The sequence below is a fragment of the Schistocerca americana genome, chromosome 6 (genome assembly GCF_021461395.2).
Source record: "Schistocerca americana isolate TAMUIC-IGC-003095 chromosome 6, iqSchAmer2.1, whole genome shotgun sequence".
Lineage (NCBI taxonomy): Eukaryota > Metazoa > Arthropoda > Insecta > Orthoptera > Acrididae > Schistocerca > Schistocerca americana.
This window is the reverse complement of record NC_060124.1, coordinates 147976296-148048384: the sequence shown is the minus strand read 5'-3', so window position 1 is coordinate 148048384 and position 72089 is coordinate 147976296.

Genomic DNA, 72089 nt, shown 5'->3' with positions numbered 1-72089 from the left:
ATAATTTGAAATCCATGACAGGTCGTTCAAACAAATTAATTAAAAACTTGACACCTCTATTGAACAGCTTACTGAACAGATTACAGCCGTTGCGGAGCAATGTAATGAAACTAAAAAACAATTACGTGAGGTAATTAAGGCATGCGCCAGGAATAATAGTGAAGAGATACGCAATACACATGCTGCCACAACTGAATTGCTTAGAGACAAAATTAGTGCAGTCGCTAAACAATGTTCTGAAAACGCAACACAGTTATGCGACGAGTTTAAATTAATGTCATCAGAACTTTCACGCACACTGGATGCGAAAGTAGACACGAACTTTGACGAACAGAACAGCCAAATTAACGAACGTTTTAATCACCAACTACAGAACAGTGAAACGCGTTACCGTAAATTGATACAGGAACAGAATAAAGTAAAGAAACAAGTCATGGAAACAATTACTGTACAGACACAGGAAGATAAGCGTAAGTTATTTACGAAAGCAAAAACGTACGTAGACAACAACATTGTTACAGTATCAGACGAAATCAATACTATCAAACAGTTGAACACTGAATTGCATGGTGAAATATCCGATCTAAAAACAAAAACAGATACTAATATTCAGACTTTGGAAAATAAATATACAGTAGTCTTTCAGACAATGACCAACAGACTTGAACAGTTAGAATTAATACAGGATCCCGATGCCATTAAAGGAGACGTTAAGAAATTAAACAAAACCACACGTAAAATGCAGAAACAAATTAATACTTATGACACTAAAATCGGCGATCTGGTAAAAGCACTGACTGAAAAATTTGATGTATTGGCCAGTCATATTGACGTTATCGAAAATACCAATGACACCAAATCAGACGATACGTCACCAGTTTCGTTTAATCAGACACCTGAATTCCAAAACATACAGCAAACAATCAGTGAGATAGGTTCGTCCAATAATATGTTACGTCGAAAATTGTCATCTTTACAGCAAGAAATGACTGAAATCAAAAATGTTACAGCATTTAACACGTCACAGCATACGCCACTTTCCGAACATTTCTCACATTCACACAGCCAGTATAATTTAGGTAATTTACAGAGAGTACGTGACTTAGAATCTGAACAGACACAGACAAATAGATTCTCATACAATCCTGAACCTGTTCAGACATTCAGAGACGATAATTTTGATTACAAGCACTTTCTATCCGTGAGAAAATTTAAGGTATTTAAGAATGACAGAACACAGATTAACCCCTTGGATTAGATACAACAATTTAGCTTTGCTTTTCACCAACTTGGCCCGTAACACACAAACTGGAATTTATTTGCAGTTTTTTGGAAGGCGAACCGGCAACTCGTATGAGACCGATCGCGAGACAATGCTACTCGGTTGAGGAATTTCAGAATGCCGTTCTGTCAGCGTATTGGTCGAAGATGGCACAGCCAGCGCGGAATCAAGGATCAATTAATTAGCTTACCGACTTATGAGAACTCAAATTTTCCCACTGTCACGCAATTTTTTGAACACATGGTCCAACAAAACCAATACTTAAGTGAGCCATACAGTGAATCAGCACTTACCCAATTGTGTATTTCTAAATTACCACGATCATTAAAAGTATCTCTTTTAACAGGACAGCAGAAAGAAAATATTTCGGTATTTAGAGATCTGTTACAGCTTTTGGAAGTTCAGCAATCAGACTATTCTTTCATAAGCAAAAATTTTTCACATCATAACCAAGGCCGACAAGCATACGGCAATTACGATCAGCCACGGTATTTTAATAACAAAGGTGACAGACAGTCCAGGAATGACAACCACCAGAACTTTAATAAGACTCAAAATTTTAATTATCGGTATCCTCACAGTTATCAGCAACAACAAAGACAGTTTGGCAACAATAGAGGCTTTTCCCCACAACATCAACAAAACCAGTCCGTTAGCATAGCTAACCAACAATGTAGTCTGCAAGGTCAGCCAAGCTTTAATGTTTCGCCGCCTACACGTATAGCGTCGGCTCCACCAAATAGTAACGCACAGCAACAAGGAAATCACTACGTACAGAAAACACACCATTTGAACTCATATCGCAATGCGCCGTATAGCAACGATTATTATGACAGACGTAAAAGTAATGAGCACAGTTTTCAGCGTAACAGTCGGTCTTACCAGCAGCAGAATCATCCGCAACAACAGATTATAATGAATGAACCAGACAGTGGGTATCATCTCGAACCTAATACGTCAGGAAGAAATTAAAGAACAGTACAAATAGTCGAGATGCCACAGCATCCTCCCGCAAACAACAGCACGTCAGAAAGAATTTGACTAGATACAGTACAGGTTGCATCTTCCAACAACGTAAGCACTACTTTTGACACGCAGAATATTATTCACGAGAATGTTATTACTTTTAACGACATCCGAGACATTCTTTTGCATGAAAAACGAGTTATTCAAAAAACCAATTCCCACCCTGTCACTGAAGTAAAGATCGGATCATCCACATTTTCAGCAGTAATCGAGTCTGGATCACCTATGTCAATGAAGAAACCTTCAACGAATGCAACAAAGAGAATATTTATCCTACGTTACCATTAGGCAAAACTAAAGTAAAAGGAGCAGTATTTGGTAAAGGAGTAGATGCAAAATTACAGACACACTTATCATTTTGTATTGCAGGTGATATATTTGATCCTCTCGTGGTTTGCGTGGCTACTGCGGCATTAAATGATGAATTTCTAAGAGATTTTACTCGCAACGATTTATATCGCCTTAATGTTGATTCACCATCGCAATAATCCCCGGGATTCGACGGTATTCCAAACGAATTTTGTTCACATTTTTGACCTCTTATAGCTGATACCGTTACATCACTGGTAAATGAGATTACTCAATAGAGTTTGATTCCTGACGCCTTCGAGGTTGGTAAATCGTTCTACTTCCGAAGTCAACCGGACATCGAAACATTGATAAATTCCGCCCTATCACACTACTTAATTTCCTTTTTTCCCAGGCGGGTTAATAGCCAATTTTTGATACAACTAGAGAAAGTTCTTGCTGTTCACCAGAGATATGTGCTGAGAAGCACGATTCTGGCTTTTGTAGTCGGAGTCTGCGGCCACTTCTGTCTCTGGAACCTTGCTTTTTATTGATTTTAATAAAGCATTTGACCGGGTCAGTCACGGTTTCTTGATGCAGATGCTCAAAGCACTCGGTCTCAGTCATAATCCGTGTCAGGATTATCCAACATTTTTACTGGTATTCAAGCATATGAATGGACAACTTACTCCCCAGATCACCATATCACGGGGCTTACTACAGGGGAGAACCATCTCCATGTCGCTTTTGGTCTTGTCCTTAGAACCTCTGCTTCGCCGTATTGCTGATCAGTTAACGTGGCTATAAGATATTAAGAGGAGCCTTCTTCGTACGAGCGTACGCCGATGGTGTTATGGTAATGCTACGTCATATCGATGGCATACCCTTGCTCAAGACATTTATTGGATTCCCTTTGTTCTCTCTAAGCGTACTCATTAATGAATGGAAGGAAATATACCCTGTTACCATTGTGGGGTGTTCATCACGTTGTAATTCCACAAGCAACAATTATTGCACGCCACAAATCGTTGGGGTTTTCCGTGAAGCACTACCCAATGAATATGGCTGCACTCAGTGGGAGGGAGGTGATGCATCGAATTGAAGGGGCGATTCTGAACGTGAACGTCGTGTAGTTAGTCTTCTTCACAAAGTGCGGATCATAGATTCCTACATTTTCAGCAAAATTTGCTATTTTACACAAATAATCCCACTCCCCGCGATGATGGCGCCCAAATTGATGTCATCATCCGGTCGTTTCCTTTGTAAAAATCATATTTTTTGACTTCAGTATGAAGTGGTTGCGAGACCCCGTCCCCTTGGAGGATTGGGACTTCCATATTTCAAAGTGGAGGCTTCAACGTTATTTATATGGCATAACATTTTAACATGTACTCGAGCTACTCATTCTAGTACATCTCGTTTATTTGCGTGTCTTCGACCGGCCATTCTGACACCCCCTGCCGAGGTTGGAAGGATCAACTCTAAATTGCGGCAGATACGTGAATTTTACACTATAATAAGTTTTCTGGGAGCCTACATTTCATCTACACTACATCTTTGCTTCCTCGTTGGGGCTACAACCATCTCCCTTCCCAGTTGGAACGGCCGTGCCATTAATATCCTGGAAAACAGGGTGCTTTCACATTAGTAGTCGCATCCTCCATGTGGAAGTCGCCTCATCGTGGTATAGAGCCATTCACAATCTGATACCGATCGACGAACGCCTCTATCTTATTAGTCTTAGTCGGACTGGTCTTTCCGACACATGTCATCAAGCTGACTGATTACCACATAGTCTCGTCTCTTATGCACGAGAACACATGCACTGGATTCGTTGACAACTGGATTTCCTTAAACGATCAACTGAAACTACTTTCTCGCTTAAACAGCTTCTGTGATCGGACTTTCCCCTTTTCCCGCGGAAGAAGAAAAATTCGACAATGTGACTCCTCGGACACTATGCCCACTGTGTAGTAGGTGTGACAACGACCTCTAATCCCGCGTTTTTTTTTGTTTTTTTTGTCAATATGTGATGAACGCTCATTGGAACTGAAGAAGCTTCAATGTTACCTAGCTACATTTGCAAATAAGTTACAGCTTTCTATAATCAACAAGGAATTGGATAGCTTTCTTTTTTTGTTTCTTTCTTTTCATTTTGTTGTTCTGGAGACTTCCCTCATTGTGTTCTTCCAGGAAAAAAATCTGTTTCCTTATGAGGCCCGTTATTTAGGTCTCAATTTCTTTTTCATAAGATATGAAAACGAATATAAAGAAAAAGTTAAAAAGGAATATAAAAATAAAGGAATGAAAGAAAAAACCAATCTGGTACCATGTGCATGTGTGGGACCAGCCCAGCGGCGGCGGGTGACATCGTGGCCAGGACACAAAATTTCGATCTTTGTCCACTTTCTCCCCACCCAGCCTGAAGCTAACTGTGTCCGTGTACAGTATTTGATTTGCAATCAAAGAGTATTCGGTCACGTGTTCGAATCACGCCACTGCCTACATTTTGAATAAAAATTACCAGCCATCGCTGCCGAAGACATCCTGCATAAGAAGTATCCTCGTGCTGCCAAAGGCCTTGTGAAAATGGCGGAGGAGCGGCAGAGGTTCAGGGCACTGTCTTGCCCTTATCGTGCTAAACTGTTCCTAATGGCTGTAGAATCAGCAATGATCAACGGGATGAAGGTGCAGAAGGCATGGAAACCACTGCAATAAAGGCACATTATCTGTAACCACAAGACTATTGGCCCGTAATTGAAAAAAACGCATCCTGACGACCTCTTCGTTGGCTAAAGGTTTCGGACTAGTTCCACATTAGGGTCTCTTGGGTGCGACTGCTAATGAAATGTAATTAAATTAAATAATATGAAACAGTATATAGATATATTCAGCTTCAGAGTGAGGAAGCCAGAGGTAATCGTACTGTCACGGATTAGGAATGAGTTACGAGTAGTCATTGAAATAAGATAGGTCTATCGCTGAACTGAGCTCTTCTTGTTGTGGTTGTTGAGCCCAGGCAGATGTTACAAAGTGTCAGTCGTGAGTTGTAAGTGAGCGGGACAGTAAGGAGATTCGAGGCAATGTCGCCTAGTACTATGCATAATTGCAATTGTGCGTTCTGTTCTGAAATTAATGTTAAAAGTATATACTTCCATGAAGTGAAATAATAAGTGAGTTACAGAAGGAAAAAATGAATATCAGAAATTGTTTAAAAAAATTGGTTCAAATGGCTCTGAACACTATGGGACTTAACATCTGAGGTCATCAGTACCCTTACACCTAACTAACCAAAGGACATCACCCATAGCCATGCCCGAGGCAGGAGTCGAACCTGCGACCATAGCGGTCGCGCGGTTCCAGACTGAAGCGTCTAGAACCGTTGTGCCACACCGCCCAGCAATTGTTTCAAGCTGTGCCTCAAAAACGTCTTACCGAAAAACAATTCTGCAACAAAGAAATGAAGTCCATATAACTTCACTGCCCACTTCTACACTGGATTCAACGAACAATTCATACGTCATCGCCTCTTAGACAAAGTAAGAGCTACAATATACTGTTATAAGATTCGAAAACTTATAAAAATAGAGAACAGCTCTGTATAGAAAAATACTCTGTAGGAAGTCTATTTGATTACACTGCGACTGGGAACCAAATGATGGTTTTGTAGGACGTATCCATTGGTATTAAAACTTCCAAATCAATAAATTTTGATGTCACTTACACTCTCATTTACATAACTATGTAACATCTCATTATTACTGATTTTTTTTTACTTTAATTTCTTTCTTTGTATTAGATTCTGCTACAACGTGTTTTCACCATGGTTTCGCCACACGTTGGAGACATTCAGCACAGCATTTTAGCCGACCGGTCGAGCAGTTTTTGAAATGCTCGTGTCGAGCCTCCGGGCCATCAAAATCTCCCCTCGGGCAGAGACAGGTTGATTGCGCTCATTCCCCATACTACACACGGACAGCGCACCCATTGACACTATACGCACAGCGCTTGTGTCTGACTAGCAGTCATTACTCGCCACGTTACGCTGCTATAGCCGGACTGGTTTATGTGATATTAATTCGCTGCCCAAATGTTCTGACTGATCGGCGTAGAAGATATTGAGGAACCAGCATTATAATCAGAATTTAAAAGAGCTTAAGAGATCAAATGAGGCAGGAGGGATAGACAGCGATCCACCTCAATTTCTAAAATCACTGGAAAAGTAATAACAGAGCGACTGTTCAAGTACATTTGTAGAATGTATGAATGTGGCGATGCACCATTTTACTTACGGAGAAACATCAACCTTACAACTACGAAGACTGCGAGAGCTGACAAATGTGATAATCATCCCACATTCAGAGTAAAAACACATGCATCCACGATGCTGACAATAATGATATATAGAAGAATCAGAAAAGACTGAGGATGCGTTAGGCGAGGTTTAGTTTGGCTTTATGGAAGGTAAAGGCACCAGAGAGGTCTTTCTGACGTTGCGGTTAATGCCGGAACCGAGATTAAAGAAAAATCAAGACATTTCGTGGGATTTGTTGACCTGGAAAATGCGTTCGACATTGTCAAATGGTGTAAGAGCGAAATTCCAAAACAGAGGTTAAGCAATAGGAAAAGACGGTAATTAATAATATGTACAAGAGCCAAGAGGGAAGAAAGGAATGGAAGACCAAGAACGAAGTGCTAGGATTTAAAAGGATGTGAGACGAGCATGCAGTTTCTCATCCCTACTGTTCAATCCACACATCGAAGAAACAATTGTGCAAATAGAAGATACGTCAAGTGTGGGGCTAAAATTCAGTGTAAAAGTATATCAATGATAAGATTCGCTGATGACATTGCTGCCCTCAGTGGAAGTGAAGAATAATTAGAGGATGTCTTGAATAGAATGAGCCATCTAATGAGTGCAGAATATGGACTGAGAGTAAATCGAAGGGAGACGAAAGGAATGAGATGTATCAGAATGGGAACAGCGAGAAACTTAACATTGGGATTGTTAATCACGAAATAGATGTTACCTATGCAGTGAAATAACTCATTATGGACGAAGAAAGGGAGACACAAAAAGCAGACTATCACTGGCAAAAGGATATTCCTGGCCCGGAGAGATCTATTAATATCAAACCTATGCCTTAATCTGAGAAAGAAATTTCTGAGAATGTACATTTGGAGCACAGATTTGTGTGGTAGAGAAACCTGGACTGCGAGAAACCGGAAAAGGAGGGAGTCGAAGCATTTGAGGTGTGGTTGTACAGAAAAATATTGAAAATCTGGTGGAGTAGTAAGTTAAGGAACGAGGAAGTTCTGGGAGGAATGGGTGAGGAAATGGACATGTGGAAAACACTGACAAGGAGAAAGGACGGGACGACAGGATATCTGTTAAGACATCAGGGATTGAGTTATATGGTATTAGAGAGAGCTGTAGAGGTTAAAAGCTGCAGCGGAAGACAGAGGTTGTATTACATCCAGTAAATAATTGAAGACGTAGGTTACAAGTGCTACTCTGAAATAAAGAAGCTGGCACAGGAAAGGAATTCGGGGCGGACCGTATGAAATCAGTCAGAAGACCGATGATTCAAGAAAAAAAGAAAAGAAGAAAAGTGTTGACATGTAAGTTCTAATAACACTCCTTGTTGTACTCATATTTTATGACTTTGCAACGAAACTTGGACGGCTAATGGTTTTGAATTTGCCATCTGTATACACAGAAACATAATATTTCTAGTCTACTGCATTTACGCAGTTGTGGAGACGTTTACATGTTGTTTAAAGTGATTTCTAGTCCTGTACTTTCTAATTCGTATATATGTGTAACAGAAAGGTATCTCTGTATGTACGTTTTTTAGCTATGAAGATTATAATCATATACTGTAATTAACAACCTGATTTATAAATATTTGTGGTGCAATACTGAAATTAACCCAAAATAATTGTTTCCTAGGTCGCTGAAAAATTTTACAGTGGGTACGTTGCAACTTGTGAAAAAAAAATTGTAGTAGATATTGGTTGTAGTAATTACGTGACAGTAAAACAGATCGCATAATAAAGGAGAAAATAGAGTACAACATATAAGCAGTTGAAGGAAAAATGACTAACGTTTCAAGACGGCTCTTGATAGTGTTAATTTGATCACACAGTGAAGAAATTATATTGAAGTAATAGTAATGGTGACTTGGTCGAAAAACTTGCTGTAAGGTAGCGAGATGACCAAATTTGTCAAGAAAAATGCAGTCTCTCGTTGTTTTGCTTATTAAGGCATTCTGGTAATTTCTACAGGTAAGAGAGTGGGACCATCTGTCCAGCGCTAGAGAAGAGAGATTATTTCCAGGGAAACGAGAAACCGGGGAAAGGACTATGGCTCGAAATATCGAGTCCTAAATTACGAATTATTAGTGCAGTCAGCAGTCTGAGGTAATAAGAGGTTGACGCTTAGGAGAGATGTATATTGTGTGGATTTGTGAAATATCATTTTGCATCAATGGGAAGGGCTTGACCTGTGTTGGGAGGATCTGGGAGACGTCGATTTCTTCAATTCAGAATAATGCAGCTGGAGTGACGCAGACGCCAGTCCACTAAAGCTTATGTGCAGGACCACACAATTAGCTGCAGTTTTAAGGAAAATGGATGTACCCTAAGTGCTCCACAAGACTGACTACATACAGCCGAGGATGAGTAAAAATTTCCATGGGACACTTAGATATTTAGATAATCTAATGAAATTAAATATTCCTAAGATATTTTTGTAGCACATGGTGATAAACTTATATAAACTGGCAGTGAGCGAATGCTTACTCTGCCTCACGGTACGAAAGTATTGTCGTAACTGGTCGGTAAGTGTCCTGAACATCCTGCAGTTGGCACTATGTTCTGCTAGGAAGATTGATTTGCTGCTCTGACATGAAAAGCGGAGGGATTTACCTTGGTAGATTCTAGACAGTAAGTCCTTGTGGCGACAGTCTTATGTACTGTTTAATCAGTTTGTGTTATATTGCAGAGGTATCAGTCGCCTTGTACGATTTAGCAAAGGAATTAAAGGAATTAGGGCACTAACCGAGTACTGGAGTTTGTACTGACAAAACAATACATAACCAACCCCAAAACTGCACGTAATCCCATAATATGTTTCCATTTTATAGTGTTTCAGTCTCACCAAACAGTGGAACATTTAGCTTTTCTTAACAGAAATTGGCCTGGTTATTTGCAAGATTTATGCACTGTTCTGCCGGTGCTGCACACATTGCAGAAGTGGCAATGAATTAAAAATAAGAGAAATAAGAACAAAGAAGTTTCCCAAACGACCATTAACATATCAAAATTCAATAAATCATCACAGGCGACAAACTTCCAAACAACTCCATTGAACAGTGATTTCGAAATGGATAGATATCATTCGCTCAAACTCTGCTAAACGAGCTAGCATATTTGCACACATGCATTCACGCAGAACGCAACTCTTACAACACAGTAAACACATGCAACAGCGTATTAAGTTCAACTGAAATTGACGAGGCAGAGTGGCGCAATGTTACTTTGCTGTAATTAAATATCAGATCACGAGGCTATCTCTTCTAATAACGCAATGCGCCATGATGGTGCAATGTGGCAAACGGTGGATAAACCAAAACTGCACTCAACATTAATAACTGCGGTATTTCGATGAACAGTTACGCTTAATCACGAACTACATTGGCAGTCAAGGCCTTGCAGTAAACTTAGCAGCTCATTATGATTTAAGCTCTGTTACACTGAATGATAATTATTTTCTGCATGTTAACTGTAATTAGCAATGAGACCCATTTCAGGATAGTTATATGCAAGACACGAATGCTTGCAACTACCTTGCCCACCTTCGAAACATTTTTATGTAGCAAAATATCCCATAAATTCACTAATGGCGTAATCTGCATCAGATTATTAATGAAAATATTTACCTTCTGCTCGATAGCGTTTTTCTTAGCTATGCTGCAAGGTCTATTGCTGATTGTTTGTAAGATTACTCTGTTACTGGATCTTATTCCACTACCGTACGGAAACAATGTGAGTTTCATTTCAGTTCACCTTTTAATTAGAATCCAACAACGGTTCCAGCATACTGCTAACCCAAAATAGCATCTTCATATGACGATACTAAGTCACATAAACGGTTTGTACGAGAGCATAGGAATGGCTACGACTTCTAACTCGAGTGGTTTTTTACAATTAGAGCTGTCTACGTCATTAATCAAGTCAAAAGGGGTTCCAAATGAAATAATTTTCTGTCAGATAGCATATTCAGATACAATCCAATAGTGCACAAATCTAAAAGTTGACAGTTCGATTAATTTGGAATAATGATTTTTAAGTGTTTGCTTGAACTCGATTTGAGAGCTGAAGGAATTATCGATGACGCTTCGAAATAAAAATTAACAACCTCTCGCCTAAGACATAGAATTACAAGAATAAATTATTGATCCATATCATGATTTTGCATCTCGAGCTTAAAAACCGTTCGAGACATTAAAAGCCTTCTCTGTTGCATATATGAGAGAGATATGATAATTTAGTGTGTTCACATATGTTAATGATTTCCTACACCGCAGAAGCTCTTCGCGATACAGCATATCATTTGGGTTGCCTACATTACAGGGGCAAGCGGCGAGACAACTTACAGTTAAAGCGGTGGTTCCGATCTGGCTGCAGAGGGTGACAACTTTGCCGTCCTACTTTGCATCGCCGGTTACGTGGGGTGAAACAGAGCTTTATTTGATATCTTTTCGCCCACCCGGTATTTTTGTTGGCTGCACTGCCCAGCAAGAACAGTCGACTGGAGTGTCAATTGGTGAGTGGACTTGCCGAGCCCACTATCAGCTTAATAGAGACGATGAGTGCCAGCTGACAACAGCCTGCAACCAGGCTTTCAAGGCGCAGTTCTTACACTAGTACACTCATACGCGATTGGACTTACAAGGGGACCATGTGACAATGGGATTTTTGTATTCTTTGTATTTCTGGTACGTGAAGTTCGGAACTCAAACCTCAATCACAAAAGCAGTATGTTACAACTCTTAAAAATTTTCAAGAAAATCTGCTTTGATGTTTTACCACAGTTTTTAGTATGCCAGTTTCATTTAACAGGTCATGTATCTGTTGAATCACAGACCTGCCAAAATTTTAAACAGCGGGGTGTGTTCTGTAAACATTTCCATGAAGCTTAAAATATATGAGGATGAAAAAGAACTTAATTTGTCATTCTTTTTCTTTCAATTTAGACACCAATTTGCATTTGCAACGAAAACTGGACTTTTGTGTGTGACATGTAATTATCAATAAGAAAACGTGAATTTTTTCGTAGAAATATCATTACTTTCTTAAGTTTAAATTTAAATTAACGTAGGTATTCGAACTCAACGACAAAAAAGAAGAATATTAGCCGAAACGAGACACGAGCAACCAAGCGCTACAGACCGTTTTCCATCTTTATCCACTTTAAACTTCATGGAATTGATAACAGACCACGCACCTCTTTCGAAAAATTTCCATCAGCTCGGAATCGAAGCGAAAACGCCGATGAGGCAGGTGAGCATTCTACCACAAACCCACCTGGCATATCGATACAACTCGATCTCACTTTAGAGTATTAAAGAAGGTCGCAGATCATTAAAATCACTTTTCTCGAGAATTTTTTATAGTTAGATCGAAGTTAGAGATTAATAATTTGGCGAGGCAAGACGTTATGATCACTGACTACCACGAGATTAAATGTTGTCTCGTGACGCTGAATTTTTCGCTCGGCGGCGGAGTGTGCACTGACGCGGAACTTCGTGGCAAATTAAAACTTTGTTCTGGAACGAGACATTAACTCGGAAACTTTGCCTTTCGCGGCAGAGTGCTCTATGACCCAAGTTCATTAAACATGACCTCCTCACATCTTTACTTCGGCCACTGCCTCATCACCAACCTTCCAAACTTCATACAATTTTAATCTGCCATGAAGTTTCACACCAGCGCACACTCCGCTGCAGAGTGAGAATTTCATTCTGGAAACATCCCATAGGTGGTGTCTCCGCAATATCTTTCTTCCAGGAGTGTTAGTCCTCCAAGTATTGCAGGAGAACTTCGGTGAGGTGTGGAATGTAGGAGATGAGTTTACTTTGGAAAAACAGCTATGAAAATGGGTCGCGAGTCGTGCATGGCTGAGGTCGACGAGAAAGAGAGGCTGTGGTGCCTACGTCACAGCACACGATACTACGGGTCTTACGATTACCAGCAGTCACGTCCAACGGAGAGCGAGTAACTGTTTCAGACGATTTTAATAATTCTTAAATAAATGGAATCCGTCGGTAACACAAAACACGCAGTTAAGATCTTTAGTGGGTACCTTCACATTAACATGTTGAATTCCTGTAGGTCCCCTTCGGAACATGGCATTCACGAAGTATGGCGGAAAAGGGCACTGGTTTGTAATCACGAGTCCGTTTCAGAGTTCGTATTTCTTGTGGGGTACGTGCTTGGTTTTGTATCTCGCCTGGAAGGCAGGGCGTGGGTAGGAGCAGGAGCAGGAAAAGGTACTAATCTCTCGGTACTGCAAATACAGTTAAAGCACCTTAACTAGTTGATAAACAAACGCAAACATATTACATAACTTGCAAGATGGTGCGAAGTTGAAGCGAAGTGTCCTGGCTGTCTGCATCTGATGAAATGGGCAAGACTGTAGCGATGCTCGTAGAGCTCTCCAGCGCCGGCTAGAGGGCGCTGTCGTCTGTGTCTGTCGTAGTGCCAACCTAAGCTGTGGCATCGTAGCTATCGATGCCACACTTGGGTATCTCAGTCAATAGAATCCTCGTCTAGAGTGCGAGTCTCCGTCCGGCACAAAGACTGAATCGGCGACACACTTCCTTATCAGCACATATTCCGCTTTAGAATGAAGAATTCCTTCTGGGCTTCTTATCAAATTGCTATGCGACTGGATTCGTGATTTTGTGTCACAGTGTTATACTGGTGTTAACGTTATAGGCCCACCGCTGTTCTTATGGTACAATGACACAAAAAACGCAGCGTTAAGAAGTAGTTGCGCGACATAAATGAAAGTTGGTAGCCGTGTTTCTACGTCGGAAAGATAATATCCATCCAGATCTCGTACCAGTCGCATACGAATGGTGCTTATAGTACCAATATGCAGAGGAGAACCAGGTTTCATGTAAATACACTTGGTAGCAATCATGAGCTTTAGATACAATTGAGGTTGGACGTACTGAGTTGTTGTAAGTCAAGAACGCCTTTAAGGGGACAAGAAAGCCATTATCAGCACATCACTGAATTTGATCGAGGTCGTTTAATAGGACTACAAGAAGTTGGATGCTCCTAGTTTGGAAATGCTTGGCTGGAATGTAGCCTCTGTACATGTTTGCTGGCAGGATCTTCGGTCATCCATACGGTACTACCGAGAGGGAAGACGGTCGTGTTCGACATATGGCTCCGGCACGTCGTATCGCATCTACAGCAGCAATTTGAGCACCAGTTGGCTCCATAGTGACACAACGGTTACTTCATGAACAGCTCCAAGAGAGATGCCCTGCAGCGTACATTTAACTGACACCAAACCACAGCCGTTTGCGACTTCAATGGTACCAAGAGAGAGCTCATCGCAGGGCGAGGTGCTGGTGAGTTGTATTTCCTGATGTGGTTCTGTTTCGGTGCCAGTGATGGGCGTGTGCTGATTAGGAGGACGCCAGTTGGGGGCCTACAACCATCGTGTCTTCGTGCTAGACGCAATGGTCGTACACCTGGAACTGTAGTCTGGAGTGCGATTTCGTATGACAGCAGGAGCAGTCTGGTGGTTAATCCACGCACCCTGACTGTATATTTGTTCGTCAGTCTTGTGATTCGAACTACTGTGCTGCCAATCATGAACAGGAGTCCAGAGGTGCTTTCTAAGAGGATAATCTCGCCCACATACCGCTGTTCGAATATGCTCTACAGGCTGTCGACATGTTGCATTTGCCTCCTTCACCTCCAGATCTGCCTCCAATCGATCGCGTATGAGACATCATCGAACGACAAGTCCAACATCATCAACTTGTAAGTATGTTTACGTTTTTATGTTGGTAACGCCACGTAGCGCTCTATACGAAAATCACTGGCTGTGCTGTGTGAAGTCTGTGGCTGGTTTGCATTGTTGGAATATTTGCTATTGTAGTGTGGGGCAGTTGGATGTGAACAGCGCGTAGCGTTGCGCAGTTGGAGGTGAGCCGCCAGCAGTGGTGGATGTGGGGAGAGAGATGGCGGAGTTTTGAGAGCGGATGATCTGGACGTGTGTCCATCAGAGACAGTAAATTTGTATGACTGGATGTCATGAAATTATATATATATATATATATATATATATATATATATATATATATATATATATATATATATATCACTTCCTTTCACGCCGATCACCTGCCACCGCACCTAAAACCTCTTTCCTCATTACCTTAGCCAGCTTCATCCTGACCCACAACTTCTTCACTTTTGAAGGCCAGACATACCAACAATTAAAGGGAACAGCCATGGATACCAGGATGGCCCCCTCGTACGCCAACCTATTCATGGGTCGCTTAGAGGAAGCCTTCTTGGTTACCCAGGCCTGCAAACACAAAGTTTGGTGCAGATTTATTGATGACATCTTCATGATTTGGACTCACAGTGAAGAAGAACTCCAGAATTTCCTCTCCAACCTCAACTCCTTTGGTTCCATCAGATTCACCTGGTCCTACTCTAAATCCCATGCCACTTTCCTTGACGTTGACCTCCATCTGTCCAATGGCCAGCTTCACACGTCCGTCCACATCAAACCCACCAACAAGCAACAGTACCTCCATTATGACAGCTGCCACTCATTCCACATCAAACGGTCCCTTCCCTACAGCCTAGGTCTTCGTGGCAAACGAATCTGCTCCAGTCCAGAATCCCTGAACCATTACACCAACAACCTGAAAACAGCTTTTGCATCCCGCAAATACCCTCCCGACCTGGTACAGAAGCAAATAACCAGAGCCACTTCCTCATTCCTTCAAACCCAGAACCTCCCACAGAAGAACCCCAAAAGTGCCCCACTTGTGATAGGATACTTTCCGGGACTGGATCAGACTCTGAATGTGGCTCTCCAGCAGGGATACGACTTAATCAAATCCTGCCCTGAAATGAGATCCATCCTTCATGAAATCCTTCCCACTCCACCAAGAGTGTCTTTCCGCCGTCCACCTAACCTTCGTAACCTCTTAGTTCATCCCTATGAAATCCCCAAACCAACTTCCCTACCCTCTGGCTCCTACCCTTGTAACCGCCCCCGGTGTAAAACCTGTCCCATGCACCCTCCCACCACCCCCTACTCCAGTCCAGTAACCCGGAAGGTGTACATGATCAAAGGCAGAGCCACTTGTGAAAGCACCCGCGTGATTTACCAACTGACCTGCCTACACTGTGAAACTTTCTATGTGGGGATGACCAGCAACAAACTGTCCATTCGCATGAATGGACACAGGCAGACAGTGTTTGTTGGTAATGAGGATCACCCTGTGGCTAAACATGCCTTGGTGCACGGCCAGCACATCTTGGCACAGTGTTACACCATCCGGGTTATCTGGATACTTCCCACTAGCACCAACCTGTCAGAACTCCGTAGATGGGAACTTGCCCTTCAGTACATCCTGTCTTCTCGTTATCCGTCAGGCCTCAACCTCCGCTAATTTCAAGTTGCCGCCACTCATACCTCACCTGTCTTTCAACCACACCTTTACCTCTTTACTTCCGCCTCGACTGACATCTCTGCCCAAACTCTTTGCCCTTGCAAATGTCTGCTTGTGTTTGTGTATGTGCGGATGGGTATGTGTGTGTGTGTGTGCGAGTGTATACCTGTCCATTTTTCCCCCTAAGGTAAGTCTTTCCGCTCCCGGGATTGGAATGACTCCTTACCCTCTCCCTTAAAACCCACATCCTTTCGTCTTTCCCTCTCCTTCCCTCATTCCTGACGAAGCAACCGTTTGTTGCGAAAGCTTGATTTTTGTGTGTATGTTTGTGTTTGTTTGTGTGTCTATCGACCTGCCAGCGCTTTCGTTTGGTAAGTCTCACCATCTTTGTTTTTAGATATAAGATATATTTTTCCCACATGGAATGTTTCCCTCTATTATATATATATATATATATATATATATATATATATATATATATATATATATACATATATATATATATATATATATATATATAATATTGCTTTTGAACACTATTAAGGTAAATACATTGTTTGTTCTCAATCAAAATCTTTCATTTGCTAAGTATGCCTAACAGTAGTTAGTGCCTTCAGTAGTTTGAATCTTTTATTTAGCTGGCAGTATTGGCGCTCGGTCTATTGAAGTAGTTCGAGTAACGACGATTTTTGTGTGGTAAGTAACTCATGAAAGGTATACGTTATTGTTAGTCAGGGCTATTCTTTTGTAGAGATTATTGAAAGTCAGATTGCGTTGCGCTAAAAATATTGTGTGTCAGTTTAGCCGGCCGGAGTGGCCAAGCGGCTCTAGCCGCTTCAGTCTGGAGCCACGCGACCGCTACGGTCGCAGTTTCGATTCCTGCCTCGGGCATGGATGTTTGTGATGTCCTTAGGTTAGTTAGGTTTAAGTAGTTCTAAGTTCTAGTGGACTGATGACCTCAGATGTTAAGTGCCATAGTGCTCAGAGCCATTTGAACCATTTTTGTGTCAGTTTAGTGTTGATCAGAATAAGTAAAGAGAGAAATGTCTGAGTACGTTCAGTTCTGCTCAGCTGTTTGAAAATCAGATAACGTAAGAGGTTTATCAGCATAGTAATTAACTAATTTTTCTAAGGGGATGTTTGAAACTAACAGCGTTAACCGTCCCCTTATTGACCAACCCAGTCCAAGAGGCATGGAACTGCATACCACAAACTGTCATCTGGCACTAGTACGACATGAAGCATGCATGTTTGCATGCTTGCATTCAACATTCTGGCAGCTACACATGTTGTTAATATACCAGCATTTCACATTTGCAATGGATTATCTGACACATTAAACTGTGATCTTGCAACGTTAATCACTTAAATATGCTACCTATACAAATGTATTCTCGAAATTTCATTACTCCACATTAATTGTATTTTGTTGTTGCGATTTTCGTCCGTCAGTGTATAGAGTAGGCTTAGAAGACTATCTGAGAGGCCCCCTTTAGTATGTGCGGATGATACATTTGTTTACCATCCAGTGATGTGGTGATAAGATTGAAACGAATTACAAAATGATTAGTACAAGATTTATACAATGCACAGAATGTGATAACTGAATCTTAAGACTGAGAAGTGGTAATATCCCCACATGAGTCCGAAACAAATTGAGATTGGACGATAAATAACACATTATAAAAGCTGTCGATTCATCGAAATATCTAGGGATTATAATTACAGACAAATTAGGTTCGAACAATCACACAGCAAAAATTGTGAGTAAGGGAACCCAAGATGTTGTTGGCAGACCACGTAGAAGATGCAACAGATTTACTACCGATACGGCCTACGTGACGCTTCTCCGTACTATTCACGAGTGTTACTGCGGTAACATATGATCCTTACCAGACTGAACTGATATAGTGAAACAAAAAAGTTTAAAGAAAGGCAATTCGTTTTGTAATAGTGCCGTTTTGTAGCATTGTCATTAAAATAAGGGCATTTTATGTGGCAGCGACATCTTTTGAGGTCGTCCCAATCACCAACTTCATCACTGAGTGGCAAGTTATTTAGTTAACTCTCGCTTACACAAGGACAAATGACCTTGGTGATAAAATAAGAAAAGTTAAACCCTACACGGAAAGACTTCGGTGATTATTTATCCTTGGTACTATTCTAAAGCGGAATGTGGTGTGATCTGTCAGGTTTGTTCGGTGTGGCTGCTTAACTGTGTGATTCTGGTTGTCCGGCCGAGTTGTCGTTCTGTGTTTTCTACACAGTACTTCGACGATCTATCCAGCAGCACCTGAAGCAGACTACTGTATCGATCGATTGTTCATTGTACAAAAACTGGAATCAATAAATCGGATGGACACAAGGAAGCACACCATTAGCCTGAAAGTTGATGATTTTTCCTTTTTATATTATTTCGACGATGACTTGTGTTACACAAGACGGAAAATTTTAGACGTTGTAGGACGTGAGAATGGCCTGAATCTGAAATCTAGATAACGAAATAAACACATTACATACAGTCAAATGGCGGATATATTTTTTCTACAAAGCCTGAAAGTCGTTCAGGAAACTCCCTGTCAAACACCTAAGTAAGAACAGCAGAGTAAGCATGTCGATGCAGCTGTAGCATGTGGATAAATATTAAGTTATCGACCTCTTACACCTCATACGTACAACAGACGGTATCGAGAGTGACTTTAGACATATGGAATTCTACCATAAGTTTCAGTTAAGATTAGTACTAATTTAGGCTTTCCTGCTATCATGAGTAGCAATGCAGTCATTAGCTTGAAGTTGTCATAGGCGATTGTGTAGCCGCTGGTATAATCTGTCTGTTATAATCTGTCCCACGTTCAGCCCACAGGTGGTACGAAACATTATAATAGCTGCCCATTCCCATGCCGCTCGATGTTTCGAGGAGTATCCTCGCTCCAATTCGTCACAATAGGTCTCTCCATTACCCTGCTCAGACTCGACCGCTGCACTTGTGATCGCTGCATGGCGCACGTCCAGTTTCGAACAATGGGCTTTATGTATAAAAACGCCAAACTCAGATCCTTACACATGTACAATATTTTACCCACACCAGAAAAAGTATTGGAATACAGCTATTTTACATGTCACAACAAACAAGATAGTTACTTAAATAACGCTATATAATACCTAGCAAATTTCCGTATAGAAAGCGGTAGCAGTGACTTTAAAATATTGCTTGCGCCAAGGATATTAGTAGAAAGTAGTACTGTCTATACAATGAGCATTCGGATGCGCAGAACAGAAATTTTTTCCACAACGTACATTCTCTTCTCCCCTCCCCACCAGACCACATAATTTTGGGCCAGTGCGTGTTTTCACCTAAAGTACTCTACAAATTTCATGTCAGAACATCGTTAGTAAAGATAATGTTCAGAAATAACCATGGATTTTGTATATACGTTTCAGAAGCACCCCGTCGACTTCCATTTGATATCTAGAATGAACTTCACTTGAATACGTAGTATGACGAGAAATCATTAAGGCCATATCGTCAAGACAACTGAAGTTAAAAAAAATATACATCACGTTCTTCTGCAGAAAGTCTCTTAAAGTTTGCACAGACGTTTTAAAATGCTGTTGCTGAATATAGTTTAGTCCTGCATGTCATATGTTTAGTGAAATTCACCTAAAACCGTAACATAAGAGATTCTCTAAGAAATTAGACTCTATCTGATACACTATCATGTAATGCACGTTAGTTATTTGTTGAATGTATATCGGTCTCTGTTCTACAGATCCCTAAGTAACGTGGGTGTCATTTCTTGTGAGCTCAACACATTTCCACCAGTTTTTATTGTAGTCTGTGTTTCCCTCACTGATTCTATATACTGCTGATTCTTATTTCACCAATCCATTGCCAGCATGCTTCTGGAATACCACACTAATAAATACTTCCACTCTCTCCTTTTCCGATTCAGCTCATCATTCACTTCCACATAGTTCTGCCCTCGAGATGTACATTTTCATAAATTCCTTCCTCAGTATTAAGGACTATGTTTCGCACTAATAGGTTCCCTTTAGCGACGAATGTCGTCTCTAACAGCTTTACTCTGCATTCTCTATCCTCCTTGGTAAGTTGCCTTGTTGCCATACTTCCAACGTAGCAAAAGCCCTTCACTTCATTCAAAATTTCCTCAATTATTTGCTGGATCTATTCAAATCTCTGTCTTCTCCTGCCGATTTTGCTTTCTACTGTTCCATCTAGTAACATGGATGTTATCTTCTGCTGCCTTAACACGTATCCTGTCAACCGGTCCCTTTTTTTCATCTGTGTTTTCTTGTATTCCCTTTTCGCTGTTTCTATGGAGAATCTCCTCATTCCGCATCTTATCAAGTCACCTGATTTTCAACATTCTTGGACCATGCAGCATCACAGCTCTATTTTACCACAGTCCATGGTTTATAACCACAGAATGCTGTGCTCCAAACGTACGTTCCCAGAAACGTCTTTTCTAAATAATTAAGGACTATGTTTGAAACTAATAGACCTCTTTCTGACCAGGAGTGCCATCTTTGCCTATGTTAGTCTTATTTTTATGTCGTCCCTACTTAGCCCGTCATCAGTTACTTTGCTTCAAAGGCAGCTGTGTCCACTTACTATTTCTACGTCCTCGACATCAGTTTTGATGTTAATCTTCAAGGTACTCTCATTTCTGCTACTCCTCATTACTTTTTTCTTTCTTCGTTTTATTCTCAATCCATATTGTGTACTCGTGGAACTGTTCATTCCAGTCAACAGATCCTGTAATTCTTTTTCACTTTCATGTCATCAGCGAACCTTATCATCGATATCTTTTAACCCTGAATTTTAATCCCACTCTTGATCTTTCTTTTATTTCCGTCTTTGCTACTTCCATGTATGCAGGGTGTCTCAGGAGGACTGGTCAATACTCAGCGATATGACAGGAACGATCATTAGAAGGAAGAAAACTAGATACTGCGAAACGAATCCCTTCCACTGCAAGTTCTCTGCCTTTCATATTTTAGGAGAAGATAATATTGACCAAACGAGAAAGCGTTATCTAGTAAAAATTACCTCTAAATTGCATACCCTACGAGCTATGAGCACTTGGTCTATAGAAAAGATGTTGCATTTTGGAGCCATTGTTTGCCGTCGGCCATGGTGGCCGAGCGGTTCTAGGCGCTACAATCTGGAACCGCGCGACCTCTAAGGTCACAGGTTCGAATCCTGCCTCGGGCATGGGTGTGTGTGATGTACTTAGGTTAGTTAGGTTTAAGTAGTTCTAAGTTCTAGTGGACTGATGACCTCAGAAGTTAAGTCACATAGTGCTCAGAGCCATTTGAACCATTGTTTACCAGGCGTTTTTGCTATGAATGATCGTTCCCGTCGTATCCTTGAATATTGACTTTTCGTCCTGGAACACCCTGTATACTGATCAGTAGGGTCGAAAGACTGCATCCTTGTCTTACACATTTTTATCTCTGTCTTACGCCCTACTTCTTTCCAGGTTTCTCTGGTCCACTGTTGTTTTCTGTCTACATAAATGATCTTTTGAATAGGATGGATAACAATGTGCGGCCGTTTGCTGATGATACTGTGGTGTTCGCGAAGGTGTCGTTGTTGAGTGACTGTAGGAGGATACAAGATGACTTCGACAGGATTTGTGATTGGTGTAAAGAATGGCAGCTAACTCTAAATATAAATGTAAATTAATGCAGATGAATAGGAAAAAGAATCCCGTATTGTTGAATACTCCATTAGTAGTGTAGCGCTTGACACAGCCACGTCGATTAAATATTTGGGCGTAACATTGCAGAGCGATATGAAGTGGGACAAGCATGTAATAACAGTTGTGGGCAAGGCGGATAGTCGTCTTCGGTTCATCGGTAGAATTTTGGGAAGATGTGGTTCATCTGTAAAGGAGACCGCTTATAAAACACTAATACGACCTATTCTTGAGTACTGCTCGAGCGTTTGGGATCCATATCAGGTCGTATTGAGGGAGGACATAGAAGCAATTCAGAGGCGGGCTGCTAGATTTGTTACTGGTAGGTTTGATCATCACGCGAGTGTTACGGAAATACTTCAGGAACTCGGGTGGGAGTCCCTAGAGGAAAGGAGGCGTTCTTTTCGTGAATCGCAACTGAGGAAATGTGGAGAACCAGCATGTGAGGCTGACTGCAGTACAATTTTACTGCCGCCAACTTGTATTTCGTGGAAAGACCACAAAGATAAGAGAGATTAGGGCTCGTACAGAGGCATATAGGAAGTCAATTTTCCCTCGTCCAGTTTGGGAGTGGAACAGGGAGAGAAGATGGTAGTTGTGGTACGAGATACCCTCCGCCACTCACCGTATGGTGGACTGCGGAGTATGTATGTAGACGTAGGTGGTCTTCCATTCTTATTGCTCCATTTTGGCTCTTGTACATATTACATCTAAACCGTGTGTACCTACACCTTACACCAATTTTTCTAAGAATTTCATATATATTTTGTACCATTTTCCTACGTTCAACTCTTTTTCTAAGATGACGTATCTGACGAAGATTTGTTGATTTGCGTCCATAGCCAAGGGCAACGTCCGATCTTCTCTTCTGAGTGAATACATGTGCTGTCAGGGAGAGTGCTGTGATACTTCTCTCATTTATCGGGTTTTGCTACGTTTCTTCCGAAACTCTGACGGTATATCTCCATTCTCATAGATTTTGCACGTTAATTTGCATCATCGTTAAGGTAACAGCAACTTTATATGCTAATTCCGTAATGATTTGAAAAATTAGGAAGAAATGTTATCATTAATTTCTGCCTTGTTTGATCGTATATAATCCCAGTCTCTGTCAAATCCGGACTCTAATGCAAGAACCCTATTACATTAAAATGGATATCTATACCTTCATCTTCTTTGTCCACCTATCCACTCTCTGCCCTCTGTTTGACAGTGTAATTCCTGTTGTATCGTTAATGGTCAGTGTCTTTGCTTTAATATGACCAAGGATTATTTGCCTTTTCTGTTTGTTGAATCTGTCCTAATGACCATTCCCATTTCTAGTTTATGACATTTTTCATGGAGTCATTTCACTTTACCTTCCATACACATACTATTGATTTCGTTCCTACGTCTCATGTTGGTGTATTCTTTTCTTTTTCTTAACATTGTAGTATTTCCGTCTGTCATAGAACATGTGAAGTTACTCAACGATTCTTTGCCGTTGTCTGTTTTAAGTATCTACTGATCTGACTCCTTTTTAGAGGTACCTGTACCTCTTCAACTGAGTTACCTACTGTAGTATCTACTGTCGCAATACCTACGGCCTCAGAGAATCTGAAACGGACATCATCATACCCTAATACTGCACACTTCGTACATTAATTCTTCTTGGCGATTCCTCTAACTTCAACATACTCTTCCTTATTACAAAATTGCGATCTGAGTCCATTTATACTGCTGGCTCGCATTACAATGCATCTTAAAATTTTGTAATCTTTGTCTCACAATGATGTATTCTAGCTGGTATCTCCCTGTGCTCGAGATGATTTCCAAGTATATCCCCGCCTCTTGTGATTACTGAACAGTATACTTAGCATTGTTAGGTGAAATTTATTGAAGATTTCCAGGAAGTTTCTTTCTCTTTTTGCCACAATCAAATTCGCATACCTCCAGAAAGCAACTTGATAAAGGGTGTTTATAAATTAGTTGTACAAACAGCGCTCAGTTGTAAAAGGGGTAAATATCTTAGAGAAATGTTTGACACAGCACTGAATGCAGTATATCTTCAAGTTTTATTCCCCCTAAACAGTGTGAGTTCCCAATGTTCCCCAAGGTGGCGTGTGTGAATGAGTTATTTCAACAGCCATCATCGACTCATATAACAGTGCAGAGTGTGGGCAGTGTTGTTTATGGTTTCATGGATCCAAATCCCCTATTGCAGTTCAGAGACAATTCAGGACTAAATATCTCAGGCCAAAACCTCAAAAACAAACTGTTATTAACTGGTACAGTCGTTTCACCGAAACTGGCCGTGTATCACATAGGACACGGGATCAGGGACGGCCAGCTGTCTGTGACTCAGCAATTTAGCGAGTTCGGCAGTCTTACATTTTTAATTCGGGTAAATCAACGAAACGTACAGCCTTAGAACATTTAAGGTATTACGGAGACACCTGTGATTGAAACCTTACAAAATGCAACTGTTGGAAGCTTTAAGAGAAAGTGATAAAGGAAAAATGACGTACATTTTCTGTAGAAACACTAAAGAAAATTCAGACTGAAGATGAAATTCTGAATAAAATTGTGTTCAATGACGAATCAACCTTCCATGCTTGAGGAACGTCAATCGGCATAATGTTCTGATATGGGCTGAACAGAAACAATGTCACGTAATGGAAAATGCGCGGGACTCACCTAAGCTAAACACTTTTTGCCCTGTAACAAGATTTACGATACCGTATGTTTGTCGAGTGGATTGTGACTGGCATATCGTACATAAACATGCATGATAATTATGCCTCAATTACAACAGGATATGGGTACAGAATTTATTTTCCAGCAAGATGGCGCGCCACCACATTATGATCGTGAAGTTGTCGCGTATCTTCTTAGGAATGAGCCTACTGGGATGGGACGAGGTGGAATAATTTCCCGGCCACCACGATCACCTGATTTAACCCCAATGGGCTTCTGTGTATGACGCTACATTAACGTTTGTTCCTACTCTTCAGGGAAACATCGACCTGCTGCGACAACGGATAACACAAGCAGTTGCCACCATGCAAGAAGACTTGCTTTATAGGACTTGGTGGGAAACTGATCACAGATGGGATATTTGTCATGTTGCAAAAGATAGCTCAATGTACGTTTGTAATTAAACTTGAAGGTATACTTCACTCAGTGCTGTATCAAATATTTCTGTAAGTTATTTAACTTTTAGAGATTACTTTTGTATAATTAATTTACCCATATCAAAAAAAGTTTTGTATCACCTTGGTTCCTAGGGTTCCGGGTCCTTAAAAGAAAATTCGAATAGAGATCAACATAAACATCTTTTCCACCATTTTTATTGCTCATGAATAACACACATTGCATATTGTAGCGCCATACAGCGAGACCTCCATAGGTGATGGTGCAGATTGATGTACACACCGGCACCTCTAATACCCAGCAGCACGTCCTCTAGCGTTGATGCATGCCTGTATTCGTCGTGGCATACTATCCACCCGTTCATCAAGGCACATTGGTCCAGATTGTCTCACTCCTCTACGGCGATTCAGCGTGGATCCCTCAGAGTGATTGGTGCATCACGTCGTCCGTAAACAGCCCTTTTCAATCTATCCAAGGCATGTTCGATAGGGTTCATGTCTGGAGAACGTGGTGGCCACTCTAGTCGGGCGATGTCGTTATCCTGAAGGAAGTCATTCACAAGACGTGCACGATGGGGGCTCGAATTGTCGACCATGAAGCCGAATTCGTTGCCAATATACTGCCGATATGGTTGCACTATCGGTCGGAGGATGGCATTCACGTGTCGTACAGCCACCACGGCGCCTTCCATGAACACCAGCGCCGTACGTCGGCCCCACATAATGCTACCCGAAAACAGCAAGGAATCTCCACCTTGCTGCACTCGATGGACAGTGTGTCTAAGGCGTTCAGCATCATGGGGTTGCCTCGAAACACGTCTCCGAAGACTGTCGGGTTGAAGGCATATGCGGCACTCATCGGTGAAGAGAATGTGATGCCAATCCTGAGCTGTCCATTCGGCATGATGTTGGCCCCATCCGTACCGCGCTGCATGGTGTCGTGGTTGCAAAGAAGTACCTCGCCATGGGCGTCGGCAGTGAAGTTGCCCGTCATGCACACTATTGCGCACAGTTTGAGTCGTAACACCACGTCCTGTGGCTGCACGAAAATCATATTAAACGTGGTGGCGTTGCTGTCAGGGTTCCTCCGAGCCATAATCCGTAGGTAGCGGTCATCGACTGCAGTGGTAGCCCTTGGGTGGCCTGAGCTAGGCATGTCATCGACTGTTCCTGTCTCTCTATGTCTCCTCCATATCAGAACAACATCGCTTTGTATCACTCCGAGACACCTGGACACTTCCCTTGTTAAGAGCCCTTCCTGGCACTAAGTAACAATGCGGACGCTATCGATCCTCGGTAGGCATGGTTAAACTACAGACAACACGAGCCATGTACCTCTTTCCTGGTGGAATGACTGGAACTGATTGGCCACCGGAACCCCCCCCCTCTCCCCCCCGCCGTGTAATAGGCTCTGCTCATGCATGATTGTTTACGTCTTTGAGCGGTTTCAGTGACATCTCTGAACAATCAACGGGACTGTGCCTGTGATACAGTATGCACAGTCAACGCCTGTCTCAGGATTTCTGGGAACAGGGGTTATGCACACCTTTCTTTGATATGTGTATAAACATCCTGTATTTTCCTCCCTACAGTGACATACCAATCCGTCATGAGTACTGGATTTTTATCTTTGTTTATTCATAGTAAGGCAGTTAATACATGCCACCCAAAACCGCAATGAGAAAAGAGAACGAACTGCTATTTTAACTACGCTATAGTGGACAACGTAGTCCATTTTGTGACAAAAACAAACACTTTTTATCTTTTATAGCTTTTCTAGAACGAATTGCATACTATTTATATGGCATCGTAAACAGGTTTTGAAGAATAGTCTAAGAACACAAATGTGTGGAACTTGATAAATTGTTACAAGGCCGCGCGGGATCAATAGAGCGGTCTTAGGTGCTGCAGTCATGGACTGTGCGGCTGATCCAGGCGGAGGTTCGAGTCCTCCCTCGGGCATGGGTGTGTGTGTTTCTCCTTAGATTAATTTAGGTTAAGTAGTGTGTAAGCTTCGGGACTGATGACCTTAGCAGTTAAGTCCCATAAGATTTCACACACATTTTTTTTTTGTAACAAGCAACTGTCCTGCCGTCAAGAGAATGAGGTCTCACAAACCTCTGCCGCACTGTCCCAAATGTATCCTAAGACATCCCTCAGTTATGTTTCAGTCCTCGGTATTATGATTGTCATGTCGAGTGCCCAACATGCCTACTCTAAGCACCCATACATGGTATAAGGCGACTTTCGTACAAATAGGCCTATATTACAAGCAGACTCTCGTCACAGTACAGACCCGTTTTTGTGGAATTTCATGTCTTGATGAGCAGACTGTGTCTGTTTGAAGACTTATTCTTGAAATTTTGGCCACATTTAAAAGTATACATATATAAAACCTGGTGAGAATGTGGGACTTTCTGTGTTCCCCGAACGATCGATTGAGTGGTATCCGAATGTGCTATTACGGTAGCCGTCAACTGTGTGTACTGGGATGGGCAGGACATCCGTCATGTTCCTACCACATGAATTGTGTGCCCAATAACCGGCTGCAAAATAGTGATGAACCATTGGTTCTTACGGTTGTTTAGATTCCCGTAAATAAAACACAGACCAAAGATACACGAGTGGGTGCTGAAAGTATGACCCAAAATCAAATATTTTAGCTTCTACCTTCTTGGTTATTGCAGAGGCCCAGAGGAATTTCAGGTTTAATGGTCTATTACTGCATAAGTTTTAATCTTTAATAGAATAATTTTAATTGAGCACCACAACTGTGTAGCTGCATTTACGGATGGATCTAAACAGAGGACTCCATTTGTTGCTCTGTTGTTTCCTCCCATCGTATCCAAGATCCGACTGCTTCAAGAATTTACTGTCCTCGATGCGGAATGGTATGTGATATTGTGGGCGCTAGAGCAGAAGTGTTGCGATTGCTAAATTCCTTGTTTCTTCCGATATCCTGAGTACCGTTCAATCTAATACATTTTCCCGGCAGTTACAATAGTCCAGAATGTAATGGCCGCTCTTCTTCACTTACACAGGATAGGGAAGGTGGTGTCTTTCTGCTAGGTGCCAGCGCACATGGGTATTAAGAGGAACGAAATAGCATAAGTAGCCGACAAGGAGGAAAGTCACGATACTCAGATCTGTTAACAACAACGAAAATCGCAACGTAAACGAAAGCTGATATTCATGTTTCTACAAGGTGTACAACTTTGCTTCCGCAGTTTCCCGACAGGTGGCGTCAACGGTAACTAGCAGTCGAAAGAAACAGATCTCAGACGTCAGGCAGTTAGCTTGGACCTGGGTCAATATAACCCCATTCAAACATTAGTCGATTTGTGTCTGCATCATAAAGTTGTTCTTTGATTGAAAATGCCAGTTTACGAGCCTAATTCTCGTCATTTGCGGGAGGTGTTACTGCTTTGTTTCAATATGAACTAGGACATGATACCAGGAACCCACACCATGAACCACCGTATTCTTTGTTTCAATATGAAGAATACGGTAGTTCATGGTGTGGGTTCCTGGTATCATGTCCTACTTCATGAACCACGGGCCCCGTATGAGTGGCCAAGTAAGTGGTCCTGACAGTCGGGATACCAGTTACTTCGGAATAAGGCTGGGCATCTCGGACATATTCTGAGTCGTGGCCACCTTTGCGCTGAGACGGCGAAGACTACCTAATCCACCGGTTAGTCCCTCAACCGTTAGGGGTGAAAGTCAATGGGACCCGGGACAAGTAAGGTAGCAACCTGCTTCCCTGGTACTATAAATATGATGCTGGCAACAATCAGAGCAAAATGCCTCGGACCTTTGGAGGTGACGGAGTCCCACCTCTAATTGACAAACCAGGGACTCCTAAGATACGACTCGGCAAACGGATGGTAACGAGATGGGGAGCTATTAATGTCAATGGGGGCTACTCTGGGAAGAAGGTAGAGCTGGCAGAGGCTGCAAGTAAGATGGGGTTGGACGTTTTAGCTGTTAGTGACATTCGGGTAAGGGGTGAGAAAGAAGAGGATGTGGGAGAATACAAGGTGTACCTGTCAGGAGTCAAAGCAGGAATAGCGCAATGGGGTGTAGGGCTTTTCATCAGGAAAGAAATGGAACCCAGCGTAGTTGCAATAAGGTATGTAAATGAACGACTGATGTGGATAGATTTGACAGTGTCTAGCAAGAAAATTAGGATTGTGTCAGTTTATTCGCATTGTGAAGGGACAGATCAAGATAAGATGGATAGTTTTTATGACGCACTGAGTGATGTAGTTGTTAAAGGACAAGGACACTGTTCTGCTCATGGGTGAATTTAATGCCAGGACTGGAAGCCGAACAGAAGGGTATGAAAAGGTTATGGGTAAATTTGGAGAGGATATGGAGGCCAACAGGAACGGGAAACCACTCTTGGATTTCTGTGCCAGTATGGGCTTCGTAATCAAAAACTCCTTTTTTAAAGATAAAAACATTCACCGGTATACTTGGGAAGGCAGGGGAACCAGATCTGTCATTGACTATATAATAACACATCAGGAATTCATGAAGGCTGTGAGGGACACACGTGTATTCAGGGGATTCTTTGATGACACTGATCACTATTTAATCTGCAGTGAAATTGGTATTGTGAGGCCGAAAGTGCAGGAGGTCAGGTCCATGTGTAGGAGGATAAGAGTGGAGAAACTTCAGGATAACATAACAGTGATCTCAAAAAGGTACCAGTTAGTTGAATGTAGTCAATTGCAGTCACTGGAAAAGGAATGGACGAGGTACAGGGACACAATACTAGAAGTGGCCAAAGAATGTCTTGGAACAGTAGTGTGTAAGGTAGGATGAAGCAAACAGCTTGGTGGTTAAGGCAGCCTGTAAAAGGAAAAAGAAGGCATATCAAAAATGGCTACATACTAGAACTCAGGTAGACACAGAATGTTATGTTGAAGAAAGAAACAAAGACAAACAGATAACTGCAGCATCCAAGATGAAATCTTGGGAAGACTTTGGAAACAGGTTGGAGACCTTGGGTCAAGCTGCTGGAAAATCATTCTGGAGTGTAATTAGCAGTCTTCGAAAGGGAGGTAAGAAGGAAATGACAAGTATTTTGGACAGGTCAGGAAAACTGCTGGTGAATCCTGTTGATGCCTTGGGCAGATGGAGGGAATATTTTCAAGAGTTGCTCAATGTAGATGAAAATATGATCAGTAATGTTTCAGATTTCAATGTACAATGGGACAGGAATGATGATGGAAATAGGATCACATTCGAGGAACTGGAGAAAATGGTCAACTGATTGCAGTGCAATAAAGCAGCTGGTGTGGATGAAATTAAGTCGGAACTCATCAAATACAGTTGAATGTCAGGTATTAAATGGCTACACAGGATAATTGAAATGGCGTGGGAGTCGGGACAGGTTCCATCAGACTGCACGAAGGCAGTAATCACACCAATCTTTAAACATGGAAACAGAAAAGATTGTAACAACTACAGAGGTATCTCTTTGATCAGCGTTGTGGGTAAAATTTTCTCAGGTATTGTTGAAAGGAAAGTGCGAGTATTAGTTGAGGACAAATTGGATGAAAATCAGTGTGGGTTAAGGTCTCTTAGAGGTTGTCAGGACCAGATCTTTAGCTTACGGCAAATAATGGAGAAGTGTTACGAGTGGAACAGGGAAATGTATCTATGTTTTATAGATCTAGAATATGACCGGGTTCCTAGGAGGAAGTTATTGTCTGTGCTACGTGATTATGGAATAGGAGGCAAACTTTTGCAAGTAATTAGAGGTCTTTACATAGATAGTCAGGCAGCAGTTAGAGTTGACGGTAAATTGAGTCCATGGTTCAGAGTAGTTTCAGGGGTAAGACAAGGCTGCAACCTGTCTCCACTGTTGTTCATATTATTTATGGATCATATGTTGAAAACAATAAACTGGCTGGGTGAGATTAAGATAGGTGAACACAAAATAAGCAGTCTCATGCGAGACTTAGTTGTGATGGCAGATTCTATTGAAAGTTTGCAAAGTAATATTTCAGAGCTAGATCAGAAATGTAAGGACTATGGTATGAAGATTAGCATCTCCAAAACAAAAGTAATGTCAGTGGGAAAGAGATTTAAACGGATTGAGTGCCAAATAGGAGGAACAAAGTTAGAACAGGTTTCAAGTACTTAGGATGCATATTCTCGCAGGATGGCAACATAGTGAAAGAACCGGAAGCGGGGTGTAGCAATGCTAATGCAGTGAGCGCTAAGCTACGATCTACTCTCTTCTGCAAGAAGGAAGTCAGTACCAAGACTAAGTTATCTGTGCACCGTTCAATCTTTCGACCAATTTTGTTGTATGGGAGCGAAAGCTGGGTGGATTCAGGTTACCTCATCAATAAGGTTGAGGTTACGGATATGAAAGTAGCTAGGATGATTACAGGTACTAATAGATGGGAACAATGGCAGGAGGGTGTGCACAATGAGGAAATCAAAGAAAAACTGGGAATGAACTCTATAGATGTACCAGTCAGGGCGAACAGGCTAAGATGGTGGGGTCATGTTACACGCATGGGAGAAGCAAGGTTACCCAAGATACTCATGGGTTCGGCAGTAGAGGGTAGGAGGAGTTGGGGTAGACCAAGGAGAAGGTACCTGGATGATTTTTAAGTAATAGGCTTAACATCAGAAGAGGCACCAATGTTAGTACTGAATAGGGGATCATGGAGAAATTTTATAAAGGGGACTATGCTCTAGACTGAACGCTGAAAGGCATAATCAGTCTTAAATGATGATGATGATGATGATGATAATGATGAAGAATACAGCGGCTGAGTCTCATCGAATGCTCTGAAGTACGTATGGTAAGGACACTATTATTGAATGAACGTGTCGTGAGTGGTTTCAACGCTTCAAGAACGGTGATTTTAACGTCGTAGGCCGGCGTAGTGGTGGGAGAGAGAATGTTTTCGAAGATGCAGAACTGTAGACATTTCTGAGTGAAGACTAGCGTCAAACTCAAGAAGAATTGGCACAATTAGTGGGAGTGACACAGAAAACCATTTCAAAACGTCTCAGGGCTATGGGCATTATTCAGAAAGAAGGAACTTTGGTCCCGTGAGAGCTGAAATCAACAGGCGTTGAATGGCTTTTGTGTGTTTGTGAACAGTGGCTTCAGAGGCAGAAACGGAAGGGATTTCTGCATCGCTTTGTGACCGCGGACAAAAAATGGGTTCATTACGGTAACCCTAAACGCCAAAAATCATGGGGATATCCCGGCCATGATTCCACGTCGACGGCCAAACCGAATACTCACGGATCCAAGATCATGCTCTGCATTTGGTGGGACCGAAACGGTGGCCTGTACTATGAGGTGTTGAAACCAAGTGAAACAATCACAGTTAATACATTTGAACAGTGAGTTAAAAGACAAACGGCCGCAATACAACAAGAGGCATGATAAAGTGATTTTGCAGCACGACAACGCTCGACCCCACGTTCCACAGGAGGTCAAAACGTACGTGGAAACGTTAAAATAGGAAGTCCCACTCCACCCGCAGTATTCTCCAGACATTGCTCCCTCTGACTATCACCTGTTTAGATCAATGGCGCATGGCCTGGCTGACCAACACTTCCGATCTCATGATGAAGTCACAAATTGGATCGATTCGTGGATCGCTTCAAAAGATGAACAATTTTTTCGACTCGGGATTCATACACCGCCCGAAAGATGGGAGAAAGCAGTGGCCTGCGATAGAATATACTTTGAATGATACATGTGTAACCAATTTGTTTAATTAAAGCCTCAAATGTTAGGGAAAAAACGGCCGAAGCAAAGTTGTACACCTTGTACATTTGACAGATGATGTCTATTCAGATATCGCGCCAGCCGCGTTAGAGTGGCGCTAGTAGTGCCCTTACGAAGATGCACATTAAGTTTGCTTTAAATACATGCTGTAAAAGTCGTGAGCGCTAGTTACTTTTCAGGCTGAACGAGGTAAGTTGTTAGTCAAGAATGCCTTTCAGGTGACGAAGAAGCCGTTATCAACACCTCATTGGGTTTGATCGAGGTCGTGTAATACGGCTACGGGAACCTGGATTTTTCTTCTGCTACATTGAGGAAAGACTTGCACGTGATTGCTGGCAGTAGTGTTCACCAGGATGTGCGGTCGCAAGGAGACCTGGCTCCTGACGGCCGTGTAATTCTACCGAGAGGGAATCCCATCGTGTTCGGTGTATGGTTCTGGCGCATCGCACTGCATCTGTAGCAGCAATATGAGCAGCCGTTGAGGCCACAGTGACACAACGAGCTGTTACAAATCGTTTATTTCGAACAGCTCGAGACAGACGCCCTGCAGCGTGCAATCCACTGACAGTAAACCGCCGCCATTTGCAACCTCAGTGGTATTCAGCGAGATATCATTGGAGGCAGGGCGGAGGTGTGTCTGTTTTCTGATGAAACCTACGAGGGTCACTCCAAAAGAAATGCACACTACTTTTTTTTAAATTCATCTTTTATTCTATATATTTAAAAGTTTTCCAGTGAGTAGATACATCCTTTAGGAACAATATTTTCATTTCTCCAGATAATTTCCATCACTCTCAACTGTCTTACGCCATCTTGGAACCAGCGCCTGTATAACCGCACGGTAAAATTCTGGACCAACTTGTTGCAGCCATTGTTTGGCAGCGTGCACAAGGGAGTCATCATCTTCAAACCTTGTTCCACGGAGAGAGTCTTTCAGTTTCCCAAAGAGATGATAGTCACATGGAACCAAGTCAGGACTGTAAGGGGGGTTTTCAGTGTTGTCCATCCGAGTTTTGTGATCGCTTCCACGGTTTTTGACTGACATGTGGCCGTGCAACAGCAAAATATCCTGCTTTAGCCGATGTGGTCGAACACGACTCAGTCGAGCTTGAAGTTTCTTCAGTGTCGTCACATATGCATCAGAATTTATGGTCGTCCCACTTCGCATCGTGTCCACAAGCAAGAGTCTTTCGGAACTGAAAAACACCGTAGTCATAACTTTTCCAGCACAGGGTGTGGTTTTGAAGTTTTTTCTTGGGTGAATTTGCATGATGCCACCCCATTGACTGTCTCTTCGTCTCTCGTGAAAACTGATGGAGCAATGTTTCATCACCTGTCACAATTCGTCGAAGAAATTCATCTCCACCATTCTCGTCTGTTCCAAAAGTACGCTGCATACCGTTTTTCTTTTTCCTTTGTGAGCCACTGTCAACATCCTGAGAACCCACCTGGCGCAAACCTTTTTTAAAGCCAACACTTTCAGTATTCTGCAAATACTTCCTTCCTCTATCCCATCGTAGAGGGACAATTCGTTCACTGCGTTGCGTCTGTCAGCAGTCACAAATTCGTTAACTCTCTGCACATTGTCTCGAGTGTGTGCAGTATGAGGCCTGCCGCTGAGAGGACAATCCTCAATATTGCCGTGCCCACTTTCATCAAGTTACCTGCTTGCCCACCGACTAACTGTACTGCGATCGACAGCAGCACCTCCATACACCTTTTTCAACCTCTTGTGGATGTTCCCTACTGTCTCGTTTTCCGCAGCACGCGAATTCTATGATAGCACGTTGCTTCTGACGAACGTCAAGTGTAGCAGCCACCTTGAAGACATGCTGTGATGGCGCCACTCACGGGAACAGGTTGAACTAAGTTTGAAAACAAGCAGGAAGAATGTATCTACACAATGTAAAACTTTCACACATGCAGAACGAAAACTGTATTTTTACAAAAATAGTGTTCATTTCTTTTGGAGTGACCCTCGTAGTTCTGTCTCTGTGCCAGTGATGGTTAGAAGGGGGCCATTGAGAGCCCTCAACGAGTCTGTCTACGTGTAAGGCGTATTAGACCTACACATGGAATTATGGTCTGGGCATGACAGGAACATTCTAGTGGTTGTCTCACACACCATTCCTTTAAATTAGTACACTAGTCCCATGATTCGACTCGTTGTGCTGCCATTCATGAACAGCATTCCAAGGGTTGTTTTGCAGCATACCACCGTTGTATCCCAACATGCTCTTCAGAGTGTCCACATGTGGCCTTGGCCTGCTGGATCACCAGATCTGCCTCCAGTCGATCACATACGAGGCATCATTGGACAACTTCAGCATCAGCCCAAGCAGCATTAAACTTCCCTGTATTGACCGACCAAGTGCAACAGTTATGGAAATTCATCCCACAATCTGACATCTGGCACAACAAAATGCATGCACGTTTGCTCGCTTGCATTCACCATTCTGGCGGCTACACAGTTTATTAATCTACCAGCATTTCACATTTCCAATGGCTTATCTCGTGCGTACATGAACCTTTGATTCTGTTATGTTAATCACTTCAATATGTTACCTAGACGAACGTATTCCGGAAATTTTATTACTCGACGTACCAACTCTTTGATGCTGCGATTTTTTTCGTCAGGGTAGTTCAGTACGTCATGCTCTAATTGCTGTCGTCTTGCTAGTGAGGTAGGGTGATTCATCGATGGGAAGAGGACTGGGTGGACGTGACAAACAATGAATAGCGTAAGTAAAGTCCTCAACGCGGCCGCGGCGAACGTCCTTCCAACAGCAACAACGTGATGAGGTCCAGATTACGTAGATTTTCACGGCGTAACAGCTGTTGATACTCTTTACAGTTATGCATCCGGATTTCATCCTAATTCTTTCTCTTCGCTTAACGCACAGGTCCTGATGCATTTCTTCTTTCTTCGGCAAGAAGACCCTTCAGCGTGTGGTGCCTGTGCCGTGCGGATTACGGTGCGCCACGTTTTAGTAGACTGTATTTCATATTGACCATTTTAATGCTCTTTCACAGGATCTGAGCTGGTCTGATTGTGTTCGGGATCATGGGTAGGATTGGGAGAAAATGAGTGCAATTTTTTCCATATTGTTTCTTACTCCTTTTATCCAATTTTCTCTGTCTTACCAGATTCTCTTTAACTAAGTTTTGCCTGGGCACAGATAACTACTTCGTTGAGCTCCTCTTAATCTCGAACGCAGACACACACTCACACATTGACATTCTAAAATCGCCCGTCATTCATGTCAGTCACCGTGGAAGTTCTGCTGCGTACATTGTGAATATTAGTGTATAACGATTCGTAAACGATGCTACATACGGAAACGAAATATGACACAGAACCGTCGGATGGTATTACACTTATCACAAACAACATACCCGTTGTTGCCATGGAGCTCTTACTTCTGCGATGTGTGAAATGAATAAAATACGCTGTAACGCAGTATTCGCAGAACTTACAGCGACATCACCCTTGTATATTTAAGCTCTATCGTGATGACATATGAAATGTGTGTTATCACGACTAATTTATCAGAAGCATTTCTCTTACCAGTCAGTGTTCTTTTTCCTTGGTATACTCTGTTCTTCACACATACATTTCTTTGAAATACTTTCTGTAATGTTTGCAAATACACATAGTAAAAACTTGGCACTGTGAGGGTATACTTCAGCGTAGAACCTCAGTGCTGATCGAACTATTTGTTAATATTCGCCATAAACGAGAAGCATGTCCGTTATTTCAACTGTCGTATATGTTGTGAAACTTTGACAGTTTCAATAGCAAGTTTTCCGATCGCTACAACTGCAGAGCGCAGACGGTGGGCTTCAAGTGCACAGACAAACACAACTGTGTCACAGTTTGGTGTTTGCTTGCATTTGGTACAGCAGAGCAGTCATTTGTTCGATCTCTTCTCCTGAGTGTACAACAGTGATTTGTGGCGGTTTTATCTTCTTAACAATTCATCAAGTCCCACACATGTCATGGGGTTGATGTCTTGTTCAAAGGCTCCTCCTTTCAGTGCCACAAAAAACAATGGTTCATTTCATTTAAGAAAAAGAAACTGATGTCTTAATTCGGCAGCTACTATAATTAAATCTTACTTGCATGCTACAGATAACTGGGAATATTGTCCACTACATATCACTGAAAAAGCACGACACTACAGGGTGAAACAGAGCTCCGTCTACAAACTTCAACTCGTTGTCGAGAGATATCTTGTCAATATTTTGCCTCTTTACAGAGTCATCATCATCTCCTCCTTCCAAGGTTTAGGTGTTGTCGTCACCTGTTCCGGTCTCTTACCATCCGCCCATCCACCCACCTTTTACTAGGTCTATCTTCCCGGGCGGCCGATAATTCATTATCTTTTCGCCAATCTGGTTTCCTACATTCTATAAATATGAACCTCCTATTTCATAAGATTGTCTTCTGTCTTGTCAATAATAGAAAAAAATTCATAATCTGATTTTATTGTTTAGTTCCTTATTTATCGATTTTATTACAACCTCTTACATATCTCATGAACCTCTGATTTTTCTTTTTTTGTTGCCGTCCGCGATTCAGAACCATGTGTAAAAGCACAACAAGAACATTATAGAATTTTAATTTTATATCTATTTTTGTCTTTTTTCACAAAGTTCTTCCAATTTTTCCGCACATAGCTTGATGTTTATAAACTTTCTTCTCAATGTATTTCCCATAATTAAAGCTAAATTCACACGCTAGGTAACTGAAGTGGGGTAATTGTCCTAAAATTTTCTCATTTATTATTGTTTTCGACTTCATTCTTTCCTTTGAAAGCCATTATCCTGTCTTTCCTACAGATGTGGTAGAGTTGTAATACATCGTGTTTTGACTCAGTCTGCACATAGTAAATTATTGTCAGTGCAGATATCTGGTCATCGGAATAAACCAAAGACTGCGGTTCATTGGCAGAACACTCGGAAAATTAAATAGGTCTACTAAAGAGACGGTTTACATTCCTCTTATCCGCCCTCTTCTGGAGTATTGCTGCGCGATGTAAGATCCGAATCAGATAGGATTGACGGAGGACCTTGAAACAACTCAAAGAAGAATAACTCGTTTTGTGCTATCACGAAAAGAGGGAGACAGAGAACTGGATGTGATACCAAAATTGGCGTGGCAATCATTAAAACAAAGACGTTTTCCGCAGTGACAGGACCTTCTCATGAATTTAAATCACTATCTTCCTCCTCAGAGTGTGTAAATATTTTATTGGCTCCCACCTACGTAGGACGAAACGATCATCATAATAAAACAAGGGAAGTCCGAGCTTGCATGGAGCGACTTAAGTGTTCGTTGTTCTTGCGCGCTGCTCGAGATTGGGACAGTAAAGAAGTAGCTTGAAGGTGGTTCGTTGAATCCTCTGCCAGGCACTTAATTGTGCACTGCAGAGTAATATTGTCGATTTTGATGCAATCAAGGACATTTTGATGTAGATGTAACAGACTATTTAATGGTACGCTAGGGTCTTTCGAAATTCTTAGGAGTATTTCATCTTTCCACTGCATAATTAGGTTGTCAATATATAAATTTAATAAAGTGGGTGATAGACTGCACCCTTGGCAAACACCTTGATTTGTTAAAATTTCTTACACTCTCGAAACTCATAATTTCTTTTGTGTTTACGTCTAGACTCTTTACAGTATTAATTAAATTTCTAGGAAAATATCTTATTACCAATATTTTCCACAAAAGGTTTTTTTTACCTTATCGAAGGCTCCCTCATAATCAATAAATAATGAATGCGTTTCTGTGCCACATTCCCGATATGTTTCAGTAAGTTTCCCTATTGTAAGAATATTATCAGTACTCGAACGTCCCTTTCTGAAGCCTTATAATTTCCCTGAGATTACTGCATCGGGATAGTTTGTAATCTTTGATTAAGAATTTCCCAATAAATTTTACATCCTGCATTTAGTAAACTAAGTCCCCTATAATAATTTCCTGTGTCTTTCCTATTGTATTTTTTAAATATATAAAAAACTTAGCTGTGTTCCATTATCCAGGTACGGAACAATTTCTGCAGTACATGTTTAAAAAATAGGGTAAATCAAATTCTAAAATGGTTCCTCCGTGTTTGATTAATTCAGCATTAGTGCCATTTAGGCCAACAGATCTTCTATTTTCTGTTACATTTATGACTGGTTTTAATTTTTATACGTCTATTTGATCTACAGTGTTATTAACAATTTCTATAGATGAAATTTCTTCACTATCGGCATCGTACCACATATTTCTGTAGTGCTCTATCAACTGAGTTTCTGTTATTATATTATTGTCTGCATTATTTTTCTCCTTTTTATTCATAAGTTGATAATTTTAAACGCTGTATTCCATATTCTGTGAACGTCTTGTCCAACATTAGAAATGAATTTTTGCCAAGATTTACTATGGTGCCATTTTAATAATTTTTTTTGTTTTATTTCTTTTCTGTTTATATATTCCCAGACTTCATTTGTTCATGTTTGTAAGTATGCATTATAAGAAATTTGTTTTTGTTCAATAGTGTTAGCTATTTTTGTATTCCATATTTTCAGACCCCTTTTCTGGTGTGATAGTTCACTTTTCCCTAGTATCTCATTAGCTATTTTCAACATTGCAGTTTTTAATCTTTTCCTTTCTTCTTCAATATTACCTTTGGTTTCATCCATTTGAAATTGCTATATGAGTTTTTGTTGATATAAGTTCCCTATGATTTCTTCGGTAGGAGATCTAGTACATATTTCAAGTTTTAGTTTTGGGTTTACTTAACACTTGTTTGTTTCCTCCATCTTGCCCGTATTTCAAGCCTAGAAGTAACTAGTATGAGTTTTTGTTGATATAAGTTCCCTATAACTTCTTCTGTAGGGTACATATTTCTAGTTTTAGTTTTGGGTTTGCCTTGCACTTGTTTGTTTCCTAAATCTTGCCCATATTTCAAGCCTAGAAGTAACTAGGAAGTGATGTCTAAATATATAGTATTTCGAATGTGAGAGTTTATTCTTTTATCACCTATTACATAGCAAATTATTGAGCGTCAACCTCTGGTGTGCCCATGTATTTGTTAATGCCTTTCTTTCTGAAGAAGGTGTTTGTAGATTTTAACTGATTAAATGTAATAAAATCCCTTAATGTCTTGCAATTTTCATTTAAAGTTACTTTAACAAATATTCTTACTGTATCTAGTGTTGGTACCTTTCTAGTCCTTGCATTTAAGTCTCCTAATATTAAAGAATGATAAGCATTATTGTATTCATTTTGTTGTTTCTGCAACTCTTCATAAAATGTTTCATAATGTCCGTGTTCTCCTCCTTCAGGTGTTTATACTCCTGTGGCACATAAATGTCCTTTATCGATTTTGAATCTAGCAGTTACTATCCTTTCATTCATGTAGTAATAAAAAACATTCTTTTCCATTTCTTTCATCTATACAAACATCTACTACACTCATTGTTCGTTTCGTTTGTTCGCTTACAACTTAAATTAATGTGTAATTATTTAAATCTTTTGTTCTCCTCAGTTTCCTCTTTGTTTCTGTTATTACAGTAATGTTTAAATTTCTTGGTTCCAAGTTTTCTATAAGCTCTAATTGCTCTTACATTCCGAGTACCTACCCCTTTTGCATTATCATGACTTTGTCGTCGGCTTTGAGAAGTATCCGTGTTATTCATGAATTCATGAATTATGGTTTTTTTATATGGATGAGTAACCAGCTCGTCGTTACAGAGTAATAATATAACTACGACGTATTCAGTGTGTTACCCCACCAATTACCTTCGTTTCTGCGCAAATACCGTACAACAACGAAGAAGACTGTACTTTATAATTACCAAAACCTACAACACCAACGCTCTCTCATTGAAGCCTATGCACAGATGCAAAAGGTCTGTGATTTCGTTGTCGTCACTACGGGAACGGCTCAGCGTAGGTGTTGCTGCATCTCTGTAACGGAGAATCAGAGACGCTGATACCAACATTCGCAGGAAATATCCCTGGACAACCTCTGAAAGTTTGTGGTTGCAGTCCTGGTTCACCCCTTACATTTACTGGGTCTGAACACATTGCTGCGTTTACTGCCTCCACGTATATACTAAGTTTTCCTTCCAACGATATAACATACTCTAATCTCTTCGTCTACCACTTGTGACGTCGGCATACATATTGAAATATTCTTGTCGTTGTTTGTGCCGAAATCCTAACATCCTCTCCATTTTGTTGATTGCATTTCCCTTTTCACGTTTTCTAGCTTCGCTATCATTTACTGTCTTCTTCAAAGTTTTTCAATCTTTTTCTCATGGTTTCTCTACAGTAGAGGTCTTAATTTCGAGACTATTTCGGATTGCCTTGCCAATAGAGAGCTCATTACGACATTTTTCTGTATACAACTGTACATACACTGTAATTTTAATCTAGCTGCTTCTATTGCCTTCTGCATTCTCATGCCGTTGAGCATCACTGATTCTTCCGCCTTTAGAGCCAGTTTCCCACTCAAATGACGAAAAGGTATCCTGAGGCTATATTCATATTCCTGTGGTCGTTAACGGAATAAGGGCGACTCTTTATTTTTAGTATTTCAGCTTCCCATTGCTAAAACTTTGTAATAAATTTAATTGTTTCCAAATTAAAGAAATTAATTATTAAGATTGTGGTGTGGAAATGTTATCTACAGATTAACACTACTCAATATATGTAAGCATTCAACATATTGACTTGCAGCATACTTCTACACACCTAAATTTACCTGCCCCTTCTCCCGTAAGTACATAGTCATAAAATCACAAAAGGAATGGCCAGTATATTTATGCACTGATTACAATATTATATTTTTCACGTATGTGAAACGTTTCCTGTTACTATTGTAATTCTAATCAGACTTTAAGTGCACTTTGCTATGAAAAGTAACTGGTACTCCTTCACAAATTTCTCTTTACATTCGTAACAGCTAGAATAATTCAGAGTTGGATACAACTATATGCAAATTTATAAAATTGAACCAAAAGCATACTAAGTCAAAAAAGACGGATCACTAAAGAGTTATTCAAAACTGTCACACACTGATATACACATAGGAATCGCCGAAAATAGTAAAATTTTAAACTTGTATGGGGGATGGATGAATGTCTGACGCTGCAGCGAAATTTCACCTACCAGCTGACAAGAACAGTAAACTGGGTCATGTCCATACCAGTTCTTAAAGTCTTCATTACTTTCATTCCTGTATCCAGTTGGACAGTAACTATGCCTCGTAGAGAGGCACATGGGCGACATAGGCATATGTCGGAATTTGAGAAAGGGCTTGTAGCTGGGCTCAAAGAGACAGATTGGACAAAACGGCGAATTCCTCAGCGCGGCCCTCGCGCAGACTGCCGTTGACCTCTGTACACCAACAAGCCTGTCTGCAACGTAGCGTCGGGCACTCTCGACCTCGAATCTCACTGACTGGAGTAGAGATGTCTCCAGTGATGTGTGCCGTTTCGAACTGAGCTCCGACACCCTGGGAGCGGTGGGATGCCACACTGAATGTCCCCCGCTATACGACCCGACAATCAAGACTTCAAAGCCGAGGTGCTGTTTTACTTCACGTCAGGACCCCGTCGATTGTCAACACAGCGGTACATCGACGACATTCTACGACTCGTTCTGTTGCCCTTCGTGGTAAATCCTCCAGGCTTTACACTACGCCACACTATGAGAGTTCTTACTGTTTGTCTTCTTCCTTGACAAATACTGCTCTGACAAGCAAGCTCGCCGCACCTCTCCCCAACTGAGAACGTTTGGAGCGTTATGGGCGGGACCCTCCAATCAACTCGGGATTTTGACGATCTGTCGCTCCATCCGGACAGAATATGGCACTATTTGATCTCATGATGACATGTATCAGGATTATCATTATTATCATTAAGGACTATTCCGAATTACTGCTTGCATAAGGGCGAGAGTTGGATCAATGCATTATTAATTTGTTCAATTTGTGTTTCCTCTGAATAAATAACATAACATTTCTGAGATTATAATCATTTGTATGCCTATCTGCGCAGGTGCATCACATCTACTGATTTCCATTCGATTCGTATGATTCGTTCATTGTGTGTCGTTTTCTTTCTTCCCTCTTTCTTCTTTTTTTTCCTTTATTGTGTATGTGCAACACAAGGCGTAAACAAAGAGAGCTACATCGAAGCCACACAACGATCTCATCTTGAGGTTGAGAACAGCGCAGTCGAAATGTACACTATATACAGTGAACGGTACACAGAGAAAAAGAAAACAATATAAGTAGAGGTAGGAAGCAATAAATTTACTGGACACGGCCGATATCCTTTCCTATCTCTCTCCTATCTAAGATGGAACCCAGTCTATAAAGAAGAATCTCGCATTCAACACGATGGTACACAGCAATCTCCTTCGTCCCTCTAGTTATTTATTTTAATCATTCTGCTCTCGTGTGCTGTATCTTTCGGGCTCCCCAGTCCGAGGACTGCTCTGATGCAGCTCTTATCTTTTCCACATTTACCCACACTACGGCTCCAACTACGATGACCGGCTCACTGGTATATTATGTGTGAATGGCTTTCAAAGTATCTCTGCATATATCCTTATTTCGGAATGCCAGATTTTCATGCATTTTAATAATGTGTACTTTATTTACGCGCACTGAATTTCGTTTCTGTAGGTGCACGATACATAACCGAACGCTTATCATAGGCAACCATGAGCAGATGGAGAGCAAAAAAAATTGTTTGTTGTTACATTTCTGACACGTAGGAAATACTGCTTTTATTAAAGGGTTCACTTTCTCTGTGTCTGATAATACGGGCTGTATGTTTACAATACGGAAATTGAGATCTCGCAAGAGTCATTCATAATTTTATTTTAGTGAGAATTCCCACATTTTCATTGGATCTTATTTCCGATGTTTATTAGGAGCGTTTAGTGGGAGTAGCAGAAAGTTCAGATACGTGAAGAACATGACAATGATTCCGATTACGAGCAAGATCTCTTATCCAGATACACCAGGGGTGGTGGTGTACAATTTAACTCCCCGCGCTACTGTTTCAAACGATAAAATATATTTCGAAGCATTAATGGAGAAATATATCTACGGCACCATTATGAGTGTTTTAAAATTCAACCTTACTGTTGTTGTTGTTGTGGTCTTCGGTCCAGAGACTGGTTTGATACAGCTCTCCATGCTGCTCTATCCGGTGCAAGGCTCTTCATCTCCTAGTACGTACTGCAACCTACATCCTTCTGAATCTGTTTAGTGTATTCATCTCTTGGTCTCCCTCTACCATTTTTACCCCCCACGCTGCCCTACAATACTAAACTGGTGATCCCTTGATGCCTCAGAATATGTCCTACCAACCGATCCGTTCTTCCAGTCAAGTTGTGCCACAAATTTCTCTTCTCTCCAGTTCTATTCAACACCTTCTCATAAGTTATGTGATCTACCCATCTAATCTTCAGCATTCTTCTGTAGCACCACATTTCGAAAGCTTCTATTCTCTTGTTGTCTAAACTATTTATCGTCCACGTTTCACTTCCATATATGGCTACACTCCATACAAATAAATTCATAAACGACTTCCTGACACTTAAATCTATATTCGATGCTAACAAATTTCTCTTCTTCACACATGCTTTCCTTTCCACTGCCAGTCTAAGTTTTATAACCTCTCTACTTCGACCATCATCAGTTATTTTGCTCCCCAAATAGCAGAACTCATTTACTACTGTATGCGTCTCATTTCCTAATCTAATTACTGCAGCATCACCCGACTTAATTCGACTACATTCCATTATGCTAGTTTTGCTTTTGTTGATGTTCATATTATATATTCCTTTCAATACTCTGTCCCAGCTGCTCTTCCAAGTCCTTTGCTGTCTCGCCGAACCTCAAAGCTTTTATTTCTTCTTCATGGTTTTTAACTCCTATTCCAAATTTTTCTTTTGTTTCCTTTACTGCGTGCTCAATATACAGATTGAATAACATCGGGGAGATGCTACAACCCTGCCTCACTAATTTCCCAACCACAGCTTCCCTTTCATGTCCATCGATTATTATAACTGCCATCTGGTTTCTGTACAAATTGTAAATAGCCTTTCACTCCCTGTATTTTACCAATGCCACCTTCAGAATTTGAAAGAGAGTATGCCAGTCAACATTGTGAAAAGCTTTCTCTAAGTCTGCAAATGATAGAAACGTAGGTTTGCCTTTCCTTAATCTATTTTCTAAGATAAGTCGTAGGGTCACTATTGCCTCACATGTCCAACATTTCTACGGAATCCAAACTGATCTTCCCCGAGGTCGGCTTCGACCAGTTTTTCCATTCGTCTATAAAGAATTCGTGTTAGTATAATTCAGCACGGGCCTATTAAACTGATAGTTCGGTAATTTTCACAACTGTCAACACCTGCTTTCTTTGGGATTGGGAATTATTATATTCTTCTTGGAGTCTAAGGGTATTTCGCATGTCTCATACAGCTTGCTCACCGGATGGTAGAGTTTTTATAGGCTTGGCTCTCCCAAGGCTCTCAGTGGTTGTAATGGAATATTGTCTACTACCGGGGCGTTGTTTCGACTTAGGTCTTTCAGTGCTCTGTCAAACTATTCACGCAGTATCATATCTCCTATTTCATCTTCACCCAGACTCTCTTCCATAATCTTGTCCTCAAGAACATCGCCCTTGCATAGACCCTTTATATACTCCTTCCACCTTTCTGCTTCCCCGTCTTTGCTTAGAACTGGGTTTCCATCTGAGCTCTTGATATTCATGCAAGTGGTTCTCTTTTCTCCAAAGGTCTCTTTAATTTTCCTGTAGGTAGTATCTATCTTACCCCTAGTGATATGTGCCTCTACATACTTACATTTATCCTCTAGCCATTTCTTCCACCAAATCGATATTCACCTACATCATTTCCTTCTCTCCCTTTTCTTACTATCGAATTCCAGTCACCGAAGACTATTAAATTTTCACCTCCCTCCACTATCTGAATAATTTCTTTTATCTCATCATACATTTCATCAATCTGTTCATCATCTGCGGAGCTAGTTGGCGTATAAACTTGTAGTACTGTGGTAGGCGTCGGTTTCGTATCTATCTTGGCCACAATAATGCGTTCACTATGCTGTTCGTAGTAGCTTGGTTGAAATGCCTCTGAGCACTATGCGACTTAGCTCCTGAGGTAATCAGTCGCCTAGAACTTAGAACTAATTAAACCTAACTAACCTAAGGACATTACACACATCCATGCCCGAGGCAGGATTTGAACCTGCAACCGTAGCGGTCTCTCGGCTCCAGACTGCAGCGCCTAGAACCGCACGGCCACTCCGGCCGGCTTGTAGTAGCTTACTCGCATCCCTGTTTTCCTATTCATTATTAAACCTACTCCTACATTACCCCTATTTGATTTTGTATTTCTAACCCTGTATTCACCTGACCAGAGGTCATGCTCCTCCTGCCATCGAACTTCACTAATTCCCACTGTATCTAACTTTAACCTATCCATTTCTGTTTTTAAATTTTCTAACCTACCTGCCCGATTAAGGGATCTGACATTCCACGCTCCGACCCATAGAACGTCAGTTTCCTTTCTCCTGATAACAACGTCCTCCTGAGTAGTCCCCGCCCAGAGATTCGAATGGGGGACTATTTTACCCCCAGATTATTTTACCCAAAAGGACGCCATCATCATTTAACTATAGAGTAAAGCTGCATGCCCTCTGGAAAAATTACGGCTGTTGTTTCCCCTTGCTTTCAGGCGTGGCAATACCAGCACAGCAAGGCCGTTTTGGTTTGTGTTACAAGGCCAGATCAGTCAATCATCCAGACTGTTGCTCCTGCAACTATTGAAAAGGCTGCTGCTCTTCTTCAGAATCCACACGTTTGTGTGGCCTCTCAACAGATACCCCTCCGTTGTGGTTGCACTTATCGTACAGCTATCTGTATCGCTGAGGCACGCAAGCCTCCCCACCAACTACAAGGTCCGTGGTTCAGGGGGGGGGGGGGGGGGGGGACCTTACATTAACGAAGTTTCTATAGCTGCCTTGTTATGTATATTTCAATACACTCACCGTCTTCATCACGTTGTTATATTTACTTCACAAAATTAATTGGCATGTAATGATTTGTCATGATGCCATCTTCAAGTGCCTCGATGCCACTATTACATCTTTTTTTTTTTTTTTTTTTTTTTTTTTTTTTTTTTTTTTTTTTTTTTGTCATCAGTATACTGAGTGGTTAAATGCGGCCCGTCACGAATTCGTTTCCTGTGCTAACCTCTTCATCTCAGAGTAGCACTTGCAACCTACGTCCTCAATTATTTGCTTGACGTATTCCAATCTCTGTCTTCCTCTACAGTTTTTGCCCTCTACAGCTCCCTCTAGTACCATGTAAGTCATTCCCTCATGTCTTAGCAGATGTCCTATCATACTGTCCCGTCTCCTTGTCAGTGTTTTCCACATATTCCTTTCCTCTCCGATTCTGCATAGAACCTCCTCATTCCTTACCTTATCAGTCCACCTAATTTTCAACATTCGTCTATAGCACCACATCTCAAATGCTTCGATTCTCTTCTGTTCCGGTTTTCCCACAGTCCATGTTTCACTACCATAGAATGCTGTACTCCAGACGTACATCCTCAGAAATTTCTTCCTCAGATTAATGCCGGTATTTGATATTAGTAGAGTTCTCTTGGCCAGAAATGACTTTTTTGCCATAGCGAGTCTGCTTTTGATGTCCTCCTTGCTCCGTCCGTCATTGGTTAATTTACTGCCTAGGTAGCACAATTCCGTAACTTCATAGACTTCATGACCATCTATCCTAATGTTAAGTTACTCGCTGTTCTCATTTCTACTACTTCTCATTACCTTCGTCTTTCTCCGATTTACTCTCAAACCATACTGTGTACTCATTAGACTGTTCATTCCGTTCAGCAAATCATTTAATTCTTCTTCACTTTCACTCAGGATAGCAATGTCATCAGCGAATCGTATCATTGATATCCTTTCACCTTGTATTTTATTTCCACTCCTCAACCTTTCTTTTATTTCCATCATTGCTTCCTCGATGTACAGATTGAAGAGTAGGAGCGAAAGGCTACAGCCTTTTCTTACACCCTTCTTAATACGAGCACTTCGTTCTTGATCGTCCACTCTTATTATTCCCACTTGGTTGTTGTACATATTGTATATGACCCGTCTCTCCCTATACCTTACCCCTACTTTTTTCAGAATCTCGAACAGCTTGCTCCATTTTATATTGTCGAATGCTTTTTCTAGGTCGACAAATCCTATGAAAGTGTCTTGATTTTTCTTTAGCCTTGCTTCCGTTATTAGCCGTAACGTCAGAATGGCCTCACTCGTCCCTTTACTTTTCCTAAAGCCAAACTGATCTTCACCTAGCGCATTCTCAATTTTCTTTTCCATTCTTCTGTATATTATTCTTGTAAGCAGCTTCGATGCATGAGCTGCTAAGCTGATTGTGCGATAATTCTTGCACTTGTCAGCTCTTTCTGTCTTCGGAATTGTGTGGATGATGCTCTTCCAAAAGTCAGATGGTATGTCGCCAGACTCATATATTCTACACACCAACGTAAATAGTCGTTTTGTTTCCACTTCCCCCAATGATTTTAGAAATTCTGATGGAATGTTATCAATCCCTTCTGCCTTATTTGACCGTAAGTCCTCCAAAGCTCTTTTACATTCCGATTCTAATACTGGATCCCCTATCTCTTCTAAATCGACTCCTGTTTCTTCTTCTATCACATCAGACAAATCTTCACCCACATAGAGGCTTTCAATGTATTCTTTCCACCTATCTGCTCTCTCCTCTGCATTTAACAATGGAATTCCCGTTGAACTCTTAATGTTACCACCGTTGGTTTGAATGTCACCAAGGTTGGTTTGACTTTCCTGTATGTTGAGTCTGTCCTTCCGACAATCATATCTTTTTCGATGCCTTCACATTTTTCCTGCAGCCATTTCGTCTTAGCTTCCCCGCACTTCCTATTTATTTCATTCCTCAGCGACTTGTATTTCTGTATTCCTGATTTTCCCGGAACATGTTTGTACTTCCTCCTTTTATCAATTAACTGAAGTATTTCTTCTGTTACCCATGGCTTCTACGCAGCTACCTTCTTTGTACCTATGTTTCCCTTCACAACTTCTGTGATGGCCCTTTTTAGGGATGCCCATTCCTCTTCAACTATACAGCCTACTGCGCTATTCCTTATTGCCGTATCTATAGCGTTAGAGAACTTCAAATGTATCTTGTCATTCCTTAGTACTTCAGTTTCCCACTTCTTTGCGTATTGATTCTTCCTGATTAATGTCTTGAACTTAGCCTACTCTTCATCACTACTATATTGTGATCTGAGTCTATATCTGCTCCTGGGTACGCCTTACAGTCCAGTATCTGATTTCGGAATCTCTGTCTGACCATGATGTAATCTAATTGAAATTTTCCCATCCCTCCCAGCCTTTTCCAAGTATACCTCCTCCTCTTGTGATTGTTGAACAGGGTATTCGCTATTACTAGCTGAAACTTGTTACAGAACTCAATTAGTCTTTCTCCTCTTTCATTCCTTGTCCCAAGCCCATATTCTCCTGTAACGTATTCTTCTACTCCTTGCCCTACAACTGCATTCCAGTCCCCCTTTACATACTGCATTACCCTTTCGATATCCTCATACACTTTCTCTATCTGTTCATCTTCAGCTTGCGACGTCGGCATGTATACCTGAACTATCGTTGTCGGTGTTGGTCTGCTGTCGATTCTGATTAGAACAACCTGGTCACTGAACTGTTCACAGTAACACACCCTCTGCCCTACCTTCCTATTCATAACGAATCCTACACCTGTTATACCATTTTCCGCTGCTGTTGATATTTCCCGATACTCATCTGACCTGAAATCCTTGTCTTCCTTCCACTTCACTTCACTGACCCCTACTATATCTAGATTGAGCCTTTGCATTTCCCTTTTCAGATTTTCTAGTTTCCCTACCACGTTCAAGCTTCTGACATTCCACGCCCCGACTCGTAGAACGTTATCCTTTCGTTGATTATTCAATCTTTTTCTCATGGTAACCTCCCCCTTGGCAGTCCCGTCCCGGAGACCCGAATGGGGGACTATTCCGGAGTCTTTTGCCAATGGAGAGATCGTCATGACACTTCTTCAATTACAGGCCACATGTCCTGTGGATACACGTTACGTGTCTTTAATGCAGTGGTTTCCATTGCCTCCTGCATCCTCATGTCGTTGATCATTGCTGATTCTTCCGCCTTTAGGGGCAATTTCCCACCCCTAGGACAAGAGAGTGCCCTGAACCTCTATCCGCTCCTCCGCCCTCTTTGACAAGGCCGTTGGCAGAATGAGGCTGACTTCTTGTGCCAGAAGTCTTCGGCCACCAATGCTGATTATTTATCAAAATTAGGGCACTGGCGGGGATCGAACCTGGGACCGAAGACGTTTTGATAATGAATCAAAGACGCTACTCCAAGACCACAGGTACACATCTGCTGTTGTAATATTCCGTCTTTATAGAATGGTTTTCTTTGCTGTGTCGGAAAATTTGCATCTAATTATTTTACAGTTTATTATTTCTAAGAAAAACTGAAGTATTCCGTCCATTCGTCGCTCACTGAGCAAACCGACACTAGAATATCGTTACTACACCATCTGCATAACAATGTTTGCACTGGATAAGCGAGGGCTAATTAAAAATTTTAAAGCAATAAACGTATAGTGAATGAATGCAAATATTAATACTTGTATACTTCAGTATTATATTATTTCTACATCAACTAGTTTTCAAAAAGCATGTTTTATTGCTTTAACGTGGTACACATTCCTGAGGAAATTCAATGGCGTTCATTTCTTCTCTTTCAGCTCTTCTGTTCAATAAATAGTTCCCATTTATCGTACAATCGATAAATAAATCATAAGAACATCGGTGGGCATATTAGTATATACCATACAAATAATTTTTTTTTAAAATCGAACTCAGCGACACTCTTTGATGTTTCTGCTTCTGCTTTTGATTGTAGGGTTGTCGACCATATACACAACAGTTAACACAAAAGAATTAAATTCTTTTATCTGCACTATGATGTAAAAGGTAAAGTTAACATTTTTCTGTATTTCATATCTCCATGATAGAATTACCAACACAAATTTTCTGTAGTACTGTATTTTGCCCAAACGAACACAGTAAAACTTGAGTACTGTCTTTTTTTTTTATTTCTGTTTAATATCGGATGCATTATCAAAGTTGTTGTGGAGACTGTAAAACCAGTACCTGTATCACATTTTGAAGTCCATCCAAGAATCTCTGGGTGACATGGCATGGGTTGTCATGGCCAGTATCCACATCGATTTGCATTTGAATATGAAATAAAGTAATCAGTTATTGTACATATGTAAATTAAACATGCGGAGTTCACTGCATGTGACTTCACAAACTTAACAAAATTCAAGGTAACCAGTGACTGAAGGAGTGCTGTAATTACAAGTGCTCTTAACAACCAGGTAACCGTAGCTGACCAAACCTTGCTGTGGCTCAGTCTGCCTAAATAGAAAATAAAGTAAAGAGAAAACACACGTTTCTAATGTTCAAGGGAATTGGATATATGTCCTAATCTACTTCTCTCTCCTGTCTCAGTCTATCTCCCCCTCCGTCTCTCTTTGTACACTCCTCCTCGTTTCCCCGCCTGTAACTCTCTCTGACCATCTTCTCCTCCCCCTCCCTCTCTTTCAGTGTTCTCCTCCACCTGCTCTCTCTCCCCCCCCCCCCCCCCCGCCCCTCTCTCTGTCAATCAGCTCCTTTCAGTTTTCTCCGTCCATCTCCTCCTTCCCTCTCTCTCCCCATCTCCTCCAGCACCCTCTCTCCCACTCTCCCTGTCTGTCTCCTTCAGCCCGATTTCTATGGCCATTACCTCCTACCCCTCAGTCCTTGTCCTCTTCCTCCCTCTCTCTGACCTTCAACCTTCTTTAATTTTACTGTACATTCCTACTCTGTAGTAGTATTATATCCATAAACCAGTAAGCCATAAAAGAAACTTTGCTGCGTGCATACTTTCATATATATATTAAAAACTATGTAGCCTGTACGTACCTAAACGTTTATTACACTAACTTTTAAAAATTTGGAGTAAATCGAAAACATGAAATTTCAGACTTTTGGCAACAATGCTTCCTTGTGTGTGTGTGTGTGTGTGTGTGTGTGTGTGTGTGTGTGTGTGTGTGTGTGTGGTTGTATGTCTGTGTGTGTGGTCCATTGATAGTGACCGGGCCAAATATCTCACGAAATAAGCATCAAACGAAAAAACTACAAAGAATGGAATTCGTCTAGCTTGAAGGGGGAAACCAGATGGCGCTATGGTTGGCCTGCTAGATGGCGCTGCCATAGGTCAAACGGATATCAACTGTGTTTTTTAAAAAATGGACCCCCATTTTTTTATTACGTATTCGTGTAGTACGTAAAGAAATATAAATGTTTTAGTCGGACCATTTTTTTCATTTTGTGACAGATGCCGCTGCAATAGTCACAAACGTATAGGAACGTGGTATCACGTAACATTCCACCAGTGCGGACGGTATTTGCTTCGTGATACAATACCCGTGTTAAAATGGACCTTTACCAATTGCGGAAAAGGTCGATATCGTGTTGAAGTATGGCTATTGTCATCAAAACGCCCAACGAGGGTGTGCTATGTATGCTGCTCCGTATCATGAAAGACATCATCCAAGAGTCCGGACCTTTCGCCGGATAGTTACGTTAGTTAAGGAAACAGGAAGTGTTCAGGCACGTGTGAAACGTCAGCCACGACCTGCTACAAATGATGATGCCCAAGTAGGTGTTTCAGCTGCTGTCGCTGCTAATCCGCAGATCAGTAGCAGACAAATTGCGCGAGAATCGGGAATCTCTAAAACGTCGGTGTTGAGAATGCTGCATTAACATCGATTGCACTCGTACCATATTTCTATGCACCAGGAATTGCGTGGCGACGACTTTGAACGTCGTATACAGTTCTGCTACTGGGCACAGCAGAAATTACGGGACGATGACAGATTTTTTGCACGCGTTCTATTTAGGGACGAAGGTTGACGGACATCATTTTTAGCATTTATTGCATTAATGTGTTATTTACAGATAATCACGCTGAAACAGCATGCGTTCTCAGAAATGATAAGTTCACAAAAGTACATCTATCACATCGGAACAACCGAAATAAAATGTTCAAACGCACCTACGTTCTGCATTTTAATTTAAAAAACCTACCTGTTACCAACTGTTCGTCTAAAATTGTGATCCACATGTTTGTGACTATTATAGCGCCATCTCACGAAGCGAAAAAAGTGCTCCAACTAAAATATTCATATTTCTTTACGTACTATACGAATACGTAATAAGAAAATGGGGGTTCCTTTTTAAAAAAACGCAGTTGATATCCGTTTGACCTATGGCAGCGCCATCTAGCGGGCCAACCATAGCGCCATCTGGTTTCCCCCTTCAAGCTAGACGAGTTTAGTTCTTTGAAGTTTTTTCTTTTGATGCTTATTTCGTCAGATATTTCGCCCGTTCACGATCAATGGACCAACTTTCGGAGATTAAAGATTCTTCAACGAAATAAAACCATTTGTACAGAAGAAATTTAAATTCCTTACCGGTTTCAGGCACTTTGTGCCTTTCTTCGTGAGGTTATACATATCGCATTTTTGTGAGTGTCAAGAACAGGAGTCATACGCATTCGAGGGTTGGATTCCCTCTCTTCTTCATCGAAGAGTTTCACTGCCTGGGCTACTCTCAGGGTGCGCCTTCGACGTGGAAGATCCCTGCCGTGTCGTCTGCTTGCCGTCCATACTGCCTGCCGGTGCTCGCCGCCGCCGCTTGGTCGCCGCCTTCCGGTCCTCGCAGCCGCCGCCGCCGTCGCCGCCTGCCGGGGCTCGCCGCCCCCGCCTGGTCGCCGCCTGCCGGTGCTCGCCGCCGCCACCGCCGCCGCCGCCTGCTGATCGCCGCCGACGCCGCCGCCTGCCGGGGCTCGCCGCCGCCGCCGCCGCCGCCGCCGTCGGTGCCCGCCGCCGCCGTCCGGTGCCGCCTGGTCGCCACCATCGCCGCCGTCCTGACCCTGGTCTACGGCCGTCTTCGTCTTCATCCGTCTTCGTCTTTGTCTGTCCCCAGTGTCTGTCCTCTCCTCTTCGTTCTGTTCGTTCTTGTTTCTCTCTCCCGTCATGTCCGCCCCCACCACCACTGTCACTACTACCACCACCGCCATTGTCTATACCTCCCCTTCCGCCGCCTCCACCACTATAACTTGGTGTGCCCAGTCCCACCCCCCTCCTTCCATTCCACCTCTCCTCACTCTCCCTTCACCCTCTATCTTTGTCGCCCCCTCTCCCGCTTCTTCCTCCCGCTCCTCTCGTTCTGATCCCTTCCCCCCACTCCCCCAGCCTGTCACTGCAGCTCCGGCTCGGGTGGTGGCCCGTCGGGCCACTGCCCACGCCCAGCTCTCCCCGTCACCTTTGCCATCACCGCCGCCACTGCCACCGTCATCGTCATCGTCGCCGTCGCCTTCACCGTCACCGTCACCATCTCCGGCGCCGACTCCGGCCCCGGGACCTGCCCCTCCCCGCCACATTCCCATTGTTCCCATCCCCCACACCTCCTCCACCGCCGTCAAGCGCCCCGGTGGCACTCCTGCTTCCTCTGCTTCCAAAAAGGCTGCGCCTCGTCCTCCTTCCCCCACCCATGATGCCATGGAAGACTCCCCCCCTGTCCCTGCCCCCTCATCCTCCTCCTCTCCCCCTTCCTCCTACCGCTACCTCCTCTGTCGTCCTGATCCCTCTCTCCTTGAAGCCCGGAACCTCACCCTCTTCCTTCGCCAGCATTGTCCTGGTGCCCCCATCTCCCTCCTCACTCCTCGCCGAGATTCTGTGCACATCTCCTCCCCCAGCCCAACCCTCCATACTGACATTCTCTCCCGTCTCCCCATCACCCGTTTTGGTCCCAACGCCTCCCTTACCCCTGCTCCTTCTCCATCTCCTACCCGCCAACCCCAACCCCCGCGTCGCCCGCCGACCCTCACCGCCGTGATCACGCGGCTCAGTCCGTCGATCACGGAGGAGGAGGTGTTGGCGGAGCTCCAGGCCCATCCCACGCTGGAGGTGCGGGCGGTCCGCCGCATTTTCAACTCGGCCGGCCCCACCCGCCTTATGCGGGTTTTCTCTGAGGACGCCCCCTCCATTGACCGTCTCCTGAAGGAGGGTGCCCTCCTCTTCCACCAGCGGTACAAGGTCGACCCTTCCCGTTCCCCTCCTCAATCCCTGCGCTGCCAGAGGTGTCTGCGCTATAATGCGCACCCCACAGCTGAGTGCCGTGAGGCCCCCACCTGCCCGCATTGTCGGCAGGCGCACTTCCTCCGGCAGTGCCCTAACCTCCAATCCCCTCCCTCCTGTAATACCTGCAATCTCCCTCATCCCACCTACTCCCAAAAGTGTAAAGCCCGACCCCCTCCAACCACTCCTGAACTCACCGTACCTGTCCGTCCTCTGGACGCCCCCACCCCTCCTGGCAATTCCCTTCGTCCCCCACCCACCGCTGAGGACATCATCAGGTTCCTCACCATCGTCCTCCAGAATGTTCATCCCTTTCAGCGCCCTCACACCCTCCAGCAGATCTCCCTTGCTGCCCGTTCCATCTTCCAACTCAAGATGTACACCACCTACTCCAACAACCAGGCCCATTTCACCTTCTCCCGTCTTGACACCCTCGTTTAAATCCCAGTCATGGCGCGACAGCAACGTATCCTTTTCAACAACATACGCTCCCTTCCCGCCAACAAAAACCTGTTCCTGCACACCCTTGCCACCCACCGCGTGGATGCCTTCCTCCTCAATGAAACCTTCCTGCAACCCCACCACACAGTCCACACTTCGCCCTACCTCCTCCACCGCTCCGATAATCCCCTCCCGATTGCGCGTGGCGGAGTTGCCATTGGGCACCACCGCCAGATCCCCGTTCGGCTCCAACCTCTCCTTCCCGACCCCACCGAACACCTGATCCTTAGTGTCTTCTTCCCCGGCCTTACCATTACCTGCGCCACCATCTATGTTCGCCCCAACGCTCCTCTTCCCTTCGACTTCCTCTCCCACATTGACCGTACCTTCTCCTCCTACGTGATCGCCGCCGACCTCAACATCCATAGTCGTTCCGCTGCCCAGTTACGGCGGTGGCATCGGTTCCTCTCCTCCCTTCAAGGCGACCTCATTCCCATCCCCCAGCACACCTGTCCCGAATCCAACTCCACTCCTGATGTTGTCCTATCCTCCCCCAACCTCCTTGGCCGCATAACGGTGGATGTCCTGGAGCCTATTGGTAGCGACCATCTCCCTGTCCTCCTCACCATTTCAGACGGTCGTCGCCCTCGCCCCGACCCTCGTACTGCTCCTCCCCCTAAGTATGTCCACGACTATTCCCGAGCCGACTGGAATGCCTACCGGGATACCCTTTCCACCCAGGTCAATAGCCACCCTCTCACCTACCACCACCCTGACGATGTCACCCATGCCGCCTCCTTTCTCCAGCAGACCTTGTCTGAGGCCGTGGAGGCCCACGTTCCTACTGTCGCCATCCACCCCCACCGTCCTACCTTACCCCCACAGGCCATTCTCCTCCTCCGTGAATCCCGTCGTCTCTACCGTGCCTTCCTCCGCACGCGTGACCCAGACACACTACGACGCCACCGGCAACTCCAGCGACACGTTCGTAATTTGCTCGCGGCTAAGAAACGCCGGGACTGGCGACAGACATGCACCCGTCTAAATGCAACCCTACCAATCAACTCGTCCAAGTTCTGGTCGGCCTTCCGTCGCCTTACCGGAACTAAACCCTCCCCCTATTATCCTCTTCTCCATGATGATCACCCTTTCCCTGACTCCCTTAGTAAGGCCAATCACTTTGCCTCCTACCTCTCCGATGTATTTTCCGTCCCCGATGATCCCCAGTTCGATTACTCCCTCTTCCCAGATATCCGCAATCGAACTGACACCTCTTCCCCTCCCCTCGCTCCTGGCTTCCAGTACTTGGACACCATTACACACACAGAACTCAATGCCCCTATCACTACACAGGATCTCATTGATACACTCCGCACAAAACGCAACACCGCTCCTGGTCACGATCGTGCCACCTACCGTCACCTTCGTGAAGCTCCTGTCTCTTTCCTCTCCACCCTCTCCAGGCTCTACAATGTAGTCCTGTCCACCGGTTACTACCCCGACCTGTGGAAAACCTCCCGTATCCTCATGTTCTTTAAACCTGGCAAACCACCGTCTGCCGTCTCCTCCTACCGTCCCATCAGCCTTACCTCGGTCTTCAGCAAGGTCCTAGAATCTATCCTCACCCGCCGCATCCACCAGCATCTCCGCCAGCACCGCCTCCTTCCCGTCACCCAGTGTGGCTTTCGGCCATCCTTCTCTTCTGACGATCTTCTCCTTCACCTCACTCATCTCCTTTCCGAACAGCTTAATTCCCGTCGCTCCGCCATCTTCCTCTCACTTGACCTCGAACGTGCTTATGACCGCATCTGGCATTCCGGTCTCCTCTTCAAGCTCCAAACCTTTGCCCTTCCCATTAACTACGTCCGTCTGATCGGTTCCTTTCTCTCCCGCCGTCCTTCCTATGTCACCATCCATAACACCGATTCCTACACCTTTTTCCCCTCCGCCGGTGTGCCCCAAGGCTCCGTCCTCTCCCCCCTTCTGTACCTTTTGTACACGGCGGACATGCCGCCGCCGTCGCCCCCCGTCCACCTCCTCCAGTTTGCCGATGACACCGCCTTCCTCGCCCTTGCCCCCACCCTGCAACGCTCCCAACGCCTTCTCCAATCCCATCTTGACCGGTTCACCGCTTGGTGCAACCAGTGGTTGCTCAAGGTCAATCCCTCCAAAACCCAGGCGATCATTGTAGGCAAAACCACCCCTTCCTTCCGCCTCCTTGATTTCTATCTCACCGTCTATGGCCGTCCTATCGCCCTCACTCCCACCCTTAAGTACCTTGGCGTCACCCTCGACCGTCGCCTACCCTGGACTCCCCATCTCCAGACAATCCAAGCCAAGGCACGTTCCCGACTCTGTCTCCTCAAGCTCCTTTCCGGCCGCACGTGGGGTCTGGACCCCTCCACAATCCTCCACACCTATAAATCCCTCATCCGCCCTATCCTTTGTTACGCCCATCCAGCCTGGATCTCCGCCCCCCCTACCTTCTATAAATCCCTCCAAATCCTTGAACGCCATGCTCTCCGCCTTGCCTATCGCATCCGTCTCCCCTCCCCCACGCGGATCCTGTATGATCTCATCCCCTTCCCCCACCTCCTCCTTTTCCTTGAAAGGATACGTATCCTGTACACCTCACGTAAACTTGATCCTCCTCACCCGCTCATTTCCCCGATCCTCTCCCACCCCCGCCCGCTGCCGCGCCTGTATTCCCACGTCCCACCCGGTCTCCATCTCTCCACCCTCCATACCCTCTCCCAAGGTGGCTTCCGACAGCTCCCTCTCCCTGATGATGTCCTCGTCCCCTCCATCTACCCCTCCTTTCAACTTTGACCCTGCCCCGCCCCCCACTTCCCGTGTCCTTTCCTTTTGGCACCCTCCCTCCCTTCTCTTCCCTTCTCTTCTCTTCCCTTCTTGTTCCATCTCCCTGTCCCCTCCCTTCCCCCTCTTCCCCCAGGCTTCCTCTCCCCCTTCCTCCCTCCCCCCTATCTCCCCTGCCCGTGGCATCTCTGCTCTCCCCTCTCGCTCTCCCACTCCCCTCCCTCCTCCTCCTCTCTTGGCAGGTCCCCGGACTCGCACGCGTATAGTGAACATTCGCGCGCCGGAGATCGTCGCCTTTTGTGTCTCGTGTGTGTGACGTCGTATAGTGTTTTTGGTGTCCGCCGTCCCACTCCTACGTTCACTTGTGCCGTCGGACTCATCAGTGTTTTGTGCGCCGTGCCAACGTGTTTTCAGTGTTGTTATCGTCACATGTGAACGACTCCGTGTTTTTTATGTCTCTGTGACCTCTCTCTTTTGCCCGTCACTTTGTTCATTGTCATTCACCTTGTTTTATACTCTTGTAAATCGCTATGGCTGAAGAGCGGCGTAGTGTGCCGCTGCCAGCCTACCTGAGTTGTACAGGTTTTAAAATAACAATAAAGTAAAAAAAAAAAAAAAAAAAAAAAAAAAACAGGAGTCATACAGCACAATGCTCTGTTGTATGACTCTTATTTTCGACAATCGAAAATAATGAGATAGGTATAATTTCCTGAAGAAGGGCAGTAAGTGCTCGAAATCGGGACAGAAATTAAATTTCTTTTATGCAAATGGCTGATTATTATTTCGTTACATACAACTACAATTGCTGTGGATGGATAAAATACTAGAGTTAACGGTTTTGAACAAATCAACATTTACTTTTTTATATGTATTGCGTCTATTCTTCCTGGCATGGAGGATGGCCAATGGTCACACCAGACTGGAACTCTTATTGGAATGGGCATAATGCCGCGATTAATGAGGATAATGGGAAAGGGGATCCGTCCTGGTAGCTGGGTCGTGAGCGCAATGGAATGTCATACCTAATGGCCCGGGTTCGATTCCTGGCTGTGTAGAAGATTTTCTCGGCTCAGGGACTGAGTGTTGTGTGGTCCTTATCATCGTCATTTCATCACCATCGACACGCAAGTCGCCGGTGTCAACTCGAAAGACTTGCACCAGGCGATCGGCCTACCCGACAGGAGGCCCTAGCCACACGGCATTTCCATTTCCAAGGGAAAGGGGCACTACATTCGTAGTGTGTGGACAGGTTGAGAATTTTGGCCTGATGGGAGACGCGCTAGATTATTCCGCACAGTTGAGATGACCACTGTGTCTGGATGGTGTAGTGGTCAGCACATCTGCCTAGGAAACGGGAGATATGGTTTCGAATCCCGGTTCTCCTCAAATTTTCATTGCTCACTCGCAGCTCTACTCTGTAATTCCTTTGAGTCTTAATGTACATTTTTATAACGATTCGCCTTTTTATTACATATATACCAGCAGGTATATAAAAACAGGTGAATGTTCGAATGCAGTGTTTCAAGGAAATCTGTGAAGAGCTTCCGGAGAATTAAGAGTTTGAATATACGAGCATCAACGTTTGCAACTATACAGAAACCGTAAGTGTGTCTAATCGCAAATCTCCGAAAGTTTTTGATCGACTGCTTTGAACTTTAAACGTGCGTATTTTTATAATTTTTAAATATTACATGTAAAGGAACACCCAGAACAATATTAATTCGTAATTATCTTACACAAAAATATTTCTTGTCTCATTTCTTATGCGACATCAAACTTAGAAATAAAAATCCTCTCGAAAGTCTTGGAATTCCCGGGACTGGTATTCTTGCCAGTGTCAATGTCAATAACAGGCAAAATTCGTCGAGAATATCGAATGGATGAAATGTAGACACACATATACTGCCAGGAAAAAATATCGCAACAAGAAGGAGTTGTGCAACATGAACGAAAGTTGGTAGGCGTGTTTCTACCTCAGAAATAGGATGTCTATTGAATTTTCCCACCAGTCGCCTAAGAGTGGCACTAATACCAATACGTGAGGGTGCAAATCAGCTTTGTTTAAGAACATGTTACAGTGGTAGTGAGTGTTACTTACCTTCGAGACTGGATGTTCTGTGTTGACTTTAGTCTAGAATGCCTCACTAGAAATACTATGTGTGTAATTTTTGTCCCACGATGGTTCTGGAGGGCCGTAGCTCCCACTATAATCATCGCAGGACCATCATTTGTGGGGTTGTACAACACATCAAAATTTCATTCCCCTTACTCACCTAGAGGTATGAAAAATTTGTTATACCAGTAGTACAGTGCGGGTCATTTCGTATGCATAGGCATTTCAACGCAAGTAACACCGGTTTTCAGACACTAAATAGTTTCTGGGCGTTCCTCGACGTTACTCGCGAGATGTTATATTATGATACTTTGGGCCAAAAAGAACTTGGAATACGAAGTATTCGGAGGTCGGACGATACCGTATATCAGCGCGGCTTTCCGTTTTCTATGGACTGGCGACATGTAGACCTACGGAGTGACTCTGGGAAGCTACAGAATAACATATTACACAGTGGGGAATCCCCCCCCCCGGCCCCTCCTACACTGTTGTCTGTGGCACCAACAGTTCTCCTACACGACAGCAGATGTCAGGTGCGTCGCCCTTAGTGGACGTCACGACTGACAACTTCTTCACCTCCGTGAAACTGGCAGATCAGCTCAGCTGAAACAAAAAGAAACAAGTATAGTAGGCACTCTTCGGAGAGCACTCAACGAGGTCCTTCCTGCAGCGCGAAGTGGAGACGACACATTGTATGTAATACGCTTAAAAGTTAGGCGACAATCTTCTCACAGCATACCAAGGGTAAAAGAAAAAGAATATCCGTATCCTGAGTAACATGCATGCTGGATGTCAGATGAATGAGAATACTGAGAAGATACTTCCAGAAACTGTGAAGTTTTATAATGAAACAAAGGATGGAGTCGATATAGTTGACCAAATGGCTAGACACTACAGTGTCCGAGCTGGCACCCAACGACGGCCTGTGCTTGTCTTTTAGAATGTTCTTGACTTTCCCATGATCAACGCTCCCACAATTTTTCAGTTACTTATCTCTAAGAAGATTTCACGCCGGGACTTTATCACCAGAGTAGCAGAGGAACTTGCTGCCCTCTACAAACTGCAGACAAGAGCCTGTCTCCCCTTGCAGGCACTCGATATCGGCGCTGGCCAATATGGAAAAGACATTATAAAATTCAGGATTTTATTCTCAGAGTCGCAGATGAGCTTGCAGCCCCTTATGAACTGCAGAGAGAAAATCTCCTCTTTCAGCCACTTCATACTGGTACTGGCCAACATGGAAGTAGAAGGTCTTGTCAAATTCAGGTTTCCTGCAAACAAGAAAACAACAAAGGGAAATAAATCATCAAATGTATGCTTCAAGTGCAACAAGTATGTGTGCAAAAGCTGCCGAGCAAAAACTCTTCTAGAATGTCTGGATCTCAGCCTAGGCAATGCTGTCAAGTCCTCGTTCTTAAATATTTCGAAATTTTTATAATTATAGGCTGAAGTTATTTGTTCTTATGTTTTAGTTCTTGATTGCAGTAAGCAAGAAAACGCGCAGAGCATTTTAGTCACCTGCTGCACCTTAGAATCTTTCACAAATATTTGGTACTTACCTTCTTTTTCTATACAAGTAAAAGTACTATTAATACTCGCATAAGCATGTTTTGATTCTTTTTCGATCTTTTTGTAACGAAAAAGGTTATAATACGAGGTGTGGCTATAAAAAAACCGGACTAGTACTGGTAAAACAATAAAACGAATGCAATAAGGCTGAAAGTCGCGTTGCCTGTCACGTGACTCTCGCTCCGCCTACTGCTCGAGTTTCATCTGCCTCCTGCACTCAGTCTGTCCGTGGCGTCTGTTTTAAGTAGTTGACGTTTTGTCTGTGCGTCGGGAAATGTTGATGTACAGAAAGAACAGCGTGTTAACATCAAATTTTGTTTCAAACTAGGAAAATCTGCAAGTGAAACGTTTGTAATGTTACAACAAGTGTATGGTGATGATTGTTTATCACGAACACAAGTGTTTGAGTGGTTTAAACGATTTAAAGATGGCCGCGAAGACACCAGTGATGACACTCGCACTGGCAGACCATTGTCAGCAAAAAGCTGATGCAAACATTGAAAAAATCGGTAAACTTGTTCGACATGATCGCCGTTTAACAATCAGAGCAGTGTCTGAGTTAACAGGAGTTGACAAGGAAAGTGTTAGGCAGATTCTTCATGAAAGTTTCAACATGAACAAAGTGTGTTCAAAAATGGTTCCAAAGTGTCTCACAAGCGAACAGAAGGAACGCCGAAGAATGATTTGTTCTGACATCCTGGAAAACATTGAAAGTGATCCCACCTTCTTACAAAATGTTATTACTTGCGATGAATCGTGGTTTTTTACTTACGATCCAGAAACTAAACGCCAATCGATGCATTGGAAAACTCCTGGTTCTCCACGACAAAAAGAAGCACGAATGTCAAAATCGAAATTCAAGGCAATGATGATTGTTTTTTTTTGACATCAAAGGGATTGTGCACATTGATTGGGTACCAGAGGGACAAACAGTGAATCAGCATTACTACATTAGGTCCTGGCTACCCTACGTGAGCGAGTACGGAGAAAACGGAACGATTTGTGGAGAGAAAAGTCATGGATCCTTCACTAAGACAATGCCCCAGCTCATAGTGCGTTGTCAGTGAAGACGTTTTTGGCAAAACACAACATTCCCATCTTAGATCATCCACCCTACTCACCTGATTTGGCCCCCTGTGACTTTTTTCTTTTCCCTAAAGTCAAGTCAGCTTTGAAAGGAACTAGATTTGAGACTGTTGAAGCAGTAAAAGAAAAAGCGACGGAAGTAATGTATGGACTTACCGAAAATGATCTGCAGCATTGCTATGAACAGTGGAAAATTCGTATGGAGCGGTGTAGAGACCGAGGAGGAGAGTACATTGAAGGAGATAACATGAAATTGTAAATAATTGTAAATAAATGTTTTTTTCCAGCATCAGTCCGGTTTTTTTCTAGCCGCACCTCGTATTGTTCACTTACTTGTTTTAACCACGATTAATTAGAGATTGTGGAATATCTTCTGTAAAATGCAAAAAAGAAGTTTACATCTGAAAATTCATGTTTGACAGTCTGCTATTCATTTTACAGACATATTGTCAACATGGAGACACTCAGAACATCACCAAAACAGGAATAAAAGAGTGGTTTTCTTCTATGGGTCAAAAGTGACCCACATAGTACTACTAGGGATACGGCGAAGTCTAGTACTTCTATTGTTAAGCCGACAAAGACGTCATTATCAACACCTCACTTATTCTGGGCGAGGTCGTGTAATACAGCTACGATAAGCTGCATGTTCCTTCCGCGATACTGCAAAAAGGCTTGGCAGAAATGTACTCACTGTACATGATTGCTGGCAGCTGTGGTCACGGGAATGTACGGACACAAGAAGACAGGACTCTGGACAGCCTCCTGGCACTCCCGGAGGGAAATTCCATCGTCTTTGGCTCTGGCGCGTCGCACTCCACCTGCTGCAGCAATATGAGCAGCGGTAGGCACCACAGTAACACAATGAAGTGTTACAAATTATTATTTCAAGGAAAGCCCTGTGCATTCCACTGATCCCAAACCGCCGTGCGGAACATAATGTGGTGTCAAGCGAGAGCGCTTAGAAAGGAAGGTCTGAGGTGAAACTTCCTGGCAGATTAAAACTGTGTGCCCAACCGAGACACGAAACTCGGGACCTTTGCCATTCGCGGGCAAGTGCTCTACCATCTGAGCTACCCAAGCACGACTGACGCCCCGTCCTCACAGCTCCACTTCTGCCAGTACCTCGTCTCCTACCTTCCAAACTTCACAGACGGTCTCCTGCGAAACTTGCAGAAGTAGCACTCGTTGAAGAAAGGATACTGCGGAGACATGGCTTAGCCACAGCCTAGGGTATGTATCCAGAATGGGATTTTCACCATGCAGCGGAGTGTGCGTTATATGAAACTAACTGGCAGATTAAAACTGTGTGGTGGTAGAGCACTTGCGAAAGGCAGATGTCCTGAGTCGGTGTCTCGGTCCGGCACAAAGTTTTAATCTGTCAGGAAGTTTCATATCAGCACACACTCCGCTGCAGAGTGAAAATCTCATTCTGCAAGGTTTGAGGTGTTTTATGTTATCTGATGAGAGCTGGTTCTGCCTCGGTGCCAGTGATGGAGTGTGTTGGTTAGAAGGAAGCCAGTTGGGCCTGCAACAGCTCGACGGAGGGTATATGCCCATGGCTGGCTACATTTAAGTAAGTGAGATTTATCTCATAATACCAGGGAAGGGCGATGAACGTACGTTAGTGCTCATTCCGTCCATGAAATGCCTTCATGGAAGGTCTGCAAAACATCTTTCTGGAGATGCTACAACCTCTTCATTGGACGCAAAGTGTTTCATAGGCTCAAATATTTAATTTGGTTCGGAATTTGGGGAAGTGCGGTGATGCCAAATCTGGCAAGTAGGGGAAATACTCCAATAATTTATTCTACAAATCTCCGACTTTTTTAATTGATAAAGAACATTTGTGAATAGGAATACTGTTGTGATGAGAAATGTCTTCATACTTGGAGACTGTGCTTCCCATCAGCTTCATTAATCCACTGATGGATGTAGCCTGCTTTCACGGCTGTCGAACACGGTAAACAACTGACTGAGCGTATTCCGCACTGGACAATTCTTTCAATTAACTGAGATATTTTAAATACACACAGACTAAAAGCAGGCCTGCAACCAACTGTCTGTGTACTGGACCCACTTGACCTGCGCCTGGAGTTATGGTCTACGGTACTATTTCATATGACAACAGGAACAGTGTCTCGATTTTTGCACGTACTCTGAGTGGAAATACGTAAGTAAATCTGGTGATTCGACATGTAGTGCAGTCATTCATGAACAGCATTCCACGGGGTGGTATAGAACAGTATACCTTTCTCCCGCGTACAGTTGTTGTAACTCAACATGCTCTACAGGTTGCCAACTGTTGCACAAGATCTGTCTCCAGTAGACAAATGTAGGGACGTCGTAGGGCAACCAACTTCACCGTCATCGACAAACAACATTAACCATTTCTGAATTGACTGACCAAGCGTAATAGGCACGAAACTCCATTCCACAAAATGATATCCGGCATCTGTACAACACAATGGATGCACGTTTGCATTCTTGCGTTCAACATTCTGGTGGTCACACCGGTTATTAATTTACCTATATTTCATATCTACAATTACAATATATGCTTACATTAATCTGTGATCTTGCTGTGTTACTCACATAAATAAGTTACTTAGGCAAATGTATTCCCGAAACTTCATTACCCAACACAGATTATTTTTTGGGTTTCGACTTCTTTTCCATCAGTGTTTGTATGGAATCATCAAAGCGCAAGTCCCAAAATTGTTTTTCTCACCTATCGCTTCATTTACTTTGGACAACTGTATTTATCTAAGAATAACATTTCGGAGTCCACCACTGTGAAATTACTGCTTTAATGCACAAAGTTCAAAGCGACTTTCTGGTTGAAGATAGTTTTAATTCGATGGCTTGCATCTGTCTTGTGTATTGAACATTAGACACGCTAGTTCTCCCAGATAGAAACACTAGCTGCTCGTTCGCTCATTTGCTAATCACGATGCCTTTCATAGGGACAGATGTTTCCACCGTGTTTCATGTGGTGTGTGGAAACCCTTTATCTCTGAATTCAATCGAGGCCCGTATTACTCATGTAGCATTGACTGTATACGCGGTACTGTCAGTATAGCTCTGGGTATCTCGGTCTAACGAAGCACGTCAGGCCACGCTGAAGGAGCTGTTAACAGCTGGGTGTGGATTTGGAAGGCGAAGAAGTATGAGGGCCAATGGATACCGTGGAGCTGGTACTCACTGAAATTCAGGACAAGGAATAAGTAACTAATGTGTGAATCTGGAAACAGTATAATCCCGCGGTACAAAGTAGATACTTATGTTAAACTTAAAACCACTGGTAGATTGTCAGCAAGTTAACGCCAACGATTTATGATTTTAGCGATATTTAATATATTATTTAATTTGCAAGATGTAAGCAGGGTTTTAAATGCCACTATTGTGTCTCAGGGATGAGCAATTCACATGCATGCTGAGTAAGTCCATATATATTGGGTACCCACGCAGGCCACAATGGAACCATTCATCTGTTTTTAGTCTGTGTGTATTTAAAATATCTCAGTTAATTGAAAGTATTGTCAAGTGTGGAATACGCTCAGTCAGTTGTTTTTCTTGTTCGACAGCCGTGAAAGCAGGCTACATCCATTAGTGGATTAATGAAGCTGATGAGAAGCAAAGTCTCCAAGGATGAAGACATTTCTCATCACAACAGTACGCCTATTCACAAATGTTCTTCGTCAATTAAAAAAGTTGGAGATTCGTAGAAAAAATTATTGGAGTACTTCCCCTACTCACCGGGTTTGGCATCATCACACTTCCCCTAATTCGAAACCAAATTCAATTTTTGAGACTGCGAAAGACTTTGCGTGCAATGAAGAGGTTGCAGCATCTGCAGAAAGACGTTTTGCAGACCTCCTATGAAGGCACTTCATGGACAGGATGAGCACTAACGTACGTTCATCGCCCTTCCCTGGTATTAGAACTCTCACGTACATAAATGTACCCAGTCATGGACATATATCTCTCCGTCGAGCTGTTATATACACAGGGCCGACTACAGAACAAGAATCCACTTATCATCTGGCTCCTCCATTTACCCTCGTATAACTTCGCAGGTGCCAGTTTTAGGGCTTAATTGTGATACTCCCTGGTGCTCTTTCACGCTAGGTGTCCCATGTGACCCCTAGTAATTGCGGCACGTCCCTTACAGAAAACTTTTAGCTATGGTACCTCTGGCGCCCCTTAGCTGGGCGCCCCACCCAGCGGCTTGTGTTGCTTTTGCCTTATACCGATCCTGTCCACACCAAACCTTCTTGAGTTCCAAACGCAATTAAACTAAAACTATGAAACATGGATACTTACTGTTTGTGGCATCGTGTGAAGCTACTCAAAGAGTTTTGTGTATCAACGATTCCTTTTTTGAAGGTTCTGAATAACTACTCAGAAATGAGTACACCTCAAGATACAGCACAATGTATGATGTGAAAGTAAATCATCCCTTGTTGTCGAAAGAATCTTCCAATGTGAATTTGAAAGGGAGACACCAGATGTTGAGACGATTAAGGCCGGTACGACAAGCACCTAGCCACTGGGATTGTAAACAGACACTCAGGTAGAATAGAAGTCTTTTATGTCCCTAAACAATCACAAAACTTTTGGTCCTTAGACTATCAAGTCCGGCCAGTAGTGACCATCTTCAGACCTGTTTTATAATATGTCCTAATATTATAAGTTCATAGTGGTATGGATTTGTACACACAAAATCAGTTTAGCATTGTCACACTACAATATGGTGTAAATTAGGCAGAGTCATAGCCTCTATCGCTGCTGTTATGAGCAGTAGCGATAGAGACAGTAAGTCAGAGTACGTCTAACGGAACTGTGGCCTATGTGCACAGATGATTAATTGATTTTGTGCATACTTTGTGACGATGCTACAATGGCTTTATAATATAGTGTTATAAAACAGATCTTAGGATGGTCATTCCTGTCCGAAACCGTAGTCTAAGGACCAGAAGTGCTGAAATCATTGGTAGAAATAAAATAAATTCATTCTACACTTCCTGGATCCCTGTTTTAATCCGCAACCATGTCGCAACTTGTGAGACAGTCAGGTGATGGCACATAACGCACATCTGACGAAACGGTAGAGGAGACCAAAGTGATTCCAAAGAAGTCCATCAGAGTCAGTTTGCCGTGCATCACGACAGCTGAACATCCTTCTCCCAACAGTTCACAGGGTACTGCGTAAACTACTTCGCTTGCACGCTTACATAGATCACGCTGCGCAAGCGCTGAAAGGACATGTCCTGTAGCTACACCACGAATTTGCTGTTGAGATGTTGGACCGGAACGGGCACAGCATTCGTATCTTTGGGTCGGAAAACTCCCAAAGTTCACGGGGATCTCTCAGAGACATTAATAAGGTAAATATGTGATGTGCGTTGATTAAAGGCAAACATTTTTGGACAATTTTTCTTCATCGAGCTAACAATAACGGCTTTTCCTCAGCTCCTTCTCCTTCAACCAAATGTGATATTCCAGCAGGATGGTGCATCACTGTACTGAAGTATACATGTTCGTATCTTCTTGACCCAAATGTTTTTACAGCGGTTGGCAGAACGTATATACCAACCAAGTGGCCACCGCGGTCTCCGGACATAACTCTTCTCGATTTCTTCCTGTGAGGTTATGTGAAAGAGAATGTGTATGCATCGCTTGTGTGATCTTGGACATAAGCCCCTCTGGATTTCTTCGTGTGGGAGTACATGAAAGACATGATGCATGCCTTCCTTGGCATGGCACTCTCCGCGGGAAATTGTTAATGCAATAGCCTCCATCACGCCTGACATGCTTACGTCTACATGGATGAGATAATCGTCTAGTCATTCTACTGGTTACGAAAGGAGTACTTTTAGGGTTGCCTTACCTGATGCCGAACACAGCAAGTATTTGTCTCATAGTTTTTCTTAATGACACTTGAAAACCAGGAAAATTTTATGTGGACTCCCCGGTAAATGTGAACATTTTTAAACAACATTAGGGTAAACGTTACCATCGTTCGTAGTATTTGAACCGAAATTATGTGATGCCAACGGACTCACCAATCAGTGGTATTGCGCAGGAGGTCTCTCACTACTTTCAATATGTGCTGAAATTGATAGAAACTTTACTTCAGCCATACTTCGCTTCTTGGTCGGTGGACTGATAGATTAGGGCAGTTTCCTGTACAATAATTATCTTATGCAGGTCATGCAAGCTGGATTATTATCCTGTATGGTCCACTGAGGTATTACAATTCCCATTTTCCCAACAAGTCAAAGGCCCTGCTCATTCAGGGCCACCAGCCAACCACGTAACAACGAAAAAAAAAGTTACGAAGTGCAGTTTCTAATTTAAAGTAACACTGACTAGTCCATGATACCCTAAAAGATAGGTGTCAGTTTTCACTAAACCACAAGGTGTTGTTAGGTGCTTTGGACCAACTGTTTCGTAGCTGGACCGAGAGGGGAGCAATTTTGGGAAATTATCTCCGAGGAATACACTGTACAGAGCTCTGCTGACCTGCTCAACATAGTATATGTTATTTGTGTACACTTATCAGAGTACAAAGTCACAGAAGGCAACTCGTTCCGTAGAGATCACAGCAAGGCAAAGTTAGTTGCAAATCGGTAACAGCTTACAGCGAACCGATCAGTCTGCCTTCCCTGCAACAGGAATGTGATGTGAAACTATTTACAACGTTTTAGTGTCAATCCACTTAAAGTAGCATTGATTTAACTACCAAGTTACTCATTCATCAGTACAGTAATAATCTTTAGGCATTTCATAGTTTCTGCTAGTCAAGCAAATTAATGACGTATAATTATTGCCGAAAACACATTCTCGAAAGATCACCCACCTCTAATCGTTCCGTTTCTGTAGTTGGAGAATTCTTCTCATTACCACTACTTTCCTAAGAGTCATTGTGTGTGACAGATACGTATTTAACAGTATCAGCGAGCTCTGATTAATTAGCCACATTCCAGAGATTTATGAGAAAAGAAAGTAAGTAGCACAGTGAGAAAAAACAGCGTCTGTAAAAGACGCGGGATGCACATGTCCTTCCCTTTCATTGTGGCTCTGTATTTTCTGTGGGTTTCAGATGTAACTTCAGGATAGTTCATTCATTTGATATCTCATTTGTAGCTTGTAATAGAAGAATGTAAAATTGTGTTAACGAGAATGACTGAGATATTCTAGAAAAGAAGGGAACTTATTTCATTGTTTGGTTTTCATCCAACAAAATGTTATCACGCATCAATGTGACGCTTTAATTAGTGGTGAAATTTGTGTCTCTGAGAATGGCTGATTCGAAGTCAAATGTAATACCAATAAATTAAGATAATTAGCGACCATCACCGTTCGTCTGATTTCATGTAATTCCGGTATAGTTATCCATATATCTAAATGGAAACGGAAACGTAAGATAATTTCATTTCATACCTGTGCTCTACTATCAAATGGTTGACGTTTTCGGACTAAATTCAATGGAATGAGGAGAAATGACAATTATCGGTTGTTTGGCTTCAGTCAGTTGGCGCAAACGGAATTTGTACCCGAAAATTGGAGCGCGACAATTTCATTCCATTGAAGAGTTCTATTGACAAGGATTTCTCTCCTTTCGGAGAATAATCCAAAGAAGGAACATTTCTGCTAAACGTGATAAAACAACTTTTAGATCAGCTTTGGAGTTATTTTTTCAAACTGAGGCTAGTGTTAAAGTATGACTGAAAAATATTCCAGTAATGAATGTGGGAGAAAATTTTTTCCTGGAGCCTAAATTTCTGGAACCCCACGCAAGAAGCAGCCCATCCTCCCGGCGGAGGAGACAACTTTGTACACATCATCTCCAAAGTCCTCTCAGTTCTTACAGGGGGGATGTTTAGATCGTTAATGAGCCCGTAATGAGTCGAGATGCGATTGCAAGACGGTTGTCACGGCCTGTTATAAGGAACCAGTTCCTCGGCCATCACACTGGACTTGCATTCGGGAGGACGACGGTTCAATCCTGCGTCCGGCCACCCTGATTTAGGTTTTCCGTGATTTCCCTAAATCGCTCCAGGCAAATGCTGGGATGGTTCCTATCAAAGGGCACGGCCGACTTCCTTCCCCATCCTTCCCTAATCCGATGAGACCCATGACCTCGCTGTTTGGTCTCCCCCCCAAAACAACCCAACCCTTTTTCGGCCATTGTGAAATCATGAAGGCAGTGATAACAGTAATGGGTTTCAAGAGTATATCCGCTACAGCTGAACTTTTATTTTTATGTGAAACCACGGTCGTTTTCCGCCCTAAACACCATTATCTAGTGCTTTCTGTATACTATTAAACAGCAAAACACGACACAATAGTTAGTCAAATGACAGCAATAGGCATTATTGCAAACAACTCATACACATAAATGTTCAAAACAATTCGTCTACACGTTTCATAGAAGCAATAAGCTAACATAATACAGTGTGAATTCGTCTGGCCTTTACAATTGTCTGCTTGTGTCTGTGTATGTGCGGATGGACATGTGTGTGTGTGTGCGAGTGTATACCTGTCCTTTTTTCCCCCTAAGGTAAGTGTTTCCGCTCCCGGGATTCGAATGACTCCTTACCCTCTCCCTTAAAACCCACATCCTTTCGTCTTTCCCTCTCCTTCCGTCTTTCCTGATGAGGCAACAGTTTGTTGCGAAAGCTTGAATTTCGTGTGTATGTTTGCGTTTGTTTGTGTGTCTATCGACCCGCCACTGCCAGCACTTTCGTTCG